The following is a 72,089-nucleotide window of genomic DNA, read 5'->3' as shown; positions in this document are numbered from 1 at the left end:
TTGAAGCTCAGCGGTACTGTGCCTCATGGGATTCGGTGAAGAAATCAGATGTAGCCCACACACAATCAAAAGAATCATGGCTAAATTTTGGTGGTGACTTACTATACTCTTTTTGTGATGCAGAATACAAATTTCATAAAAAATTCAAATTTTTGAAACTTGACTATCTTAAGGGGTATTTGAATGGCAAGCTGGCAGAAATCATATATTCCAAGATGAAGATGCCATCAAAGGGTCATTTGGAAAAGGAAATTCTTAGCATAAACTCTCATGAAATTTTGTGCAAAAAGTTGAAGGCATGTGGCTTTGCACGATTCAAGAATTCCCCTGTCATTGGTCTAGATGACATTAGCGTGCCAACAAGCATATATGAAATTGGTTTGAAACAAATGTGGGCAACCTTACCCATGGAACTTTTACAGCTGGCCTTCTCTAGCTACCGTGTGCCTAGTGATGACAATGAGTCGCCTTCGGAATTTTTAGCTGTTCCAGACATTCCTCAGTTGCCTCCTTTTCTCTTAAGGGATCCTTCAAGCCATAGCAGCAGCAGTAAAGTAGTGCAGGCTAATGATTCCATTGTCGGTCCTCTGCTTCCTCTTCCTGTTCTACTCACTCTTAATGAGTTTCGAAATGGCCGTCCCAATGCACAAGCAACGTGTGCATTTTCATCAGAGGTGGAACGACGCCGTCGATGCAATGAAGTCTTGAAAGTGGTGTCGGATGATGACAGAAATGAGAAGGGGGTTGACTCTCAAAAATCAAAACGTTTCCTTGTATACCATCCAGATCCAGTTGGAGTTGAAGGTAAGCCCTCTGCCAAGGAACAACTACAGGGAAACAGTGTTTATACAGACAAGAAATTCCATAAATTGATTTCCAAAGTGAAGGATGAGGGACAAGGTAGTTGTAGTGGTCCAACAGATGGTGCTGGGCTGGAGCTTTTCGATGATTTGTGTCCCATCAAGTTAGAGTTCAATGCTCCTGCCATAACCCTTAGTTCACAGGAATTAAGAGCATTGAAGACGATGAAAGAGCAATTCTCAAACTGGCAAAAAGGTTTTAAACCATATCAGGAACTACGCAATCGTCGCAAATTTTAAAATCGAGATGCTTGATTTCCGGTTGCTTGTAGCAGATAGACTCTTAAATATCAAAGCTCCGTTATAAGTATTAGGGACATGATAGATTTAAAATGCTTTTGAATTGAAAATTTTGAGTTGATGTTTTCAACGGTTTGTGATGATTATGACATGGATCAGGAACAACGGCTTGACTCGTGATAACAATAATTAAGTTGCCGTTGATGTCAATCATTTGCTCCTTCTATGCTGCTTTTCTTAAGAGCAGAAGATTTGTTTATATTTATCTTTAATTATTAGTTATTTTCTTTTTTGATTGCACTTATTGCATAACCACTCAAGTAACTATATTCAAACATATATCTCGGTATCAATTTTAATCTCACTGTTTTTGTCGCTTATTCAAATGAATTATAATTATCATAAATTATGATATGGGCATTAAATAGTGTATAAAATTATAATTATTTTGTATTGAGTTTGATTTTATGCTAAAATCATATCTAACAGACTTTGAATATCATATCAACTAAATGTGCCATGTGGCATTCTCCCCCCCCCCCCCCCTTTTTTTTGTTTCTTATGGGCTTTTTTTGCATATTTAAATTTTTAAAGTTTTTACCAAATAAAAAAAAGTTTTATCAATTTTTAAGAAAAAAATTTACAAAATTTTTTTTAAACTTTATAAAATTTTTTTAAAGATTTAAAATTTTTAGATGGAACCCACTTTATCAAATTTTTTTCTTTTTTTTCTTTTTCTAAATTCACCCATTAAATAAATTTTACTGTGGACAAATTTAACTCGAGTGCTATTTGCGCACCTCCAATTTTATTTTTAAACTCTTTTTTACTTTTTTAGAACTTTTTTATTGCTTTTTTATTTTTGTTTTTACATTTTAAAGATAAATATGTGTATGCTGGGTGATGAATGCCCTAGCTAATTCCTTCCATAAGCATATGCAAGTTTTATTAAACTAAACATACCATCCGATGATAGAGCGTATTAAACTATCTTGAAACACATGAATCATAAGCTTCTCATCATGAGTATGGACAACCATTTTTGACAATACATTGCGACATAAGTCACAAGGCATTTAGCCCCATCATATTTCTCAAACTCAATGACTTTAAACTTGTGTAGAACCACCACATTAGGCACTAAACACAATTCAAACACATCTATGGACCCATAGAAGTCCATCTCTTTAACAGCCCTAGTCCTTCTTCTAATAGATTCATCTTTTAAGTGGAAGAATCCTCCACTACCTTAGAAGTACTTATCTTCAATTTTTTATGTTCCTTGGGATCATTAAGATCAAGAATTTGAACATGATCAAATGCTTTTTGACCAAAGGTAGGATTGGTATAAGCTTGAAATATTCCTTAGGGAACTGTAGATGGCATTCTAAAGTATGCATATAGATATGCCTTAGAAAAAGGGAAGTTGTTATACTTGTGCCCCTTAAGATGTTTGGGCCTAGTATGAGCCATACCTAAGAGGGTATGAAAGGTCCAGAACATCTTGGGATAGGCAATTTGACAAAGCGAAAATTTCCTCTACAGCCTTTCCTTTATTCATCTTATTAAGTATTTTTATAATCATTTTTAACTCTCCCTTGATTTCTATTTGGGCCTTCTTAGCCATTTCAATCGGACTAGTCTATTCTTGCTGCATAAGATTTGCTTGAGAACAGTGTTGTAATGGTGACAGGTAGGCTGCTTAGGATTCTCTGACAATTGAGCTATCATTGAACTTTTATACCATAGAATGACGTATTACTAGATATCAAGAATGATTCTTCTATATGAGAGAATGAATAGATGAATGCATGTATTGGATGTGATTTACAACAATTCAATAATGCATGAATGAAGAAATAACTGCATGAATTGATGCATAAGTTAATGTTTGCCCCATAATGATACATTATATAAACAAATAACTGTCTAGGTTAGAATAACAATTTAATTATGCATAAATGGATGAATGTATGCACGAGATGCTAGATACATAAAAATTCAATAATGCATGGATGGATGAATAAATATATGATTGTGTTAATGTTTGCCACATAACAACCCATGAAAGACTAAATTAACCCAAACTCTTTTTCAACTTTATCACAAAATTCATATAAATGAAACAACCAAAGTTTCTTCATGTGTCTTAACTTGGGTTACATTCTAACAATGGGTGAACATCGCTCTAACCTATAGTTGGCTTTCTATGGTTTTTCTATATGTTGGATTAGGATATTTTAATAAACTAAGAGTTCTCAAATTGTTCTTTACATCATCTCCATTATAGATTAGTAAGGCACCCTAATCCTTATCTATAATAATCTTCAACGAAAAGAGTTCAATATAAGTGAAAGTATTTTGCTAGCTCATGCAAAGGTTATTTCACCTAATAAGAGTATAGGTACTCGCACCCTCCTAAAAAAGGACAAAGCTTGGGTAAAGAACTTATGCATGAAAATGCATATGTGGTGTGTGCAAAGGAACATACAACTCTTTTACACATTTTATTCAAAAATTTCAGATTTCATGCCTTGTCAAATAATTCACTAAGGGATAATACAAAAACAAACATTTTAGTAAACAAAAATAAATACATAAACTAGTGAAGTTGCCAAACTATCATAACGTGTATGTCCCAGAACTCAATCATTAGACATAACACATGGAGTTGCCACTAATCATTTTTAACTAGGTATGATTGGCCATCTAAGTGAATCTATCATTTCTAAGGTTCTCCTAAATTTGACTAAAGATCTCTTAAAATAATAGGTTTTAGTCTACTTAAAAGAATTGGGTTCAAGAGTTTAGTTACATGTAAAAAAGGATATAGCAACATTACAATGCTCACAAATTGGCACCAGTTAATCTTAGATTATCTTTTTTACCTTAATTAATATGATCCTAACATTTTCTTTTTATTTTATTATTTTTAATTTTTTTAATATTTAAATATTGAAACTATTTTTAGGTTTTCTCCAACACCTTGGTCGACCCTCTAAAAATATTTTTCACCTCAAAAGTATTTAATTAACACGTCTATTTCCTTGAAAAGGCTCTCTCGTTAGATTTATTAAATATTTTATGAAAAATAATTAATTATTAGTACATGATGATATGCATGGTCAAATTCATAATAATAACATACAATAATCAAATACAAAATCTAATATATGTAATCATAAATAATAATTAATCATGTAAGGAAATCATAATTTGGTTCAAATTTGATTTTAGCAAATTAGAAATAAATAAAAATTCATAAATTAAGACCAATTTCTAAATGTTTCAACACATTGATCGAATTTAGAAAAAAAGTTATCCCACCTAGAAATTTTCAAGAAAATTACATGTCAATAACTTTAATAGAATTTCATCCTTGATTGGATTTTTATTTATTCCTAAATTATTATATATTTTACAAATTAATTTTTACAAATTAAATAAACAAACAAATGTTAAGGCAAGTAAATAACAAGTACAATAGGAAAAAATTGACATAAATAATTGAAATAAATAATTAAAAAAACAAAGAAAATAATATATAAAATAAATAAATATAAAATAGAAATAAAAAGTAAAATAAGAATAAAAAAAACAATTCAAATAGGTCAGATTTACCGAAGTTATTGGAAAATTTAACTAAAAATTCAAAGTAGATTTTGATTTTTCTTTCTCCAAATCTAACTAATCTCACCTTTCTCCAAATTGAAACCTAAAATCTAACAAGAACTCAATTCCAAAAATTCTCTAAGATTAAATGCACACCATAAAAAATTTTTTACTTTTCCTCCTTTCCTTCTTTTTGTCCCCCTGGTATTTGATTTAGATCCTTGAAATAGACATTTACTCTTAGCTTCAATACAAGTCCAAATTTGAAAGCAAGTACCATAACTTTTTTTTTTATTCGATTTCAATCTCAAAAATTCAAATAAAACACACCTTTAAGGATTTCAATTCTTTTTCAATCCCAACTCCTTATTTTTTTAATTTCAAATTCTTTCTTTTTTAAACAACCAAAATAAAAAATTTAATAAAATAAAAAATAAAATAGAAATTTAATTCAAATTAAAACTCTAGATTAAATGAGGTGTCTACACCTATATAACTATTACATCTTTTATAAAAAAAAACTTAATTACATTAAAATAAAGTAAGATGAGAAAAGAATATTACAACTCCGATAAATGAAAGATAAGGAAAGGTATGCAAACCCAATTTTATAAGCACCAGAAAGTATTTTAATCATTTATCACTAACTTAAGACATCGGAACATACATTTATAACAACTTTATGAATAACAAAACTTCTTTAATTCAAGTTAATGCTTTTACATGCCACCAAAATTAATATCATATGTTAACTCAATTATGTGATGTTATACCTTATTTGGTCTTAAAATAACACTTTATTTAAGTCCAAGATAAGTTAGGAGTACATGGTTGAATATTTCACCTAGTTTGATATGATTAGCATTTTGTTTCAATTAGTTGTCCTAAAACTTTTAGGATTATTAATTTAATTTGTTTACACAAATCCTAAATAATTTAAAATTATCAATTAAATAAAATCCAAATCAAATTGCATGTATCGAGAAGTCATAGTCCTACTATGATTTGTAGTCTAGTCCTATTTAAACTATGATTACTAATTCTAAGTCAATTAGGAATCCAAAACAATTTAGGAATTTAAATTCAATTAGAAAATGTTAATTAAAATTTAATCTTTTATTTTTATTAAAAAAAAAGAAATAAAAATTTTAAAATTTTTCAAAAATGATTTTATTTTTTCATTTTTATTTTTTTTAAATATGACATGTGATAACACATCATAGCCACATAATCGTCATGCATCATTCATAGTAGCATTAACTGTCACATTAGTATTTATTTTAACAATATTAAGGGATAAGGCAACTTAATAAACAAAAATAAAGTTTAGGTATCAATTTAAAAAAAAAAATTTAGTTTAGATACCTTATTAAAAAAGTGAAATAGTTCATAGGCTATTTATGGTAATATACAATGATTTTAATGCTATTAAATTGTAGGATGAAAAAGATGAAGTAGACCAATGGTTAGAGTTGTTGACTATTACGATAATTTTCTAGATGGTTATGGTTTAATGGGAATGCCTTTGCAGAGTGTTGGCTTTACTTGGTCTAATAATAGAATAGGGGACAATCATTTTCTCGAACAACTAGATAAAGTGTTGCACACAGTGGAATGGAATGAATGCTTCCCTTTCGCCCAAGGTTCTGTGAAAGTAACTTTGGCTTCATATCATTGTCATAAGGTTTTAACCTTAAAAGAAAGTTAGAAAAAGAAATATAAGAGACTTTAAATTTGAATCAAAATGATTATTGGACCAAGAATGAAGAGCAAATTTAAATTTTATTATAAAATTGAAGTGGCTTGGAACATAGAATTTCATTGATCTCATATGTATGTTCCAAATGTAGAGCAAATTGCTTTTCACAAGAAAAACGCTTAAGGAGTAGAGTATGAAGAAGTTTCACAATCCACGACAAGAGATTGAAAATCTCATTTCAAATAGTAGTAAGGTTTATGATATGGTTAAATGTGAGTTTTTAGATAAGCTGCTTGCAAGATGGGTTTTAGGTCATTCTGTCACTGCTGCACTATTCTCATTTGCCCTTAAGATAGGTAGTTTTCTTTCCCTAAAGGGGTTTAGCTCAAAGAAACCTATTCTCTCCTTACTTTTTTATCTTTATTGGAAATGTCCCGTCTAGTTTGATTGACAAGGTTAAGGAATATGGAGATTTTTATGGCCTTAGAATTAATACAACATATTTTATTTTGAATCACCTTTTATTATAGATGATTGTTGCATTATGTTTACCATACCTAACTAGCAAAATTGTGATACTATTCTAGCTATTTTTCATAAATTTAAGAATGCTACAAGGCATTCAATCAAAAAATAAGCTTTGGGCTTTTGTTTTTGACAAAAGTCTATAAATGGATTCTTTGTTGAGGTAAGGAAACGTTACAAACAAGTAAAATGAGATATGCTGAAAAGCGACAGAGAGAAAGACTAGAACAGATCTTAAAGTATTAAGTGCAATGGTAGGTGGTGGTAAGTAGTGAAACAATGCTGAATTGAAAAGAGAATAAGACTAAAAGAAAAATTTTAGAAGAGAAAATTGCAAAGAAAGTTTGAGAGAAAGTTATAAGCAATCTGCCCAAAGTTCAAAAGTCCCTCATAAATTGTGAAAACTTTTATTTATAGGTTTTAAGAATAGAAGTTACATATTTTAAAAATTAAATAGGAATAATGGTGAGTAATGGAAAAATTGACTATTACAAAAGGTATAAATGTATTGTTTAATGAGAGTTTAATTAGCTTCTTGGTAATAGGTACAATAAATATAAAAGTTCACTATTTATTCTAAAGGAAAATAAAAAGCAATCATATTTCAGGAAAAGGTTAAGAGAAAACCTTTTAACTATCTCCATATCTAATCTAACAAGCCAAGCTCTCTAAAACATCCTAATAGTGAAATTAACCTAAGAACCCTGCTATATTCTGAGATTATGCTTGCTTTTTTTTTTCGTTCAGGTAACATTCAATGAAACATCCTTTGTAGAATAAGTCTTAGTAAAGTAACTTATGTTTTAAGAGTTTTTTAGTAAAAGTGTTGGTCTTGTTCCTTGAGGAAGTTGTTCCAAGAATAGCTATTCTGTGAAGGTGTTATTCCACGAAAGAGTTGTTCTTTGAATATTTATTTCGTAAATAACTATTCTATAAAAAGAATTGTTTCATGAATAAATGTTTCGTAAAATAACCTTTACTGAGAAAGTCTTATCACTTGTTCCATAAATAACCTTTATTGAAATAATCTTGTCAAACCTTTACTGCATAGTCTTATCACATATTTTGACATATCATCAATTTTAATAACTTTTGAGAAATTTAAAAGAATAAAATATTAGTAACCAAAATTAAATATATACATTTTACCTCTTGCATAAGAATTCTTAGTATAAGAAGTTTTCATGCTCTAGTACAATGAAATAGTAAAAGTAAAATACATATATGAAAATAAAAATATATATATTTATATTTTTTACTATATATTTACAAATTCTTCGACCCCTGCATGAAAATTGTTTAATGTAAATCAAAGAATGTTTCATGCATAGAATGATTAAATTTTAAAAATTGTTAAAGCTTTTAACTACATAGAACAAGTAATGAAAGTGTTTTCTAAGAAAAAAATAAGAGAACAAGTAGTATAAGTGTTTATTTTTTTTTTAAAAAAAAAAAAAAAGAATAAATAATAAAAATGTTTCCCTTAAAAATAGTAGAACAAGTAATTAAAATGTTTCCCTAAAAAATAGGTGAACAAGTAATGAGAATGTTTCTCTAAAAAATTGAAAAAATTAAAAGGAATAGGTAATGGTCATGTTTCCCTAAAAATTAAAAAAAAATTATTAAAAGGAATAAGTAAGAGAATGTTTCCCTAAAAAATAAAAAAAATTATTAAAAAGAATAAATAATAAGATGTTCTCTAAAAAATAGTGAAATAATTAAATGGAATAATAAAAAGGAATACATACATATATATATATATTAAATTCAATGAATCAATTAATGGGACTATTTCCTTTACACAAGAATATGCATAAATTCAATGCCTAACAATGATGTAATATTTCAATGAGTCATAGTCAGTTTGTATGCTATTTTTAAAATAATTGTTTATATGTAATGGGGTGCAACTTTAACATCAAGACATGAACAACTTAGACAACTTTAACGTGAAAAATTGTTTGTTGAAACATTTGATAGATGCTTAAAAAGTGAGACTATGGGTTTATACAACTTTGACAAGCAGACTCGTATCAAAAACTCATTGATTGGAAGATGGCTACTGCCAAAGCAACTCCCTCATCTTCTTAAAAAAAATTGTTAAAATTAGTAGATTGATGTTTTTCACCCTATTATGTGTTAGAATCAACTCAAAATTCTTTTAAAGATTAAATCATACCTTTTAGTAGTGTTTTTCTTAGTCAAATTAATGAATAAATTAATTGTAATATAGTAGAATCTTATATAAGATATTAAGAGTATTAAAATCTTTTAAGAATAAAATTTAATGAAATTGAAAAAATAAAAGTTGAAGATTTTGAGATTTTATTAAAAAATCTTTTTGAATAAGGAAAATAAATATTTGTTATTAAAGAAATTGATTCCTTTGATCCTATAAATGTAAAAATTATATTAAGAAAATTTTCAATTCAAAGTGAAAGTCTAGTTTCTCTTAAAAAAATTTTTGATATTTTGAACAAGTATGTTTTTAAAAAAAAAAAAAACTTTTTGTTCTATCTTCATTTGTTTATTCAAATTTTTTTTTTTTTACATTGTGGCTAATCTCTAGCTTTCCTATTCCAAGCAAATAGTTGAGCTATGGAAGTCATGCAAACGCACTGGTTTCATCAAATCAATTGAATAAAAAAAATGTTTGTGATATTCTTATATATGTATGCCATCAAAACTTCTATGTGTATAATAAAAAAATTGATGGATAGTTTTATAATAGTTTTGATGAATAATCATTTTATAATAAAGAATAGTTTTAATAGTAAACTTTAAAGTTCTTATACTATTGTTTGTTCAAAAACGTAGAAGAAGTAAAAAAATAGTATTTATTAATATATTGCTAGGATGAGATTTTATATTTCATTTTTTTTTTGTTTATATTGTTTTATGTGATATATGTAAATTGTCATAGAAAAGAAAAAGAATTGATTAGTCCAATGAGTATGCTTTATATGATGTATTAACTGTCTATATGAATAATTTTTTAACAAGTTGATCTTTGTTTGAGACTTCTAACAAATTTCTTTTCTTTCATTATTTGACTCTTTTTCTTAGGGTATTTGATTTTTTATTTTTTAGAATAAATAAATAAAATTATTGTGTGTGTATCTAAGAGAAACTTATATGAATTTTGTTGTCGATTTCTTGTAGGTATTCTTCAATCTCAATGCCAAGAGTCAATTATGGCCAGCATTTCCACATTGCTCAAGCTCTTGGGAGGAAAAAAATAATATTCCAAAAGATTCTATTACAAAAGCATATCTTGAAAAAAAAAAGTATGTCTTCACATTGAAAAGAGTTGAGTACTTCTTTTTATTTCTAAAGGTTGATCAAATAAAATCATTAGAAAAGAAGAGAGATCTTTTTTGGGAACAACTATGTGAGAGAAAGATTTCTTCTTATCAAAGTCCTCATGTTGGCTATTATTGGGAAAGTATTGGTTTTGAAGCAACTTATAGAATTTATATTTTAGGCTTCTCTATTCTGAAGTTCAAGTATGAGTGAGGAAAATTCCCACTTTTTGTTACTAGGTTTGGTTCAAATTCACATGTTCAAGGTTGGGAAGATTAGGTAAACAAGGTAATTGAAAAGCCTGCTTATGCGAAAGCTTTATTTTCAATAGGGGTACTTAATGCTATACGAGTCACCTTCAAACTTCATTTTCGTAGAGAAGGTAGAATGGATGTATGGTGTGTTATTTTTGCTAAATTGTGTATTTTTTCTCATACTATGATCATTGCATGGGGAGAGTTCACTTTTACTTTTGAAGATGTATGCATTTTTCATGAACTTTCTTGTCTTATAAGGCACAATATTTGTATTATTGAACTGTTTAAAGAGGAAGAAAAAATTCACAGCTTCTTTTATGCTTTATTCAAGTGTTAAAAGGAAAAATCAAAGGCATTTTGATTCTTTAGTTGGTTTAGACTCTTTTTTTATAAGTTTAAACCAAAAGAAGGTGAAAGTAACTCTCTCGAATTTTTTAATTCTAAGTATGAATTAGAAGCACTATTGATGACGTGGTTAGCTTGACATTTATTTTCAGGATGTTTGAATGATGGAATTCATCTAGTTCTCATTCCTATAACTATTTAAATTGCTAAAGGTATGTGTTTCTCATTAGCTCCTTTCTATTTGGGATTTTTTTATAGGCAATTGGATTTATATCTTTCCAAAATATAACATCAGTTGATCGATATAAGATTCTGACATATATCAATATTTCTTTCATTCAAATGTGCTTATGGGAAAGAGTTAGTGTTTGTACTCTAATACCTAATTTGCATCTTCCACCTTCAACTTCTTCATTTGGCTTTCTCTTCAAAAATAATTATAAAATTTGGGCATGGCATAATTAGATAACAAACATAAATGTTCGTAAAATGTTAGATATAGTCAATAAGTTTGTTTGTCACCTATACTTGCAAATGAAAATTGGCTATGGGGATCCTACTTCTTACCATATACTCTAAGCCAACCTTATTCTTAGACATTAAGTAAGCAAGAAATTGAGTTCTATTTCTAGATCGATTATATTATGCTGCCTCTTATGATAGAGAGTACTAGTACTGGTATTGACAAAGATTCATGTTTTGTTGAAGTACATTCAATGCGTAAAGTTGCACGTCAATTTGGGTATGATCAAATGGTTCAGCATGCTCCTCTTATGCCTTTGGATAAAGATTTCTCCTCTTGTGTTTTTGAGTTTTTTTTTATGAGATTTAGAAGAAACATAAAGAGGTTAGATGATATGTTGTACTAGTGTTTGATAGAGTTAACTATTGTAGTTTTGGATGGCTTGCTTATTGAGATGAGTGCATTTTTTATTGGAAAACCTTTTGTATACCATTGTTTGATTCTAAGAAACATTTCTCAATTCTAAATGTTACTCTGAGTGACATATCTTCGCGCTTGATACATGTTTCATTCAAGGAAAAAGAAAAAATATGTGAGAATCAAATAGATGAAGAAACCACTAGTATTGCTATTTCCTATGCTTCATGTCAATCAAAAGAGAAATATGTCTTCTCATAAAATAAGTTCCTATCATTTTTCTTATTTTTTCTTGTTCTTTTTTTTTTAAAGATATGTATTTCATCTTCATGTTCTACTTTTGAAGGGGAAACTTATTCAGAAGGAAAGACTTATTATTATTGATGGTGAAGAGTCTTGTGATGATGAATATGATGATAAGACTGATGGTCCATACTTTCCTGACGTTGATGATAATGTTAAAAAAGATGAAATTGAAGCTGATGTTGAAAATGCCTAAGTAGATAATTCTGAAACCTTAGTTGATATTGAGGCTCAAACTGTTCAAACTAAACTTGTTTAGACCGTTGTTGTTTTTGATATTGCTCTTCATGTTTCTTTCTTTCTAGTATCAAGACACAAATATGTTGTTAATGCTTCTAATGCTTTTAAAACACATTATGAGAGTGTTTTGGCTATAGTGGATTTCCATGGTTTTTTTGTTTTATCACATGTGAAATATTTAGACTATATTTATCATAAATAGGGTAAATTTTGAAATACTCGTATCTTTCAGAGTGAATATTAAACTCTTGCACTTTGGATGTTTTGGGAAAAGTTTTGTTGATTGCAAATACTCCATTATCTGATATTTCTTCAGAAAAATTGCAATTGATATTTATGGATGATAACTTGAAAGTTGAATTTAGACTTGGGTGTATTAACACATGTATGTCCAAAGCCAAAGCTTTTCTTTCTGTAAGAGCTAAGAAAACTAAAGTAGAAACAGAATTGAAAGAGATTACAGGAAATATTATTTTGCTTCAAAAAGAATTAGAGCTACAAAGATATCGTTAGACTGAGTTATGAAAAAAGTTGGAAGCTATTTTTCAATTTAACAAGACTAACTCTTCTCTGTAGAGCTAAATAGTCAATTAATTTTTTTTTTGTTGTTTTTTTTACTCCAGCATTTTTTTAAAACTTTTCTATCTTAATGTTGGCTGAACACTTTTTTTTTATATTAACATATTTTCTTTATTTCATCATTGCTAGTAATTGTTCTTCATTTCTACTTAAATACAACCAAGGAGAATTTTTTTCTCAATTTTACATTAGAAAGAGAGTATCTTTTAACTTAATGTTCAAGAGATTAATTCAATCATTTTAGAAAGCATTAAAGTTGCAGTCAAAGCATCAAGAGAAATTATTTTCATCATAGTACTTAAGAGATTAAGGCCAAGAAATAAACAATAAAGCTATGGCCAATAATTGTATTTTTAATTTATAAAAAAGAGATAATTCTCAACTTGGTATCAAAGGAGCTCATTTGTTAATAAGTATAAACAATAAAATTACGACCAAAGAATGAGCGATATAGCTACGGCCAAAAAATAATTATTTTTTTAATTTGAAGATAATTCTCAACTTGGTACTAAGTAGGTTCATTTGATAGCAAGTGTTAACAATAGAGTAGCGGCCAAAGAATGAGCGATAAAGCTGTACCCAATGAGCGATTCTTAATTTCATACTAAGGAGGTGAATTCTCAATCCATAAAGAAATAGATCAAACTCCCTTATGTATTAAGCAAATAATTTTTTTTTAACTTAGTACTTAGGAGATTAATCTGATTTAAAGTAGGAAATGTTAAATTGCAGCCAATATAAGTTGATTCAACACAGCAACCATATCAATTTTGTATTTCAATTTGATTTTGAAGATCAATTCATGTACAATTGAAGAAAGCTTTCAACATAGTTTAGGATAAAAAGATAGGTTGTCTACCTAATTTTAGGGAGTTTAACTTTAAACCCGAATCTAGGAGCATCTTTCTTTTTTTGCCTTTTCATCCAAAGAGATGTCTCTTCTACTTAAATAAGAAGAGTTTAACTCAATACTTTTTTTCAAAGAATCAACTTCTCTTTTTGGTGGGATCAGAGTTATTCCAACACGTATTTCTTGTTACTAGGATAGAAAATGTGCTAACAAATTTGAAAGTGTTTGAGACTTGATTAATTTTGATTGAATAATTGATATATTAAATTCTCTAAAAAGAAAAATGATCATCATAGTTAGCATGAATTACTGCATTCACTTGCCCTCAAAGATTTTGATAAGTTAGAAATGGATTATTTTGAATTCCATTGTTTCCATTAAGCACTTCTCTTACTTGCACCTTTTAATGAAATATTTTATGAAGATTTTTACATTTAATAAATGGATGACCAACCGTTCGGTGATAGTCACAATACTTTGGGTTGGACTATTTTTCTGCTATTGGTGGTTGTGAAACATAAGCTATGTTCACATTTCCATCTTTAATCCATTATTGAAGTAGTGCTTTCACTTTGTCCATTAGAACTGAAAATGATGGAGAGCCAGTATCATCATCTTGTATTCTATTTTTATTATCTCTTCTAATACACATATTAGGATGAGGAGGTCCCTTTCTTTCTCATGCTCCTTCTTGAATTGCATTCATTGTAGAAGCATTCCTTCCAGTGAAACAACTAACTTCTTGTTGCCTAAGAACCGTATTATTGGTTTTTTTTTCAGCTTCAACCAAAGTAGCAAAGGTTGGAAAGATAAATTTTCCAAATGCACTCTATATTCATCAAACATTCCTTAGATACATACTTTTACCAATTCTATCTCATCATGTGAATCTTGAATGTCCAACACTTTTTCCCTGAAGTGTTGGATGTATTCCATGAGAACTTTCTATGACTTTTAATGTTCTATTCCCAAGTCAATCAAAGTAACCTTTTTTTAGGTAGAGAAAAACTTTTCTCCAAACATTTTACACATCTGACTTTAAGATTCAATAAAGCCAAGTGTAAGATTGACATACCAGGTGTATGCCTTTTTAGCAAGAGACTTAAAAAATTTTTTCAATTTCAAATCATCGTCTAATCCAACTACTCCAAGAGTCTCCACAAAACTTCATGAAATGCTCACGAGCATCTCCTCCAATTTTGCCGTTGAATTGTTTAAATTTAGGACTAGTATAATCCTTAGGATATAGCTTAACAGCCACTCAAGTAGGATAAGATAGCTTAAAATTAAATTCAGAAAAGTTTGAACTTCTATTATTCCCCTTAAGCAACTTCTGAAGATCTTCTTCCGTGATAAAGCCTTGAGTTATAGTTGGAAGAAAAGTCATAGTAAAGGTATCAATAGTTGAGGTGTTGTTCACAACAAGATTTTTGTTAACACCAGGATTTGGCATATTTGCAATGTTTTGTCCATTGCCATTCAAGATAACTCCATTTGAAGTGTTTTCATTCTCATCAGTAGTAGTTTAGGCTTGAAAGGTTGTGGCATTGAAATATGTGAGTTGGGAGATGTCTCCTCCAACTTTTGCATCATCTCTTGGGAATTTTGAATCATCTTCATTAGTTTTTGGATATAGGCAAGGGTCTAAACATTTTGGTTTCCAGTAAAATCCTTCATTTTTTTTTAGCAAAGCAAGATCAAAAATTATTCTACTTAATGTAATCACTCATCCCCAGTGAAGTCACCAAAATGTAAATGGGTTCTTTGTTAAGGTGAGGAAGAGTTGCAAACAAGTAAAACAAGTTATGCCAAATGGCGACGGAGAGAAAGATTGGACCAGACCTTAAAGTTTTGAGTGCAGTAGCAAGTGGTGATTGCTGGTGAAACAAGGCTAAGACGGAAAGAGAATAAGACTGAGAAAAAGATTTTGAAAGAGATTATTGTAGAGAGAGTTGGAGAGAAAATTGTGAAAAATCTACCTAAAGTCCAAAAGTTCCTCATAAATTGTGAAAACTTTTATTTATAGGTTTCAAAATTAGGAGTTACATATTTTAAGTATTGAATAAGAATAATTGTGAGTAATAGGAGAATTGACTATTACAAAAGATATAAATGTATTGTTTAATGAAAGTTTAATTAGCTCCATGGTAATAGGTATAGTGAATATAAAAGTTCACTATCTATTCTAAAGGAAAGGAAGAAGCACTCATATTTTAGGAAAAGGTTAAGAGAAAACTATTTTCATATCTGATCCATCAAACCATTCTCTCTAGAACATCCTAATAATGAAATTAACTTAAGAACCTATTTATTTCGGAATTATTTTTACTTTTTATTTCGTTAAAATAACATTCAGTGAAATATTTTTTTATAGAATAAGTCTTAGTAAAGCAGCTTATGTTTTAAAAATTTTTTGGTAAAGGTGTTAGTCTTGTTCCTTAAAAAAATTGTTCCGATAACAATTATTTCGTATAAGTATTGTTCTACAAAAAAGTTATTCCTTAAATAGCTATTTCATAAACAACTATTCTATAAAGAATGTTATTCAATGAATAACTATTTCGTAAAATAACTTTTATTGAAACAATTTTATCATCCCTTCTGACTTATTCTTAATTTTAACAACTTTAAAAAATTTTTAAAAAATAAAGTATTAATAACCCAAATCAAGTATCTACAAAGTCCAAACTAAGTTACAATCTTGGAAGGGAAAGCATGCGATGGAGCCAAAATTCAAATGAGTAATGAGCTTCGAGGATTTCCATCTTTTTAATAAGGCTTTATTGGCAGAATAGGCATGAAGATTGCCAAATAATCGTGAAGCATTATGGGCTAGGGTTTTAAAAGGGATATACTTCCCCATTCCTCCCTTTTTGATGCTCCAAAAGGTTGATCATGTTCATGGGCATGAAAAAGCATATATGAAGGAATTGAAGTTTTAAGAATGGGAACTCAATGAAAAGGCTGGCTGAAATTGCTGAGTAAACCACGATACAGTTGTAGCAAAAAAAAAAAGAGGTAAAAAGAAAATACTATATCACGTTGACCCTACTGACAGTCCATGCCAGAATACAATTTCTTAGCATCTTGTAATCAATGATCATAGTCAATACAATCAAATACATCCGTGGAGTGCAACAATTAAGGATGAAATATGAGGGGAAATTATATTAAAATAAAAAAGGCCAAAACTTGACTAGAAAAAATAGATCCACAGTTTTGATACGTGAATGCCGTAGAACCTGACAGAGCACCTATAGTCCCATATACACATACACTCGTCTCCTCTTCTAATGACTAAGGTAGCATTTGACAATATAAATGCTCAAATCATGAAGTGAGCTTCCATGAGAGTTGTCGACTGAAAACTATCAGCCACTAATATTTGTAACCAGAGGAAGTAGACTGTGGTGCTGGCAAACGATTTGGGGTTCGACGGCTATTGGAGCCTGATCGAGAATTCACATCACCATTTTGTGCTGGGTCACCATAATGCCGGCTATGACCATTAGATCCAGACCTCCTATAGTCTACGGGGCCATTAGCAGCTGCATCAAATGCAGATCTCCAGTCATCAACGGCTGAAGCACTCATTCTTGGGCTGCTTTCTGCAAACAAGATAACCCAATGATATATAACGTCAAGACAATATTGATCAACATCAGAAATTTTGCAGTGTTTATGGACTTTGCCACAAGTAAAAAAAAAAATGTACATGGATAATTCTACCATCATCCAATATAGAAAGAGATGCACATATAATGACTGCCTCAGCCTCAATCTTCATAGTAGCACCAAAAAGAATGAAGGACAAAATTTCCATGTCATCTCAATCATAAGTTGAGTGTGAAGAAGACCATCGTGACATCTTATGGTCTTCAAGTTTTCTTTCCTTGTTATAATCACATACTCTGGTCTTTCCCTACTCAATAGATCAAAATCTAAGCCATACTAGAAGTATATTGATCATCACTTGTTATTCACCAACATCCAACTTAAGTTCCTTTCAGTCCATTAACAACTACATACAATCACATGTTCATGAAAGAAAATACAGATGTGTGTTCTGATAAAGAAAGCAAGATTGATGTGGTGCAGATTAAGGGACAAGACCAGCATGTAGTTTTAGTTAAAAGTAAGGAACGAGTATTTGAAACAGCTAGCAACTTTAGTTCACTCTTCTAACAAATGTCTCAACCCAATGGCAGATGCAGAAGATTCTCACCCTGCACACCCCCCGAAGTTTTTTGATTCCGATCTACCAAAAACACCTAAACTAATGGTGGAGCATAATTTTGAAAATTTTTTAACATCCATATAGTCTTTATGGTTTAACCCTCAACTAGAAAACTATTTTGGGCCCACTCAATTTGAAATATTACGTAAAAAATGATCACTCATATATTTAAAATGTAAAATATAAAAAAGACGAGAGTATTATTGACAGTTTTGTTAACTGTAATACGTTGGAAAAATAAACCTGAGAACTCATGGTTACAAATTTTATGTTTCTAAACTATTAATTTTCAGTTATTACATATAAATTAAATTCACTACAAACTAAAATGTTAAAGTAACAATTTAGAGAAAGCTATAATTATCAAACTATATGTCTTTTCAAAATTATCATAGTTCTAAGTATATTATTTTTTATTACAGGGTATGTTCACCAAAATTCGAATTTAAAATTTTATACAAATCTTTATATACCCTACCAGCAAAACCATTTGGTGACCTCATCAGGAGAAAAAAAAAACCTGTGATGAACTAACATTTTCATTAATACTCTCCGCATATAGTCATTATTTGGTTTAGCAGTCATCTAAATTTTTGTAAAAGTCCCTTGCTTTGCATGTAATTTAAAACCTATTTTAATATTAACAAAAATTTGTAATTAATTGATTGTCAAATTTGAAACCCCAACAATTGAGTTTGTTTGGTTGTGCTTATTTTGTTTGCTCAATATGGTATCTAACTTAACCTAATGAAAATAAAAATATAATTAGAATACGATTATGTTTAGTACACAAAATTATGATATAATAGAATAAAATAATATTATGAATAAGATTAGATTAAATAATATCATCTTATCTTATATTTGATGTGTGTAAAGATTAAGATAGGATAATTTATTTATTAATCAAAATTATCCTTCCTCAAAATTTATACAATATAAATTATTGATGTAATTTTAAGGGCAGAATATAACATGTAAGTTTAATCCCATAAATCAAAAATAATCCTCTTTACTTTAAGACGATTGAATCATCCCATACCAAGACAATAATCTTCCTTATAATCATATTCTTTTCAATTAAATAAAAACCAAACATAATATAAAATTACTATCATATTATCATATCCATCATCCTATGCATCAAACATGACCTATGTTTATTGAAAGAGTATAGATAATTCTTAAAATAGAGCATAATTTTGAATAAAAGTAATTATATACTATTTTCTCTTCATTTTATGTACTTCTGCATACAAATATATATACATTGTCCGCAAGCTCACATGTGCATGTATATTTTGTAATATGAATTTTACACAATATAAATTTAATAACTTTCTCACAATAATACCATGCGTAGCAAATTTTAATTTATAAAAGAAAAAATTAAACTCAATTTTGGATGTTGTCGCCTAGGTTTAAATTCTCCCTAACCAGAAAATTCTAGCTCCACCACTGACCTAAACCAATATTAAATATTTGCAATTACTAGGGCACTCTAGGTTAGCTTTTGCCCTATTAACTGAATTCCCTATTGAATGAATAGATCATGTGTCCTAATCCATGTTAAAGAAAGCAAGTAAAGAAGTATATATTTCCTATATTTGAAAGAGAAATTACTCCGAAAACAGTAAGTTCAGTGATGGGGACTAAAAAGACAACAGTGATGAAGTGTTGTCATGCTGTCGGACAGCAATTATGAATAGCAGGTGGCTTTTGTTGAAAGTAGAAACCAAAGTCAGAATGGATCTCTTAGCAGACACCAGAAGATAGTAAAGAGTTCTGATAGCTATATTGTCATAAACAACCATTAGAGTGGATGTTTGATAGATCATGCATTAAAAGATTAGATTTTCATCTCAATATTGCTGATTCTATATGAAACAATAGCCTCATATAACAAGCTTATATGCATGAAAGACATTTCAGGGATTGCAATAAGGGTACCAAATCAAATGAAACATATTATAAAAGGAAACTGAGGGAAAAATTAGGATTTACATTTGTCATAAAATTTGAAAGAGCACCGTGAATGATCCAAATATGTCAAACCTACCACTGGCAGTTATAAAAGCCTTAAGACTTTAACTCAACCAATGCTGCATACCTTCAAAAGGCATCTTCCATATTACCCTTTCTCATTGTTTAAAATTACAGTTTAAAGACTTTACCAACCTAAAGCATGAAAAGAAGTTGAACCCTTCATTTAACTTGATAACAATCAACCTGGAGGCAGTCTCCATCTAAATAGGTGACTTGAGGAGAAAACTGTAAAAGATTAGGTAGGATGGTAGGATTGACAGGTGAGGGCTCAATAGAAAGTAAGCACATCCTGATTATCCAAGGAGGTAGCAATATCAAAGTAAAAAGAATGGAAAACCAGTTTCAATTATAGCCTATAAATGTTAAGTGTGTATTCTCACAAGAATCCATCAAGAAAAGAAGTTTTCCAGTGCTCTCAAAAAGCAAAGCTCTCCATATGGGATAGCCTTGCATGCATGGCACTTAAAAACTTAATAAATATAAAATATAAATTCAGCCTTTATAAATGAGCATTTACACACCTGCCACATCGCCAACATCAGACCAACCAGAAGCAGCAGCCACTTGATTGTCATGTATGCTAAGTTGGCGCGTTAATTTTGAAAGAAGTGAGGACTGCTTTTGGTATCGCTCCCTTCTCCGCTTTACATTTTGATCCTCTTGAAGTAGCTCCTCAATTTTTCCCGTGCTTTGAGCACTACACAGTCCAAAACATGATATAATCATTAAAAATTTCTGTATAAAAAACATGCAAGAACACACTATATTATAGTTCATGGCAAATTATGCAAATCAACAGGCCATAGAACACAACCCTTTTCACAGCTGCCTGCAAGGCCAGGCCTGGAAGAGTTTCATGGAAACAAAGAAATACATATAGAATGGTACTCAACCTGACAGAGCTATATAACTGATTTAGCATGTCTTCCTTAGCTTTCTCAACTTGGCAAAGAACAACAGCCTGCTCAACCATCACAGAAACAGATTTATGCTCTTACATACACCCAACTGCAAGGATAGATAAGGCATGGGTTTGAAGAACTAAGCTTACTTTGGGGACATTGGCAGCTAAACTATTCATTACGGCTTCAACATAACCACGAACTTCTTGAGACATCCATCGAAGTTCTTCTTCAGGATCAACAGGTCTTCGGGCCATTGTATCCTGCAGAAGACCAGGGAGGAGATTTCAAGGAACAATTTTCAAAATGAAATTTGGAAAGGGGAAGAGAGGGTGTTGAGGATGAAGGAGAAAAGTTTAATTGAATTAAAAAACAACATTGCTATGAAACTTTTCATTTGCACACGTAAGGGGACACAAGCACAATCAAAATAGTTGAGAAATAAATAATCACATGAGGAATTGAAAGTAACATTTGATATACCGATGAAATGCAAAAAAGGTGTGATGTTCCTAAAGAATATTCTTTAAGAGAAAACTTCCAAGGAAAAGAAAGAGTGATTATTTGCATTGATAGAATAAAACACCCTTCCCAATTGAGAAGAAAAAAGAGGGTGGAAATACAATCAATTAACTTACAAGAGAACCATCTGAAAGACTCTGTCGCATTCCAGAACCACCATCAGCACCTTTCATTGGCCCTCTAGAAGGTTGAATAATTTTTGATAATTTGTTTATCCATTCAACCTTATCAGCCATACTCTCAGCCTTTAAGACAACAGCACTGTGAGCTGCAAGAGAAACAGGAGTTGAAAACAATCTTATGATTACTGATTCTATTGATAACAAAAAAGCAAAAAGACAAAAGGTAGACGGGCAAAAAACACCATGATTCATTACCAGGATGAAAGAGGAGGAATATATACCTTTCAAAACAGTTTTATAAGGAACTCTGCTAGTTATCTTGAACACGAGACTGGATTCCTTATCTGGGCCATTAGCCTTTTTATCCTTCAAACTTTTGGGGGCAGGTTCTTCCTCATCTGAGACCTCTTCAATGCTGCATTCCTGCACAATGAACAAATGAGATGGGAAATTACATGTCACCAGTATAACAAAAGTTGTAAATTCACAAGTTGGCAAGGCCCAAATGAAGTTTAAGTACTAATATATGGCTAATGAAAGTCGAGAAAAGCAAACAAAAAAAGCTGATTGCTAACATGTTGGCCCAAATGTCACTTACATGTCACTTGCATGCAGTATAACAAAAGTTGCAAATTCACAAGTTGGCAAGGCCCAAATGAAGTTTAAGTACTAATATATGGCTAATGAAAGTCAAGAAAAACAAACAACCACACTCTCACTGACAGAATTAGGAACATTTAACAGGAAGATCTCTTAGGCAGAAAAGATGACAATCGAAAACCATTCATGGAAGAATAGAATAGCCCAGCAAGATCATTGCAGATATTGATCCTAATACACTAGTATCTCCCTAAGTTAGAAACCATTTAGAATGGTTGTAAAGCACAGCTGCATCTCTAAAAGAATATTGTTGGAAAACCTCATATAACTCTTCCAACAAGCCAGGCATCCAGTTAATTTTCACGGAATAAAATTTTTCAAGGTTTCGATTCTAAAATATATATAAGTCAAAGATTCTGAATAGAATCTCAGCACCTCTCATTTACAACAAATCACCCCTACCCCTTATCTCTCCTCCCTTTTCCATTTTCTTTTTCTCAAGAGGGAGCTGTAAAGAATCTTGACAGTTGCAGCGATCAAAATAAAAAACTAAAAAATGCGTTTTGTTTTGACATTTCTCCTGGTAATATACAGCTTTTATCTTTAGTAATAAATGAGCCTAACAGGGTGAACTTGAGTAGCTCAATTTTATCTTGAATCGAGCTCAAACTCGAAAACTAAAACTCGATCGAACTCAAGCCGAGTTTCGAATAATGAGTTAAAACTCAAGCTCAAGCTCAAACTTCTCATTGTATTGACTTGGCTCGATTACATGCTAGTTCAAAATATTGATTTTAATGACAGGTTGACTGGGGTTTTGCTGTGACTCGGGTTATAATGATGGGTTGAAGAGGAGCTGCAGGCCACACCTTTGCCTTCTATTTTTTTCCAAAATTGTGGAATCCAGATTTAAAACTAAACTCACCCATCCATGTCCGGAGAAGTGCAGACCATGTCATATTTATATTTTTTTTATTTTTGCCATATCCCCACGGATCATTTATGTATTTTGCCGTGTCGAACATGTATCCGACACAGCACGCAAGGATACCAATGTGTCAGTGCTTCATAGCAAATAACTGATGGTTGTTTTTTTCGGATTCCCCTTACCACTTAAACAATGCACCTTATGATGGAGCCATACCCATTCCAAAGATGCATATCAACCTTTCAAATGAAACCATATCCAGTAATGTTTAAATGCTGAGACACCCAAATTTTTGTTTTGAGATCATAAACTAAAGAAGTCAATATTTTATCAATTTATAATTTCATTCTATCACTTATGTTACTTTTAGTTTCATTTTTTTTATCTACATTCTAATTCTGTTATTATTGAAACATAAAAAAAAAAAAAAAGCCACTTATTATACTTCAGAGTTATAATCTAAAATATGTAAAAACAACACACAAAAACACTTACTTAAGCACATAATTTGAAATGATGAAAACACTTAACAAATACTTCACAACAAAACTTGTGACCTGACAACTAAAAGGAGAAGAAAAAATGTTTCCTGTACCTCCAACACGATAACACCTCGAAAATGTTTTTCCTCTTGCTTTTTCGTGTAACCAAGCTGTGAAATAGGACAGGTCAGAATCCATTCTACCATTTACAAATTTTTATAGAAGCAAAGATATCTTTGATATCTACATCACACAATTCTTAGAAGTACAGATGGCATACACAAAAGGGTTGAATAATATGAGTCAATTTTTTCTTTTTTTTTTTTTTCTGAAAAAAGAACATGATTCATTTTCTAAATCATAAGGCAATGGTACAGCTATAAGCATCCAGCCAGTTTTAATACCATGCTCTAGTAAGCTTTAAGTCAAGAAAGCAATCAAGTAAAGGTATCACAATTCTATGGCCTAAACCACTCCAACACACATGGAATGGAAAAGCCATAAGCAACAAAAGTTAAACATATTCTAAGAGTATGACACCACATGAAAATCTGAAATTACAATAAAATTGTTATTATGGCTTATATGTCGAGGGATGGTACAGTGCAATCCTGATTTGCAAAATAAACCTGGGGTTTTGTTATCAAATTGGGAAAATGTGTCAAACCTTTCCAGTCTTCTCATTCAAAACAAACCATCGTCTACTCCATCCGTTAGTTTTTGCACTTTTCTTTAATAAAAACCCTGCAGATGAAAAAATGTCAAAGGCAGCATTACAAGAGAAATTATATAAGTCTGAAGAGACCTCCACATTTAAAAATTTACAAAAATGTGGAGAGGTGGGGAAAATTAAGAAGGCAACTAGCCACAAAAATTTAAGGAACATAATTTATACCAAAAAAATACAATGTCTAAGGAATTTTTGAAATCTTAATCAAGATGACAGATAACATAAAGAAATAGACTACTTCAAACATAAGTAACAAATGTAACTAAGAGCTATAATTGCTATAAGAGTTCTATGGAAATAATTATTGTATTCAATAGAAAATACTTCAGATACTAAAATTTCCATTAGCTTTCACATATAACCAAAGAGAAAGAAGATGATGGAGGAAATGACATAGGTTGTTGGGGAGGGGGAGTATCCTGCATAAATAGAAATTAAAACACCGTTCCACAGTGTATTTCAACCTTCTAAACAAAATCAAAATGTTACATCTGGCATGTAATATGAACGGAAGCAACTTCAAACTGCCTCAGCGACAGAATTTCCTAATGACAAACATATCAAAAGGAATAAAAGCAGTTCCAATCCTCCTGAAGCTAAACATGTTTATTTTTCCACTGGCAATAGGGTATTGCCTCCAAATTCTCCATAAATTACCATAGTATTCAAGAGCACAGCATGGAAAAATGCTTAAAAACAGTAGAACCAAGAACTTGAGTTTTCAGTAATAACAAAGTTAAATCTTGTTTTAAACTGTTTAATATTAACAGATTTGGATTTTTAGGTGATTAGGTTGTTACGTAGATATGAAGTTTAAATTTTAGTCTATTTAAATCCTTGTAATTCTTATGTTAATTAATAGGAAGTTATCTTCTCTTTCTCCTCTGGTTTGTTCTATTCTGTTTACATGGTATCAGAGCATAGGCATTTCACTTGAAAACCGTGATGGTCAAAACAGCCATGACTGGAGAAAAGGGCACAGCATCTGCAACTGCTGTTAGTGAAGGTGTTTCTGCCATAAATATTAATGGATTTGAAAATCCATCTGTCCAATTGACCGTTCACAAACTAAATGGTAAAAATTATCTAGAATGGGCACAATCAATGAAGCTTATGATTGATGGCAAGGGAAAGCTCGACCACTTGACAGGTGAGGCCAAGAAACCAGCTAGCAGTGACCCAACATTGAAGACATGGAGATCTGAGAATTCTTTAGTGATTGCATGGCTTGTGAATTCCATGGAGCCAGCAATCGGAAAAACCTATTTGTTTTTGCCAACTGCGAGAGAAGTATGGGAAGCAGTTCGAGAGACATACTCTGATTTGGAAAACTCATCTCAAATATTTGAGTTGACGACTAAACTATGGCATTCTAAACAAGGTGATTGAAAGGTGACAAAATATTACAATGAGATGAAAGCATTGTGGCAAGAGCTGGATTTGAGTTATGAAGAAGATTGGGAGTGTGCAAATGATAGTGTAAGTTACATGAAGAGGATGGAAAATGACAGAGTATACGTTTTTTTGGCAGGGCTGAACAAGAATCTAGATGAGGTTAGAGGCTGAATTCTAGGCAGGAAACCACTACCAACTCTTCGTGAAGTGTATGCTGAAGAAAGAAGAGAAGAAGGCCGATGAAAGGTGATGTTGGGAGAGAATAACCAACTTGCTGCTGAAGCTTCTGCTCTCACTACTAAGACCCAGTCTTATAATCAATCTGGACAGACATGGCAGAATAAAAAAAGTGAGAAAGTCTAGTGTGATCATTGCCACAAGCCACGACACACAAGAGATACATGTTGGGAATTACATGGGAAACCACAGAATTGGAAGCCAAGATCGTCCAACCGTGAATCAAAAGCATTTCAAATAGGTGTCGAGGAGCAAGCAGGAGCTTCAGAGACATCTCCTTTCAGTAAGGAACAATTAGACCAATTGTATAAACTATTGCAATCCACACAATTCTCAAACAATGTGTCTTCCTCTTGTTCTTTAGCTCGAAAAGGCAATCATTTCAAGCTGTTGCTTTTAATGCGTCCTCCATTACTAGCTGTCCATGGATCATCAATTCTGGTGCAACAGACCATATGACAGGTTGTTCTAAATTGTTTTCTTCTTATAGCCCATGTGCAGGAAATCAAAATATTAAAACTGCTAATGGTTCCCTTTCAGCAATTGCTGGAAAAGGATCAATAGCCATTTCAAAATCTCTTATTCTTCATAATGTCCTCTATGTTCCAAACCTCTCTTGTAATTTGCTATCTATCAGCAAATTAACTCGTGATTTAAAATATTGTGCTAAATTCTTCTCAACTCGCTGTGAATTTCAAGAATTGAACTCGGAGAGAATGATTGGCAATGCTAAGGAAAGTGGTGGACTCTATTATTTTGAATATGGAAGTACCATGTGTGGACAAGCTCAAACAACTAATCTTGGGCCAATCTCTGTCTCTAGTAACAATGACGTAATATTGTGGCATCTTAGGTTAGGCCATCATAACTTTCACTATTTGAAGTCCTTGTTTCCAGATTTATTTAAGAATAAAAATCCATCTTTTTTTCAATGTGATATTTGTCAAATTGCTAAGCATCATCGTGCATCATTTCCTATTCAGCCTTATAAGTCCTCTAAACCATTTGCTCTTGTTCGCAGTGATGTGTGGGGTCCTTGTAGAACACCAACAATTTCTGGGAAAAGATGGTTTCTAACATTAATTGATGATCATACAAGGATTTCTTGGGTTTATCTACTCAGAAAAATCAGATGTTGAACATGTTTTCAAAAATTTTTATAATATGGTTGAAACACAATTTCAAGAAAAAATTCAACTGTTTCAAAGTGATAACGGGAAAGAATGCTTTAATTAGATTCTTGGAAGATATTTTCTGGAAAAGGGGATTATTCATCAAAGCTCTTGTATTAACAGTCCACAACAGAATGGAGTAGCAAAAAGAAAAAATAAACATCTCTTGGAAGTAGCTAGGTCTTTAATGTTTACAACTAAAGTACCTAAATACTTATGGGAGGAAGCTATTCTTACTGCTACTTACCTGATTAACAGAATGCCATCAAGAGTATTGAACTTTCAAACATTATTAAATATGTTTAAAAAACATTTTCCAATGTCACGTTTAGTATTTGATTTATCTCTTAAAGTGTTTGGATATGTTGCTTTCGTGCATGTGCATGATCATAACCACAATAAATTGGACCCATGATCTATAAAATGTCTTTTTCTTGGATGCTCTTCAACACAAAAAGGGTATCGCTGGTTTCATCCTCAAACAAAAAAGCTTTTTATAATTATGGATGTCATTTTTTTTTAATCTCAAAGCTTTTTTGACACTCCTCTTCAAAGGGAGAATAACTATAGTTGTGAAGACTCATTGTTTAAACTTGAAGGTAAAAACACAGATTTTGTACTACAACCAGATATTTTAATGAGTTTAGTTTTTGGAGTTTCAAATTTGGAAGTGGAGCAGCCTACTTCACTACCTTTAAGCAAAATAGAAACTAGAACAGAGAATAACTCAAGAAATAAAGAAGAAGGTTCTGAGCTTATTGTCTACTCAAGGAAAAAACAGATTCAAAAGAAAGATGACATCACAACCTTACAAAGCCAAAAATTTGATACGAGGCCAAATCCAAATAACACAGTTTCTTCAAGTCCAGGTACCTCTTATGAATCGAATCCTTCAAAAATTGACATTCTTAATTCTGTAGATATTCCGATTGCTCTTAGGAAAGGCGTTAGAACATGTACTAAGCATCCAATTTCCAAGTATGTGTCATATAAAAATTTATCACCCTCCTTCTATGCTTTTACCTCACAGTTGTCTCGTGTGGATGTTCCTAAGAATATATAGGAGGCTCTAATTGTTCCTGAATGAAGGGAGGTTATCTTTAAGGAGATGAAGGCTCTGGAGAAGAATGACACATGGGAAAAGGTTAGCTTGCCAAAAAGGAAGATGACTGTGGGATGTAAATGGGTGTTCACTATAAAATTCAAATCAGACGGGACTTTGGAGCGTTACAAGGCAAGGTTGGTAGCTAAAGGTTTTACACAGACATATGGGAGAGACTACCAAGAAACGTTTGCTCCAATTGCAAAATTAAATATAGTGCGTGTGCTTTTGTCCGTGGCTATAAACTTGGAATGGTCATTACATCAATTAGATGTTAAGAATACGTTTCTTAATGGTAACTTAGAAGAAAAGATCTTTATGGATGCTCCACTAGGATTTGAAGACAGTTTTGGGTCTAAAGTATGCAAGTTAAAAAAGTCCTTATATGGTTTAAAACAGTCTCTAAGGGCATGGTTCAAGCGATTTACAAGGTCAGTCAAGAATCAAGGCTATAGTCAAGGACAAACAGATCATACTATGTTCATGAAGCATACTATTGGTGGGAAGATTGCAATTTTGATTGTCTATGTAGATGACATAATCCTTACAGGAAGTGATGATACTGAGTTAGCTAGATTGAAGAGATGCCTTATAGCAAAATTTGACATTAAAGATTTGGGACCACTATGGTATTTTCTGGGAATGGAAGTTGCTAGATCAAAACAGGGAATTGTTGTATCACAAAGGAGGTACATCTTAGACTTGCTAAAAGAGACTGGAATGAGTGGTTGCAGGCCAAGTGATACACCAATGGACCCAAACCAAAAGCTTGGAAGAATGACCCAAAGAGTGCCAATTGAAAAAGGAAGATACCAACACCTTGTAGGAAAACTAATCTATCTTTCCCATACAAAGCCAGACATTGCATTCGCAGTCAATGTTGTAAGCCAGTTTATGCACTTACCATATAAAGAACATCTTGAGGCAATATACAGGATTTTGAGATATCTTAAGAATACACCTGGGAAAGGATTATTGTTCAAGAAAAACCATTTGAGAAGTGTGGAAGTTTTCACAGATGCAGATTGGGCAGGTTCAATCACTGATAGAAGATCAACTTCTGGTTATTGTGCATTTCTTTGGGGTAATCTTGTCACTTGGAGGAGTAAGAAGCAGAATGCTGTTGCATGCAGTAGTGCAGAGGCAGAATTTCGGGCTATGGCTAATGAAGTATGTAAGATGATGTGGCTAAAGAGAGTTCTTGAAGAACTGAAGCTAAAATCAGAACCTCCTATGAAAATGTTTTGTGATAATAAAGCAGCAATCAGCATAGCTAATAATCCAGTTCAGCATGATCGTACAAAACATGTTGAGATTGACAGGCATTTCATTAAGGAGAAGTTAGAAAGTGGAGTAATCTGCATGCCATTTGTCACCGCAGAACAACAAACAGCAGACATTCTAACCAAGAGTTTGTCTAGACCTGGTTTTGAAGCACTAGTCAACAAGTTGGGCTTGATTAACATCTATGCACCAACTTGAGGGGGAGTGTAGAAATATCAGGATCTTGTTATAAAATCTAAACTGTTAAATATTAACAGATTTGGATTTTTAGGTGATTAGGTTATTAGGTAGATATGAAGTTTAAATTTTAAAATTTAAATATTAGTCTATTTAAATCCTTGTAATTCTTATGTTAATTAATAAGAAGTTATCTTCTCTTTCTCCTCTGGTTTGTTCTATTCTGTTTGCAAAAGTAACATAATGTATGTGAAGTTTATAAACAGACCTGCCGTTATTTCTCTATCAGCACCTGCAGTCTTCAAAGCAGATCCCTCCGGCAGTTCTTTATCAGTTTGACTGGATTTCTCCTTCATTGTCTTTAGACTTCCGCCGGTTTGCTGGCCACTTGGTTGAGGACTAGATGCCTAAGAAAAATATAGAAGAATACAAAAACAATACTAAGCAAAGAATATAAATCTAGGATAACATGAACAATTCAATGCATGAAAGTGAAGTAAACTAACAGCTATGTTGCTTGGTCCAGGGAATGGATGTCAGATAAGGTATGTTTAATTGTTTCTAAGTTTCTGCTTATAACTTAGAGGGTGTCGAAAACTCCATACACATATCCATCAGATATGTGCTAGACAAGGGTACTTAAGAAAAAATGAGAAGTCAAACTAACATAGCTGGACATGTACATCTGCTCTAATCTCCAAAAACAGTTGCATCCAAGAAAAGAACCTACCCTATTCAGTACCGCCTGCTCTGCCTCATGCCCTTTCTTTGAGGATCGATTCTTCAGCTCCTCCTCTCGACGCTGTCTTTCCATCCTAAAGTAAATATTAAAAAAACAATTGGCATCATAAAAATGCTGGAGGTAAATGATTGAAAGTATTTCAGTTAGAAAATCATTGTCCAAATCTGGTGCTCTAAAGATACATGGATTATTGCAAAGAAAACCATTTGTCTCTACCACTTTTTTTCATTTTTCAATCGAAATCGGATGGGTGTAATATTCTTATTGTCAGGTTTAGATATCACAGAATGGGTTTTGCATTCTATTCTTAATAGAATTAATCAGTTAGATAGTAGACATAAGTGGAGAGTAGAAAGGAAGGATAAATAAAGGGAAGTAATTACAAATTAAAACAGCACATTCTTTCTAGCCTTCAGCACAAGAAAAGGATGTGCAACACACTCAAACCACATGAGACAGATGTGTGCATGTATGTCCTTCCATCTTTGTGTGTGTGTGTGTGTGTGAGAGAGAGAGAGATGGCTGTCCTACATAGAGACTTTTAATTGAATAAAATATATAAAAAAGTCTAACAATGAAGCAGAAATATAGACATGTTAAAACATTTTGGGGATACCTCCTTTGCACCAAACGAATAAAGTGCTGAGGGGGTACAAAAGCTCGCTCCATATCAACAAGTGCAACCACCATTTTTTTGGCTTCATTTTTAAACCCATCCAGTGCAGCACTTGCAATGGCCACAACCTACAAAAAAAAAAAAGGATAGTTAAGCCTTACAAGGGGGAAAGGGGGCAAAATGATTCCAAACAAAATACAGTTGAAATTATATAAAGTATGGTATGACAAAAAGATATAACAGAAAGCACACAATTTTAGGATATAATACCTCTCTCTTGAATGGAGGGTACCTTGCCAAACCAGGTGTAGCATTTGCAGCAGCAGAAACTATGTCTATCAGGACACGGTGTACCTGTTTGGTACAGAACAGAGCCCACACAGTTATCAATGTAGAAAATGACACAGTAAAGCATAAGTCTGCCAATAAATGAGCTATACTGGCAATTCTGGAAGTTATAGTCACTAAAATAATTTATAAAACATATTCAGGTGGGCCATAGTCAAATAACTATAACTAATGAAGAGAATTGAATCCACAAAAAAACATAGAGCAATTCTAGAACTGAAGAGCATGCAGTAAGACTGCACACTAATGCACTAACATAAAACATTTTACCATTTAGAAAGAGTACAACACAGGTCAGACACCATCAAAAGATTCTAAGCTTACTCCTAAAACTAAGCATTTAATATACATCATCCATGACAAAGGAAAATTGGTAGAAGCCTTTTATATAATACATAAAGCATTGAAAACAGCCAAAATTTTCGAATTCAAGGCAAAATGCATGTATAAAAGGAAGAACACTAACATTAGACTTACCTCATCAACACAAAGACGTGCTGGTTCTTTGGCCAGCTCCAAGACCCCTTTTATTAAAGATCTCAAACCCTTTTCAGGGGATATCAAATATGGCTGGTAACCATCAGCTTCTAATACAATCTGGCAAAATATACTTAGAAAGTCATAAAACATTACAAAATCTTGAAAAGCAACAGAAGATACTGAATAACTAAAGAATTTCCAGGAAGACAATAAGAAAACATACCCGTTTGACATTATTGATGTCAAAATGTCTGTCTATTGGAAGCTGCTTGATCCTATTGGGAAAACTGCCTTCGAAACTGGCAACAATTTTCCAGCCAGTGCCCTGCAAGAAAGATCCTTTTTGTAGTTGGTATTTTTTAAACAAGAAACTTCATGGATTTGTTGTTGGATGTGCAGACAAAAAAAGACAAAACGAAGAAAAGCAAGCACAGGGCACACCAGCTCCAAAAATGCGCCTGTAAATGGACATGTGTTAACCAATTACACATTGGCACCCAGAAGCACAATTTCCTTGCCCCACAATATATGATGATGATAAGGTAGAGTATGGCACAATATATGATGACAAATACTAACATATATAAAAGTATGAATGTTGATAGAACTTTTGATTGACAGAAAACGACATATCTCTTCATTTTATTGATAAATTGTCATTTTAAATAATTTTTTAGTTTAATTCTCAATTACAATGATAAATTGATAGTAATAAGATTTAACTAATGTCCAGATAAGAATTCTAATTCCATTGAATCACTTCTATTGGAAAATTATTTACTAGGCTCGGAATTCTCTATTTATTATATTTCTAAATATCAATCATATTAAACATTTGTATTTCTACATAATTATTAATTTAAAAATAAATAAAAAATAAAAGTATTTACATGCAAGGTCCATGAAAACAAATATATATGAATTATAAATGTATTAACATCTAGCCAACCATTCTCTACACCCTTCAACTCACTACTCAATAAAGGAAAAAGTAGAACAGTTGTGGAAGCTATCCTAAGCATAGCTGGCTAACTTCAAGTACTCTTTTATCAATGGTGTTCAAACTTCTCAATTGACTTAAGGAGATTCTTGGTCATTGAACAATGGAGGGGGCTAATTCATCCCTATTATGTACAGGTCTACCATAATGAACAGGAATTATTGGGATCCTTCATATTTCTTCAGAAAAAGTGTCAAAGAAGCTCTCCACATTCCCAGCAGAGATATGACAGAACCCATACCATGGCATTTTTCTTTTTGTGGTTATCGTTTTTAACCACTTATTTTCAATAAGTTAATCACTCACCTCACCAGTTGTAATGTGTTGGAGAAACTTATCCTCAAATTCACGACAAAGTTCCAACGCGATAGCCCTTGTACCCTCAGCACTCTGGACCATCTGCTCACCAAGCCTTACCAACTCATCCTGAACAATTTGGGACTTCCCCTGCAACCTGTATTGAGAATGAGCGGTAAGAAAATAGAGTAACTAGAGATGAAAAACACCTCCATACTTGGAAGAGAAAAAACTGATGATATGCATCTTCACTAAGCTACCCTCTTTGAGGAATCATCATCATGGCGCATTGATTCAGTTATCTTACTTGATAGGAGTATGCATCATGCCCTATATCCATGGACGTCCACATGGAATCTTGTTCTCATATTTGTTTTGCATTTTATGGAAGATACTCCAAAATATTGAAGATTTTTACAAATAGATTAAGTAAGCTAAATATCCATTATATCACAACAACATTGACAATATTGTGATATGTATATGCATCATATATTGATGACATATCCCAAGAAAAACATGTAAAAGGAAAATATGTCCTAAATATTCTAATATATGACCAGCAAATGATGCTAACCATTGTAAAATATTTAAGTACAAGTCTAACTTTGTAATACAGGGTATGTTTTCTTGTGTAATATCAAATAGTATGACTTACATACCTAAAAGCTCTAGCATTGTAACTTCATATTTTTTTAATAATATTCTGGAGATTATGATGAAAGACTTAAAGTTTTAAGACAATCCATTTTTGAAGTTGAATTCTATTTTTCTGCATTCCTCCATATATCCATCAATTACAAACTTAGGGTCTAAATAAGTTTTTTGACCCCACTATTTGGAACTTTAGTTAGAAGTAACCCTCAAAATATACATGTCAAATGTAGAGGTAATTTGCAGGACCAAATCAACTAGAGAAAGGAAGATTTAATTAATAAATTTCCATAAAGAATAATTAACTAAGCTCTCGACGCATGCTTATTAGAGAGTGAAAACTAATAAGACAGAAAAACAGGCATTTACAGCATTTCTGTGGCAAAAGGGCCATACAGATGCTTGAAATCAAAAAATAATAAAGCAATCAAAGAATGTTTACCCAGAAAGGAGGTTAGGAAGCCTGACTTTCATGCGCTTGCGAATCTGCTGCGCAAGAGCATCAACCAAAGCTATTCTGCCTAGCTTGCTCTGAGGAGCTCCAGTCAGTATGGATTTGAGGCTTTCACTCTCTGCCTTCCATGCTGTTTCCAAAGAGTTTTCTGATCCAGACTGCGCAGAAGCTATTGAAACCGATTGACCAATTAAAGCAACCCATGGGATATCAACAGTTTTTGGAGGTCCCTGATTTAACAGGAGAGCTTGAACAGCAGCAAGAGCTTTTTGGTCAGAGGCAACTTGATCTATTTTACTTATCACGCCAATGGTTCTGGTACCTATCATTAACAAGATAAGTTTACCATTGGATCGCTAAAGAAAATTGCAGGAAAGAAAAAAGGTAGAGGGAACACAAATGAAGGAGAAGAGCAGAGGAAAATTTGTTTACTCAATAAACTAATTCAGCCTTTATCCAAGATAAATAAATAAATAAATAATAAAAACTATAAGGATAATACTCCTTTACCTTCTGCATCATACTCTTTGGCAAGGCGTAGTGCTCGTAAAGAAGCAATGTCAGGTGTTTGGGCCGCAGGAATAATAACTAATAAAATTGCATCATTGCGCTCAGCATAATCACTAACCTATGCAAAGCCATCACAAAAATAATTATTAAATACCGTTTCATTTACCATACCACAACAACTTCCACCAAATACCTATAAACTGAGAATAAAAGAACACCTATCACAAGAACAAAGACCAGTATCGACCAAAACTAAAATACAATAAAGACCGAGCTATATAAACCTTTAAATGAAATAGAGCTCTTCAATCATTAACCAATACTTACCATTGATTCATCCATAATCCGCTGATCCAGTCCAGGTAAGTCAATTAATTTCAGGGGAGGTGCTGAGAAAAAAAATCAAGTCAGATTAAAAGTAAGGCACAGTGGCAAAGAATAAAAGTAGTCCAGTATATGCACAGGTAGCATGGAATCAAATGGACTAACTAAATGGAAATTCAAAGAAGCAACATGAAAATTAGTCTTCAAGTAGTCACCATTCAACGGCCCTCTAGTGGAAAAGAATTGAAGCTTCATAGAGTTAAACTCCATTACAGCACACAATTCTGCATCTCTATGATAAACTCAGTTTTTTGCCAAAACTTTTTAAAGTTTTTTGACTTAAGAGAGCTAAACTCAAAATTTGGTGTGAGATTTTAGCCAATTGAAAGTCAGGATAATTTACAGGATGGTTTTTCACTTATAAATAAATTACCTCAATTTGTTAAGAATGTTTACATTTCCAAAGTATGTCCAATGCATGAAGAACATTATTATACATAGACATTATAAATAATTTGATCTAATCAGTTTATCATGTATCTGTCCTCTCATGATCCAGAAATTCCTATAAAAATTTCAATTCATTTAAAAGAGAATTTCATTACACCAGCATAAAACTTTTGAGCTATCTTTAAAATCGAAATAATCAATCCATAAACAAGACCAACTTTTGAAACTTATCTTACTGCAAACAAACGGGTAAAGTTTAAAAACCGTATCTAACATAAAACACCAACCTGTACTTGTCTGCAGCTTAAGATATATTTCATCTCGGTTCTTGCCGGAGGAACCCTTACTTAATCTATCTTGTAAAGAATGCCGCAGTGCACCTAAAGAACAACAACAAAAGTCAAGCAATACCTCGAGTAAAGGTTCGAAACAAGTTAACTATGTGCATTCCGTCCTAGCAAACTCTGAAACTGTTAAATGGTGCAATCAACTGGGTTTAAGGTTTACTGCAGCTCTAGATTCATGTTCTAGCCTCTTTACCTATTGCAAAATGATACTAGATTGGGATGCTTATCAGAAACATCTTCCTAACACATCTCATTCATCAACAAACCCTTCCAAGATGATTTTTCTTCAGAATTCAACCTCTTCAGCAGCAATTCTAAAGTCCCAGGGAAGGTTAGTGATATCATGAGAATCATCAGAGGATGTTTCTGATATGACCCACAATCATATCATCAAAACTCAAAAAGAAAATACTTACAAGTTTATACATGTATGTAATTGTAAAATTATGAGCCTTAAACATATATACTAACTTGCAGAAACTTGTTGAGATCTGTTGTCGATTTGCAGAATAATTGATTTGCTGCTTAAAGAACCATCCTTCTGTAAATCAATGCTAATAGGAGCCCTGGTAGCACCATTTTCACCAGTTGGCTGGGTAAGAAAGAAAAGAAAGACTTAGGAACAAAATAAGAGCTTTTGTTCAGTTCAACCAGTAATAAAACAGACATCTTAAGAAAAGAAAAACAGAAAATTGAGCAAGCCAACTTACCAGAATAGGATGTCCGATTAAACTGTTTAAAACTGCAGATTTCCCAGACCCCTAACCAATTTTTCAAGTACAAGAAAGTATTGGAAGAAAAAAATCAGCGCCAACATATCAATATGAAAATAAATTGAAAGAAAAGTGATACCACAATTTTACATTTAAATTCCTAATATGATGCGTATTAATAGCAAACATGTTTAGAATGAGAATAGTGTAATTCAAATTCCAAGAGTACTCAGTGGCTCAGTTAGCAAAATCATTACTCCCAAAATGAATTTCAAAAAAACCAAGTATGCCATGCAAGCTCCTTTAATAAAGCAATGATGGTTTTTTCTTGCTCAAAACTTTTATGAACTTACGAGAAAAGGATGAGCCGGTGAAGGTTTTTTCTATATTCCTCAGATTTCCCAGCAAACCTAGTAATTAGTAATCAGTAAACTATCCAATCCCATACAAATAAAAACCCACAAAAACCCCAGATTGAAGGATCTGCTCTGTCAGTATGCCATGAACAAAAAAACTAAAACATACAAGTAAAAACTCAATCCAATCTACAAATATAGAATAGGGTCAACCAATTTACTGTAAGCAGACTAATGAAGTGAAAACAGATGAATCAAAAAGAAAATCCAAATTTAGAAAAAAAAAATACTTAAAATTGAACTTACCACGTTGCCGAGAACAACAACGTTGAGGAAAGTAGAAGATCTCCTGGAAGCTGAGTTTTCATCAACATCTTCGTCGGCTAGCAACGCCGCCGCTTGCCTCATCGACTCTGAAAGCTGTGACAACTCCTCGATCGCCTCCATTTCTTGAATCCAAGATCTGTTCTTTTAAGAAGTCAAAATCAATCAGAGTAGAAAGTAGGCCAATCGATGACGACGGATCAAAGCAAAATCAAGACGCCTTTAGTCTAGATCTCTGCAACTGCAGCTGCAAGAATCGGAGATTTGAAAAAGAGAGGAAAGGTACAATGTTGAAAGAAGCAACTTTTTCTCTCTCCTTTTCTTTCGCGTTTTCAAATGAATTTCCATTTCAACTCCGTTTCTGAATGTTTTTTTAACTTTTGGGTAAAATACCAAAATAAAAAAACGTGGAAAACACATTTTACCTCATTGCTTTTGAAAAATATGGGCAATGGTAGGGGGCAGTCAGTCACTGTTTCATTGGCGCTTTGACACTACTTCCGTTATCCCTATTATTTTTTTTTTTTTGTAAAAAATAAATTTAAATAAACTATTTAATTTTTTATATCAAGATAAGATATATCGTATTTTATAATTTAAAATAAGTGATTACAGATCATGCATTCGAAATAACTTCAACAAGTGATCATCGACAAGACTCAAATCCAAAATTTTTTCGTCGAAAAGAACGAACTTAATCGATTGAATCAACCACTTATTGATATTATCCAGACTTTTAAGTTTGCAACCAGCAACTCGTTTTATTAAGTTTCTTCACTTTTTACAAGGCTCTCTTTTTTAATATCATTTATAATATAATTTATAAAATACCTTAGGTAATTGTCTTTATTTTGACAAAGAATGAAATTAATTTTAGTGGGATTAAAAATAATAATGAAATTGAAATTGGTTATGAGAGTAAAATTAGCAGTGAAGATAACTGTTTGGATATAAATATAAAGGTGACGGTGATGGTGAGAAAAAATAATTATTAAAAATATTATATTAAAATCTATACAATAAAAATTTTAAATTACTAAATATTTATAAATTTGATAAATTATTAAAGAATTATTAAATTATTTTTATTTTAAATAATAGTTTTTTAGTTAATATTAATAATTAATAATTTTATCTTTAAAAAAATCATTTTGAAAATTTTTAAATAAAAAATAAAATTAAAACAAAATTAAAAATGAACAAAGTTGAAAAAATAAAACAAATGAAGGACAGGGTTGGCAATTTCAAATGTGACACTGTGATAAGACACAAAAATAAAACATAAAAAATCATATATATATTTTAAAAAAACTTATTTCGTATTTATTCATGTCGACACGAATTTTAACATGATATAATTTATATCTTATACGTGTTGATGTATCTAAATATATGTAAAATATGAAAAATACGTTTAGATAAAACGTGTCACATGAACACACGTTTAATAAGTGACATGACACAAAAAACACATTTAATTTAATTTTGTTATACGAGTACATATTTAACATGTTTAATACATTTTTTATATTTAATTTAATTTAATATAAATGTATAAAGATTATTTTAATTTTTAATCTTTTAATTATAATCTTATATAAATATATAAAAGCCAAAATTTTTGGCAAAAATGCAAAAAAATCCTATGTGAACGACTTAAAATGTTGATATGTGGATAATCTTAAAAATCGTCACATGACATCTAATAAATAAATTTTATTTTATTTAATATATTTTTAATTTAAAAATAATTCAAAAAACTAAATTGATTATATTTATGCTTTTATTATTAACTTTAAATCACTTTCAATTCAATTCATATTAAAAGTATTAAAATTTTAAAATTTTCTTGATTTGATAAATTAAATCAATCAATATATAATTAATAAATTAATAAATACTATAATTACAATTATAAAATAGTTGATTCTCTAATCAATTATTTGATACATTTATATTTGATTAAATATAGTATCAAATAATTAATGTATTTCATGTGTAAATATATAAAACAAATATAATTCAAAGAACTAAATTGATTATATTTATGTTTTTATTATTGCTTTTAAATCACTCTCAATTCAATTCATATTAAAAGTATTAAAAGTTTAAAATTTTTTTAATTTGACAAATTAAGTCGATCAATAAATAATTAATAAATTAACAAATACTACAATTATAATTATAAAATAGCTAATTTTTTAATTAATTATTTGATACATTTTATATTTGATTAAATATAGTATTTATTTGAGTAATTGATATATTTCATGATATATTTCGTGTGTAAATATATAAAGCAAATATATCAAATTAATTCTTCATAATTAAATTAATGAAATAAAATATTTTATTAATTTATATACAACACACTTTTTATATAAGTCGCTCTAGATTAAGCATAATGCATCTTTAATCACTTTTCACTAATTTTATATCTTTTGATCACTACTCAACTCTACTTCAATTTTCTCTCTAATTTTCATTTTGCATCATTTCTTGTATGTACTATTCAAAGGTTATTTTCTTTTATAGTTATATTTTATATTTTTTTTAACTATGATATTAGTTTTTTTTTATTTTTTTTTGTTGATGATTGATTTAAAAATGATTGGAACTGTCACAAGGACTTATTCCAATGCCTTGTGTGGCCTTAGGTTGGACTCCCTCATTATATGCATAAGTCAGCCTGAAAATACTCTCAAATAGTGAGCACTCAAGAAAAAACATTGAAAGGCACTTTAAAGCTAGAAAATGCTAGAAAGCAAGAGATGCTTTGAAATGCTGTAACTTGTATTCACTCAAGTGTTTCTGTACATCAAATGAAGGGGGGGGAGGCCATCTATTTATAGTTGAAGCCCCCAAGAATCAATGGCTAGGATTGACTTAATTCAATGGCTATTATAGAGTCCAAGATTACAAAGAGATTACATGAGATATACATCAAGAGTTCAAATTGTGCAAGGAACTATACTATCCTTGTGAGTCTCCACATCCTTCTAGAAAGTTCTATCTATTGGGTCTGCTTAGGCCTGGTGCTTTGTTGAGTCTGTTGCGGCCTAGTGTGCCCACACTTAGGCTTGGTTTGCTTACACCAAGGCCTAGTCCATCTAGGGCCATTTTAGAAATGTTAACATCTAATAAATGTATTTTATTTTATTTAATACATTTTTAATTTTAAAATAATTTTAAAAACTAAATTGATTATATTAATGTTTTTATTATAATCCGTAAATCACTTTCAATTCAATTCATATTAAAAGTATTAAAATTTTAAAAATTTCTTAATTTGACAAATTAAATCAATCAATATATAATTAATAAATTAATAAATACTATAATTACAATTATAACATAGTTAATTCTTTACTCAAATATTTGATATATTTATATTTGATTAAATATAATATCTAGTAATTGATGTATTTCATGTGTAAATATATAAAGTAAATATAATTCAAAAAACTAAGTTGGTTATATTTATGTTTTTATTATTGATTTTAAATTAATCTCAATTTAATTTATATTAAAAGTATTAAAATTTTAAAAATTTATTAATTTGACAAATTAAATCAATCAATATATAATTAATAAATTAATAAATACTATAATTACAATTATAAAATAGTTGATTCTCTATTTAATTATTTGATAGATTTATATTTGATTAAATATAGTATTCAATTGAGTAATTGATGTATTTCATGATGTATTTCATGTGTAAATATATAAAGCAAATATATCAAATTAATTTTCCATAATTAAATTAATGGAATTAAATATTTTATTAATTTATATTTGATTGATACATTGATATTTCATTAACTATGATTTCATTTTATTTCATTTGATAAAATATTAATACACGCTAATTTCATTTGTTTTCATTTGTAATGTTTTATAATTTTATTATTTGATATTAATGCACATTGATTTAATTAAAATTTAATTTGTTTTATTGCCATTATTACATATAATAAATTTAATTTGTTTTATTATTCTAAATTAAGACATCTCTAAATGTTAATGGCAAAATAAAATATTTCAAAATAAATTAACTTGCTATTGTTAAACCATTATTCACTCACAATTTTTATTATTTCAATATTTGCTTTTATAATTTAAAATTATCTTATTGACTATATTTATGTTTTTATTATTAACTTTAAATCACTTTTAATTCAATTCATATTAAAAGTATTAAAATTTAAAAAAAATTAATTTGACAAATTAAATCAATCAATATATAATTAATAAATTAATAAATACTACAATTACAATTATAAAATAATTTATTCTCTAATCAATTATTTGATATATTTATATTTGATTAAATATAATATCCATTTGAGTAATTTATATATTTTATGTCTAAATATAGAAAGCAAATATATCAAATTAATTCTCCATAATTAAATTAATGAAATAAAATATTTAATTAATTTATATTTGATTAACAGATTTATATTTCATTAAATATGATTTCATTTGACTTCATTTGGTAAAATATTAATGTACATTTGATTTCATTTGATAAAACATTAATGCACTTAGATTTCATTTGATTTCATTTATAACGTTTTATAATTTATAAATCTAGATATTAATACACGTTGATTTAATTAAAATTTATTTTATTTATTGTCATTATTAAATACAATAAATTTAATTTGTTTTATTGTTCTAAATTAAGGGATCTCTAAATGCTAATGGTAGAATAAAATATTTCAATATCAATCAACTTACCATTGTTAGACCATTATTTGCTCACACTTTTTATTATTTCAATATTAACTTTCATAATTAAAAATTATCTTATTAATTAACCTACAATACACTTTTTGAATAAGTAGCTCTAGGTTAAGCATAATGCATCTTTAATCACTTTTCACTAATTTTATATTTTTTAACACTACTCAACTCTACTTCAATTTTTTCTCTAATTTTCATTTTGCATCATTTCTTGGTTTGTACTACTCAAATGTTTTTTTTTTTTTTTATTGAAAGTTCATAGTTATATCATTATTAATGAGTAAAAAAATACATAAGAAAAGTTTCAAAAGAATCAAATAGTCTTTTAAAAATATAGATACAAACATGTATTATTAGTTAGCAATTTTACTTTTATATATAAATAAACATGTAAAAGGTAGTTTTATTTTAAAAACTCTTTTTGTATGTGCTAATTTGTTCTTAAAAAGTTAAAATTTATGATAAATAAAGCATTGATAACAAAATACCCCATAATAAAGATAGACAAATAGAAAATACCATAAAATAATAGTTGCTAAATATGATGGTGTCTCCCTCGAACTCTTTATGGCTTCTTTAGAGATCATTTTTTTAGAGAGAATGCTAAAAAGAGTCAATAAAGAGACAAGAGATAAAACAGATGTGGATCTGGACATTGCTAAAGTTTTTTATAAAAGGAAAAATGAAAAAAAAAAGTACTCTAAACATGACAACATACCATTAATGATGGAGCAGAGATGGAAAGTGCACACTAAAGAGAGAACAATGGACTACTGGCGTTAGAGCTTTTAACCTAACAACAAAATCATATTGTTAACATTCTATAGAAAGCAAAATCACATTTGTATATGTTTGGTTTATATTCAAACTTGAAATAGGAATTAATTTCACATTTGTATATGTTGAAGTCAGCTTTTGAAAGTGCGATCCCTCAGCTGACAAGAACTTTTATTGCATAAAATTACTTAGTACAAAAGGGATTGATTTAAAATATTACAATATGTGGTAATTGTATGTATGGGCAAGTTTAAAATGAATATATATTTTGTTCACCACAACCAAAATGAACTTTACTAATAAAAGAAACAGAATTTAAACATCCAAAATTATAAAAAAATGTTTTATTCTATCTGCAAAAAAGTTCTTTGGTTGTTAAGAAATGGAGTGAGATTTATGAGACAAAAGGGGTAAAATTTAATGAGATTTTATTAAATATACCCTAAACTAAAAGTGTCATTCCATTGGAACTGGTCATGTAAGAATGAATGCTAAGATAATGGGATTGTGGGATAAAATATATAATTTGTTGGGTTTGATCATTGATGAATACCCTTTAACCATTTTTTAGTACCAGTAGTTAGAGTTGATCATTCCAAATATACTTGATGAAAATACAATGTTGAAAAATAAATATTCAAACAGAAGAAGCAATTTGATGAAATACTACAATCACACCCAAATTGACTAAAATTTGATATACTAGTATACACAAGTAAGTAATCTTATGATATTAATCCATCCATCCAATCCCCAAAACTTACAAAATTAGTATACAATCATCAAATATATGCTTAGATCCTTAATTGTCTAAGGACTCAAATTGTGCTATGCAAAGTATAATTATAAACCTATATTAGGTAAATTTATAAACCTATACTATGTGAATTTTCTTCTTTCTTTACACTACCATGCATTTTCCTTGTTCCCTTTAATAGCAAAAAATATTGAAAGAGAACCCCTGAAACCATTGCCTATATATTTCTTGAATCTAAACCATCTTGTTTAAATCACATCAAGTTCAAGTACATAGTCACTAGAGCACATTGAAGCAGAGTATTTCAAAACCAATAATGGAGGTAAAGGTTATATTCTTTTAGAAAACATGTTGAAATACAAGTCAACTATTAAATCTAAGAAAAACACATTGAAAGAACTAAATAAGTAAACTAAAGTGAGATGAAGGCTGAACAACCTTAAGGCTTTGGCCTTTGGAAAGTGCACTGTACAGATCAAGTACAATTAATATATTTGGGTATATATTCTAAGAAAGATTTAAGAACACTGAATATGTAAGAAATCTCACTTGAGTGATCATCCACAATTGTTACAAATCATGTTAACAAATAACTATAAAAGCTCAAAGGTGAAAATCATTGGTAAATATTAAGGCGCATAATATCTATTAGCATCAAATATTTATCAATTCTTTCATGAGAAAGAGAAAGATAGAAATTGAGAACATATTTTCTTAATTGACAAAGACAATAGCTAAGAGCTAGGGCTTCGTAGATTTAGTGCCAATAAATTACCCACCAACTACACACCAATACCAAATATTCTTATTTGCTACTAAGCAAAAGCCTTGAGCATAATCTTATATGCAATGTATTTATTTAGCTCAAAATATACCTCCATACTTGTCCCTTAGCTGTTGTTTTCATTAGTGAGTAAAACTTCTTACTAGAACCACATGTAGTAACTCAAGCTTTTAGTTTAGTAGTTCTTGACATGGTATCAAAACCTCTTACACCAAGATCTAGATTCTAATCCTAGCTCCATCATTGCCAAAAAAAATTCTAGCTGCCTTTATTCTAATTGAAATTAAATTTCAGCACAAGTTATGTTATTGGCATATGTTTTGTTCACTCTTTCATTCTAATGGACTTGTGCATGAGGGGTAGTTAATAAACCAGGTAACATAACATTGTCGTAAGTATCAGTGGTCCTATATTGCCTACCCATTAAAACTCAGAATATGTGACCACACTTCTTGTCTTTTCCTAGGTAAGACATCTATTGTGTCAAATTCCTATGTCATGGGCATATATTTTGTTCACTCTTTCATTTTAGTGGACTTGCGTAGGAGGGGTAGTTAATAAACTAGGCAACACAACATTGCTGTAAGTATCAATGGTTTTATATTGCTTATCTATCAAAACTCAAAATATGTGACCATACTTCTTATTTTTTCCTAGGTAGGACATCTATTATGTCAAATTCTTATTAAAGATTAAGGTGTGAAACTCTAACAAAAACAATATCCATTACTAATCCTAGATGGAAACCAAAGGCCAAGATTGTATTTATAAAACTCTATGTTACTTGACATGCTTCTTTTGGTCATCATGCATGATGCATCTATAGATTCTAATCATTTCTTCAAATACATAACCAAAACCATAATGAGCTCAACCTTTCAAAACAAGAGGCAACCATTATTGGCCAAGAGAAAACATTTGTGAGCAAATTCTCAACTAGCTTAGTATTATTTAATTTTTTGTCATTCATCTTGATAGTTGTTAAGTTTTTACTCTTTACTTCCACCTCTCTCCCTTCCCTTGTCAGTTTTCTAAGATAATCGAGCATCAATTTTAGACATGAATATATAAACAGAAAGAAATGTTTCGACAAAAACAAATATCCTTACCGATTTCTAGTTCTATACAAATAAAAATGTACATTTTTGTTTACAGGCATACATATACACATATACATATAAATGCATGTGTAATATAAAACATATAATTTTTCAGATGTAAAAGCAAAAGCCAAGGGAACAATGATCCTAAATACGAATAAGATTAATAGTATAAAAAGATATAAGATAATTTCTACAAAAATCACACAACCCAAATATATACCAATTTAAGTAATTATTATTTGAAAAAAATGTAAAAAAAGAAACTCTTGGTAGCCAATTTCTCAGGTCAACCATATATTAGAAAGTGGACATGAATAGAAAACTTGAATTAAAAACTTTACCTAATAAGGAAGAGGCAAGAGTAATGATTTAAGATGAGGCAAGGAAGGATCAATAGGGAATAAGAGAAAAGGAATAATGATGGCAATAGCAAGTGAGATAAAGGAATGATCGACGGTGGTGATGATGAGTAAGGAAAAGAAAGGTCGGCAATGAGTCGGTGACGAGGAAATTATGATATGGAGTTTTGAAAAGATAAAAAAAAATGTACGCAGCTGAGAAAAAAAAGTTAAAAATGGGTAAGGGACTAAGGGTTAGGGTAATAAGAATATTAGGTAAAGGGTAAATATGTAATATTGTTATTATTATTATTATCAAACAAACGAACAATAAATGAATAATAAACGAATGAGTTTTAAACGAACCTCAAATGAGCTTATTCGTGAATGCAAATGAACGAATAGACAGCTGTTTGTGTTTAGATCATTTAATAAATGAACATACAAGTGGTGTTCAAGATCGTTTGTTAAGTTTAATAAACAAGTATAAACAAACAAAAATTAAATATGTTCACGAATGGTTCATCGAAAGCTCTATTTACTTACACTCTTAGTTTTGAATTGTTCATAAACTTCATCATTTTTATTATCATTTAAAAATTTTATATTTATATAAGATTTGTTAATATATGAATATATTTTTGGGCACCGTACGAGTTTAAAACTAGTACTTAATTAGCTATTTAATACCATATAAAAATTATTTTTAATATTTAATTATGATACTCATTTAATAATTATTATAAAATTATTTTTATATAAATAATATAAATACAATATTAATATTAGTCCTACACATTATTATTTTATTCTTTAAACTTTTGTAGTTTATCATTTTGAATTTGATACTAAAAACTAATATAGTTATGCAATATATATTACAATTTAAATATATATATATTAAATACATATTAAATGGGTATCAAATTTTTTTTATTCTTTTTAATATGAAAGTATTTTTTATATTATTAATATGTCAGGTTTATTAAGTTGTAAATGATGGATAGTTTATAATTATTTATTATTTTAGGCATATTTTTGTATATATTCATATTAGTCATATCTATTTATATATATCCGTGTTAGTAATAAAGAAATTTTCTCATATTCAAGAGTATTCAAAGAAATCACTTATTTCATTAAAGAGACTCCGTCATCGGATTTATTTTAATATATTTTAAAGTAAATTATAATTTTCTTATACCAACACTTTTGATATGATTCTAAAAATTTAAAGGAAAATCACCACTTGTAATTCCCTTTCAATTTTATTATCGACAAAAATTTTAATCTACTTTATAATGTTTATTTTATTATTAAAATAAAAATTTTATTAGTTAAACTCTCAAAATATTTCTATCACTTTTAGAATATTTTGAGAAAAATACCTTGCCTACGATATTTTGATAAAGTCACCACTTGTGACTTTTATTGTTTTATTTATTTTCACAATTTAAGTATTTTATATTTTATTAATTTTTATTAAAAAGATTTTCAAAAATCTTATCAACACTTTTGACAAAATTTCAAAAAAAAAAAAACTTTTTTAAGAATCACCACTTATGATTTTATTACTATTGTTGTTATTATTTTTTGTATTTTTTTATTTATTCGAAGTGAATATTATTATTTTTATTATTATTATTCTAAAAAATTCTAAAATATTTTCAATACTTTTCAAGTATTTTAGAAATTTTCTTTGTACGAAAAAAAAAAACTCCACTTACGATTTCATTTCTAATAATGGTTTTTTTTATGGTTTTTTTATTATGCTTGAAAAATTCTAAAATATTTCTAACACTTTTAGAATATTTTAGAAAATTTCTTTGTGTAAATATTTTTAATAAAATTACTACCTGTAATTTTATTTTTTTAATTTAATTTATTTTTCATTATTCATTTATTATTAGTATTTTGTTTTTTATCATTATTATATTTATTTTTACATATCCTAAATTATAAATTAAAATACTAAAAGTTAGATAAAAATAGAATAAATGGAATAAATAATAAAATTTTTAAAAAATAAAAAACCTAATTTTTCGCCGATCAATGGCGAGTTAGCGTCGGTCAATGTCAGAGTCAACACAAAAGTCAACGACAATAGTCCAATCCAGTTTGGAGCAATTCAAGATTGGTTCGTCTGGTAGTCAAAGTCAACAGCAAGCCGAGTCAGGTGCATAGACCTCGAGTTGGATCTAGGTCCACGCATAGATCCTTTGGGTCCTAAATGACATCATTTTGCAACTTTTTTTTTTCATTTTTTTCGCTAAACAACGTCATTTTACCTTTTTTTTTTTTGGTAGCACTATAAAAACCTAATTTTTTTATTTCATTTTCTTTTTTCTCTCTCTTTATCTCTATTTCTTTTAGATTTTCTCTCTCTAACCTTAATTGACTGCCTCTGTTCTTAGAATCCAGAAACGTGCCATCGTGCCCGTCGTTGTCCCTTTGCCACCAATTGTCATTGTCAGTCATTAAAAAACTTTAAAAACTCACAAAAAATTCTTCCTAGCCTCCTAAGTCTTGATCTGACCTTTTTTTGTGAGAGAATACTTTGAATGGTCTAGATCGAGGCTGAAAGTTTAGGCCAAAGAATTTTATTTTTTGAACTTTGTGGTATTTGTTTGGCATTGTAGGCTCATGTTCCATGGACTGTAATTTTTTGGTTTGTGTTTGTGTTTTTTTGTTTTAGGTTTTAGGGTTTTTTTTGACTGAAAGGTTTTTTTTTTAGATCTAGTTTGGATAAGTTTTTTGTTATGCATTTTGTAGCTCTATTTATAGAGCCAAATGAAGGTCAAAATCCCAGATTTTTTAAAGATTTTGTTAAACTATGGTTATCTAAAATTAGGTCGACTGTTAGGGCGACTCCCAACGACTGACAGGTTATTAGGGTGGCTATTGACGTCAGTCAAAAAAGATATCAAAAAAGAAAAATGAAAAGAAAAAAATAATGATAATAATAAAAAACAAAATGGGTGTTTACACTATTCTTTTGCATTGTATGGTTGAATATGCACCTTGATGCATAGATTGCATGAAAATCAAGTTTACAAGCCTTAAACCCTAAAATCATGAAAATAACATTAAAAATACCAAAATTCATCAAAATTTTAAAATTTAGCACTAATTTTAGCATGTAAAAATACTATATTTTAAGGTGCTATCATACCCTCACACTAGAATCTTTGCTTGTCCTAAAGTAAAATTCTCAAATTAATAGAACTAAAAATCATCATACATACTCACAAAGTCAAAAATTATATAAATTCCTTTCATACACTATCACATAATGCAAAGCTAAATATTAACATAAAGTTGCAAGAAGTTCATTAAAAAATAAGCTTTGAATATCATATGATCTTTACACATATAAATTTACTCAATCTTTAATTTATGCATACAACTCAAGTAAAAAGAATGGAAAACATCTTATTACATTTCAACTTAAAGATATAATAGACTTCATATGATCACTTTCTTTTTTCCTCTTCATTAATGTTAGACTTACATACTTGACTTAAGATCAAAAGATATTTTTAGCTTATAATGTAAAGCTTAGGTCAAGGTAAGAAAAAGGAAATTTAGGCTTAAAAACCTTTAGCTTACTTTCTTTGAAATTTCATGGACTTTGATTTGAACAATTGATAGCTTTTTTAAACTTTGAATACTTAAGGCATTAATTTATTCTTTTATTCACAGCTTTTTTTCCTTTTTAGCCATTTTTGGCTTTATTGGGCATTGCCTTGTATTTGCCATTTTCTTTTTCTTTTCATTCTTTATGCCCTTCTTTTTCCCAAATACATAAAGAAGTCCATAATACATAAATAAGTATGATTGGGTTAGATAAAAACAAAGAAGGGATAATAATCAAAAGAAAAAGCTCTTGGCTTATTATATGGCTAAAATAAACAAAGAAAAGGGAATAATATAATAGACTTAAAATATAGGTACTAGGGATGCATCATTAAAAGGTAGGCTTGAAAAACTCAAATGATCTAAAGAATGCCTAAATCATCTTTTGAGTTAAATACAATTTAGGATTTTGCCTCAAGGGTTAAGTAAGTGAATTCTAAAATACTTATTCAAATCTTCAAATTTCATGCAAATTCACATCTCACAAAATTTTTATAAAAATCTTAGCATTTCATCGAAAGAGAATAAAAACATAGAAACTTGCTTAAGAATTCCTTTCAAGTTTTACCATACTCATAATTAACTTCATATCATACTCAAGTCAATATTTGAAAATTTATGCAAAATTAACTAAGTGTGCATCATAATGAAATCTAGTAGGTTAATTTGGTTTGAAAGCAAAAATGGGTTAAAATTTTGAAAAAGTTAAAAAAGCATTATTCTCTCCCTTTTTACACTTTAGTTGAACAAGATATTAAAACATAAAGTATGGGAAAAAGAAATACTCTTGAAAATTTTGTTTAAGGCTAAATATTCACTTGCATGAGATATTTCCTTGCTTCACTTTATTTTTATCAAAACAAACTCAAAACAAAAACATCAAAACATACATATCCTAATGAAAACAAAAGAAAAACTATTAAGGTAGAACTTGGGTTGTCTCCCAAGCAAAGTTAGTTTTGGTCAAGCTTGACCATACCTTTTTAATGGGGTTACGTAACTACCCTACACTTAATATTAATATTTATCCTTTTAATGATTTTTCTCCTTACCATATCTTCATCAATAAACTTTAACTAGTAGTGTCGCTCAATTATTGTAGCTAAATCTCTAACCTCTAATAACATTTTCATTTTCGATGGACTATGGTAAGTGGACATTGACTTTAGTACCACAGAGAGATACAATCATGAAAACTACAAGGTTGGTTTTGAATATAAAAAGTTTCTCTATGGTTGGTTTCATCAGAGTGGGTGATGTGTTTTCATCCTTGTTTTAGGCTTAATGAAGGGTATTTTTAAAGGTTTGAACAATTCATCAACCAAACAACCCATATCAATTGGTTTTTCCACCTTATTCAATTCCAAATCATGATCTTCATAGTTTTGGGGAATTGGTAAAGGTGAATTGTAAAGCTTAGATTCACTTTCAAAGGGACTATTGCTAGATCCTTAAGAATGTCAAATCCTAAAGCCAATCAAACTTCCTTTACTTTCATTTTATCAAAATGATCCTCCACTTCTACCATCTCTTCATCCATCACACTAAAAAATGTTGGCAGATTGATTACAATCGGCACTTTATCATCTTGTTTTTCAACATATTCTTCAATCTCATACTTTTCCTCTATGTCTTCACAATTGTCTTCCACCTTAGGTTCTATACTTGCCAAAAATGCTTTTGCAACTAAGAAAGCTCTTTCTTTTCTCTTATAAAATGCATATATTCATTATCATCCCCTTTTGGATCTTTCTCCTAAATTTTTTTTCTCATTAGCTACTTTTACAAAACTAAGTAGGTTCATTGTAGAAGTTTATCAATTAAAGCTTCTTCATTATCATCATAAAAAAAAAAAAAAAGTTTCTTCTTCCCAATATGAGTACATACTATTACATGTCTTCTTGCCTTGTTTTTTTAGGTTAAACTTGGTATTACTAAGCAAGGTACTTACAGGGAGATTGGTTATTGTTAAAACTAGTTGACCTATATGGTTTTCAAGATTTTTTACAAATGTAGCTTCATTTTAGATTATTGCATTATTGGACTGCATCAATTAAGTTAACATATCTAGGTTTGACTTATTTTCTTGAGTTGGATTGTATGTTTGAGGAGAATATTGTTGAAATGAAGGTTTATAGTGTAGGTTGGGGTATATATGGATGATTGCTCTTGACTACTTCCCTATGCATAACTAGGATAATCCTTATAATCTTGAGAGTAGGTATTTGAATAAAAATTGAATTGGTTTTTTTGACACCTACCACTATAGTATTTTCCTCCATACCCATGACAATTATAAAATTGGCTTTGGATTGAATGAACATATCTAAGATTACACTTTTTTTCCAAAGCCTTTACTTTTCAATCAAAAAGACTAATTGTGAGGTTATTGTTGAAATGGGGTTTTTTTCATATCTTTGAATAGTGTATCATGATGGTTGGATTTGGGAATACTCAAAAGATAGCTTTTCATAGTCCTCAAAAGTTTTAGCCTCATTGTAATAGAAGTTTGACATAACAAAAAAAGAAAAGAAAACACATTAAAGCAAGTAAAAACAATTTTAGATTACAAAAGGCAAAAAAAATCCTTATTGATATTGAAAACAACATTAAAATCTAAGTAACGATGCCAAAAACTTGATTGTTGCTTTTTGTATAGCCTACAAGTGCATAAATCAAGTAATAGAATAGATGAATTCTAGTGTTATCTCATAAAGAATTATATATTGTAATTGTTTGATAATTCTCAAGACCAAAGTTGAAATCTTAAACTCTTTTATCTAAACAAGTGAAACTTCAGGGTTGATTGTAAAAATAAAAAAATAAAAGATTAAAAGACAATGTAGGTTTAGATCTTAACTTCACAAACTATCACTTGGCAAGCTAAAAATGATAGCCAAAACTAGATCTAAGAAAATAAATGATTGAAAATTTGAAAACAATAGGAACTTAAAGGTTGGCTGGATACTAATGTGTATAAAAGAAAGAGTTGTAATAAAAAATTACATAAAAGAAAACTTAAACTATTGAGTATTAAAAACTTAGAGAGTAAGAAAGAGTTATTATCGAAAATAAAAAAATGGAAAACAAGATTTGAAATCAAAAGTAAAAAAGTAATATTACTTTGAAGAAAAAGAGATCTTAAAAATAAACACTTCTTGATTTAAAAAAAAAAAGAATCAAAGAAACAATATTTTGTTATTGGCAAATCTGTCACCTAAGCCAATAACTAAAACTAAAGAAAAACTAAAGAAAAGAACTAAAAAAAAAAAAAGTGAGAAGTTACGAGTTAAGGAGGATGCTTGAATAAGGTGAATGGCCTTCTTATTTTTAGATGGGGTTTCGATCAAGTGAGGGATAAGATTACAAAGTTTGATTTTAAATCAAATGCTAATAAATGAGGAATATTTTAATCTTCTTGGAGTTTGGCCAAAAGTGATCTCCTTAAGCTTGAGTTGCCTTGGCTGAATAGAGTCTTGGAGAAAAAATATTGGCTGTGTGATCCATCTTAAAGTCTTGAAGACCATCTTGATTCAATCTCCATCATATGTCTAGCTAAGGTAAGATTATAAAATGAAGTAGTTGAGCTTGATCCAACCATTTGCATTTTAAATGGCTAAAGTCTTTCTTCATGTATAACTCTTTTGAATGATTGAACAAAAAGTCATAGTTGATCGCAAATAGCTTTTGCTGAATATCTCTAGTGTCCTTGTGAGCTTGAACTTCTTTAATTATGTTTTAGCTCATTTGGCTAAATATGATAGAGTCTATAGTAGCTTGAAATTCTTCTAGGCTAAGCAAAAAGAGTCATTTTTGGATAAAACCTTATTTGGCCAAATGAATAGAGTCCCAATGCTGGCAAAACTCAATCAAATGTGTCTTATCCCTTCTTGCAATTGAAATGGCGAAATGTGATGGTGATGGAATAGTTTTTGTACGATTCAAATTCTTCAAATTCCTTTGCTTTACTGTATGGTTGCATGGATGGATGGAATTGGACCAATAGGGTTCGACTATTCTTTTGTATTGCATGGGCGAATATGCACCTTCATGTATAGATTGCATGAAAATGAAGTCCATAAGCCTTAAAGCTTAAAATCATGAAAATAACATTAAAAATACCAAAATCCATCAAAAAATAAAAATTTAGTACCAATTTTAGCAAATAAAAATACTATATTTTAATATGCTATCATTAGCTAATAACATGTACTAACTTCAAAATTATCAACACATGAAGGAAATTTTGATATCCTTAAGATTCTAAATAGGGATCCCTTTGGTTATTACTTTATTACTTGTTTTATTTGCTCACGCTTCCTAAGAAATAGAAAATAATCAAAAGCAAATGATAGAAACCAAAATTGATTGATTAAAAATGCACAAATAACTAAAACATAACATGATTCTAACATAATTGTTCTATACAAAAGTAAAATCACTGCTTTGTATTCTCAAATTTGTTTTTATATTGAAACCTAAAAAAGTAACCAAATAGTACGTAATCAATTTAAAATTGAATTCTTTGGTTTCTTTTTGCTATTAACAAAATATATCTTTTTTCATGAAAATTTTCAAAACTTAAGAATTTATTAATCCTTATGAACAATTTCTAGAGTATAAAAATATGAAGAAAAAAGTAAAAAGGTGACGCTCAACATTAAAGAAGGTTGCAACTTTGAGAGCTAGCGTTACAAAAAAGAGTGGAAGAAGATAAGGATCTAGATCGAAAGCAAAAGTAAGAGCTAGACAAAGAAGCTGATCTAAACCGAGAGCTTAGTGATTACTAGGCTTATTTAGAAGAGAGAGGGATAGTGGCATTATATGCGATAGCACTAGCGGTGGTGACAAAGGTAGAGTCAGTGCAATGCTAAATTGGGGACAAGGAAGAAACCTTAATTCTTGGTTGAATGAAAGAATTTTTTTCTTTCCCAATAGAAAATTTTGATAATTTTTCTTTGCCTTCTTTTTAAATAAAATAATTTGTTATATTCAATTTTTTGTATTCACAGTAAAAAAGATGTAACAAGGGTCACCTTTGAATATTCACTCTTACTAAAATTATGAATAATTACTACACATACATACATATATATATATATATATAATCGCCTTTGAATATTAACTTTCAATAAAATCATAAATCATAATAATAATTTGTTATTTACTACTTCTTTAGAATTTTTTGTACTAAATATTTTTTTAAATATATACTTTTTTATTTTGATTACTATTGAAAAAATATATTTTTATGAGATTACAATGAATTTCACAAAATTTACAAAAAAATATATTTAAATTATTTAATTTTTAAAAATATATAAAATTAACAAAATTTATTTACTAAGATTTGAAGTGACCCTCACTAAATCTATTTATATTTGACACTTATGAAACAAATTTATGAAGGTTAACTTTAGATTCTCACAAAAAAATATTAAATTAATAAAAATAATTTATGATTCTCTCAACAAAATGACTTTTAGTGAGGATAAAAATACATTGCTGACTAAAATTACTTTCAATGAAAGTTATGAATGACCTTCAATAGAAAAAAAAATTATTGAGGGCCAACACTTGACCCATGTTAAAATTCTCGCTAAAACACATTTTTTTGTAGTGTTTGCAAATCTCTTAAAATTTTATAATTGAATGGATTTTATTTATTTGAAAATTGATTTAAAATTACATGATTTTAATAAAGTTTTAATTGTTCAAAGTAAATTAAACTTACGAACTTATTAAATAATATGCATGAGAAAGTAAATAAATGAATAAAAGAAAATTAAATAAAAAAATATAAAGAAACAAAGAAAATAAATAAAATACCAAGAATTTAAGATGCAATTTAAGTTTGATCTACGCTAACAATTGAACCTAGTCAACTCAAGTCTAGGCCCGGTTGGATGAAAAGAAAATTGAACCTGATCCATGTCTAAAACACGGGTCGGCTCTCACCATTCAAGTCATCTGGGTCAAGTCACAAGTGCCGACCCATTTCTCTTCCCTTTTATTTATTTATTTATTTATTCATTGTTTGATTTTTCCAATTCGACCCAAAATGCTGCATTTTGGGCAGCTGAAAAATTTTGTATTTCTCTTCTCCTTTTTTTGAATAAATGTTTAATTTGTGAATTTTAAGATTTTGAAAGAGAAAATGATTTTAGAAAAATTTATGGATTGGGAAAATTGATGATTCCTACTATTTGTTAACCTTATAGAAATGTAAAATATTATGTTTGGTTGAAGTAAGGTAAGATTATTTAATGAAATTTTTTTTCATATTATCCTTAATTACACATAAATAATGGTTGATAATTATGAAAATATAAAAATATCATGTAACATATAATTATATTTAAATTACTTATTTATTTAACATGTTAAATTATTTATTTATTTAGGATGTAAATGATTTATGATCAAATATTTTTGTGAAATGAATAAAAAATTAGAAATTACTAAAATTATTTATATATAGAATTTTGAAAAATAATTTTTTAATAATATATTTTCAACAAAAATCATGTTTTTAATTTTTAAAATGTTGTGCTTGCTAGAATTTTGAAAACATAATTTTAACAAAAATTATGTTTTTAATCTTAAAAATATTGTTTATGTTGAAACTATTAAATTCTAATAAATAATTTTTTAATAAAGTCAACGTATTGTGTTTATTTAAAAGGTTAAATATTAAAATGACTCCCACATTATATATTTTCTATTAATTTGGTACTTAAAAATGTAAAATTGACGCATTGATGTCTAAGCTTTCATTTCATTATCATGTTAATACCTACGATTAACGTTATTAATCAATTTTTTTGACATACTATTAATATCTAATAAGATATTGACATGTGTAAAAAAAAGTCCAATCAATCAATCATAGGTCAATATAAAAAAGAAAATTTTAAAAAAATATTAAAAATTCTAAAAAATTCTAAATTTTTTTTTAAAAAAATTCCAAAACTTTTTTTAAAAAAATTCCAAAACTTTTTTAAAATTCTAAATAATTTTGAAAATTTTCAAAAAAATTTAAAAACTTCAAAAAATTTTCAAAACAATTCTAAACAAATTTAAAAAATTATGAAAAAATTCTAACAGATTTTTGAAATTTTTTGAAATTTATAAAAAATTTTAAAATTTCAAAATTTTCTCAAAAAAAACCTAAAAATTTTAATAAAAATAAAAATTCAAAAAATATATATTTTTTGAAAGTTTGAAAAATTTTTTATAATTTTTTTAATAATACATAACATTGATGATGTAGTGCTGATTGTGACACGTATCAATTTTTTTTTTTTATATTCATACTACATCAGTAAAGTTGATAAGAACGTCAATCCGAGAAAATAACGTGAAAATGAATTGAAAGTTTAGGTATCAATATAAAATTTTATTTCTTTAAATGCCAAACAATAGAAAGTGTATAGTTAAATAACCATTTTAATATTTCTTTAATATTTTTTTAGTCTAAAACTGGCAAAAAATATGAGGTTTCAAAGTTTGCACATATGAAATTTGAAATGGACATTTTACCTGTGGGAAGTGCTTAGTACTGATTTTCAAAACTGTTGCATGAGATGCACAAATAAAGAAAATTGCAGAATAAATAGGGTCATAACTTATAAACCACTGCTTGAATATAGTTATTTCCTTGTAAAATCTATCTTTTGTTACTATCATAAGACAAGCTCATAAATTTGTTGACATGTGCCACCCCCTGTTTTGATTCATAATGGCATCCAAACTCATTTCTATGGTTTTAAGATGAAAACTCAACCATAAATAGTGATGACAACGGGTCGGGTCGGGATCAATTTTTGCTCGTCTCAAACCCGACTTGACTTTAAATATACAAAATCCGAACTCGATCGACTTTAAATATACAAAATCCAAACTCAACCGACCTGATAAATTTTTTATTATTTTTATACCCAAATTCGATCTGAAATTAATAAAATATTATTTTTTAAATATAAAATATTATTTTTAATATAAATATAAAATTAAATATATATAAAAATATATAAATAATTATAAAATTAAATAAAAAAATTTAAAAAATAATTTATATATATATATCAAGTCGAGTTTGCCTAAAATTCGATCCAGACCCGACTCGACCCGAATTTTTTATACCACTTGACCTGACCCAACCCGATACCCGATTTTCAAAAAATTAAACCGATTCTAAAAGATCGGATCGGATCAAAACTCATCAATTTCGAGTTTTTTTGCCTTCTCTAATAATGAAGGCTTGTCTTTTTTTTTTTTCCTTATAAAGGAAAAATCTGTAACCTTCTTTTGTCTTTATCCTTCATGCCTCCTTTCTCACTTGTAAGGAAAAACAAACGTAAAATAAGTAAAAGTTGAAAAAATAACCCAAAAACGGACATTGAAAAGAGCACCCAAAATCAAGGGAAAAGGTATATAGAAAAAAGCAAATTTTTATGGAGTCTTACGCATGTTACACCCCGTTTCCGTTTCAAAACGGATATAATCCCCTTTTTATATTCTTCTTCACCGTTATGTTGCTCAAACTCACTTGTTTGGTTACAAAAGCTACCTGGAAATACAACTTTCATTATTCTCTTCTGTATTAAATTATGGGTAGTCTCTGGTTTATTGCATTTGCTATTATGATTCTTCACCACTCAAATGGAGTTACAGGTTCTGAACGAGTTCCTGCACTCTTTGTGTTTGGAGACTCATTGGTTGATGTTGGCAACAACAATTTCCTTAGCTCAATTGCCAAATCTAACTATTTTCCTTACGGTATTGATTTCAATATGCAGCCTACCGGAAGATTTTCTAATGGAAAAACCTTTGTTGACATTATTGGTAAGTTTTTTACATTATTGGAATAGTTTGGCTATAAAGTAGAAAAGAAGAGGGGAAAAAAGTTTTAATTTAATCGATGAACTACAAAATTATTCATCTTTCTCCCTTTTCTATCAGGCATAGCATAAAACGTTTCATCTTTATCATTCATACCAAAAAAAGCCTTTGTGCTGACCCACTATGATATAAATTATTTTGTCCAAGCAGGAGAGATGCTGGGTGTTCCATATCCTCCGCCCTTTGCTGATCCCAACTCCGTGGGAGTCAAATTACTTGGAGGAGTGAATTATGCTTCAGCAGCCGCAGGCATCCTTGATGAGAGCGGCCAACATTATGTATGTATTTTGCTTAACTTTCTATAGGATGAAAATCACAATGGTGATGGATTCATGCAGGGTGAACGGTACAGCCTAAGTCAGCAAGTATTGAATTTTGAAAGCACATTGGATCAACTACGAACAATGATAGGGAGAAATTTGACGAATTTCCTGGCCAAATCCATAGCAATTTTGGTGTTTGGGAGCAATGATTACATCAACAATTATCTCATGCCTTCCATCTACTCTTCTAACTACACTTACACTCCTTCAGAATTTGGCAACCTTCTTCTCAACCGCTATGCCCGACAACTTTTGGTAAAAACTATTCTCACATTTTGGAGAGTCCTAAACTAATTTGTTAGTGCAAATTAAATTATATAAGTTTATGGCATAATTGTTGCAGGCACTATACAGTTTAGGACTAAGGAAATTCTTTATAGCTGGAATTGGACCCATTGGTTGCATCCCTAACCAAAGAGCAAGCGGACAAGCGGCGCCGGGAAGATGCGTAGATAATGTTAATGAAATGCTGGGAACTTTCAACCAAGGGGCAAAATCAATGGTAGACCAACTAAATATGCGTCCTGGTGCTGTCGTTGCATATGGCAATACTTATGGTGCTGTGGGTGACATCCTAAACAATCCTACCGCTTTTGGTAACAAAACAGAAAATCTAGTTTATGGATTAAATATAATATGTATTGAAATTTGAAAGTAAACAAATGTTGCAGGGTTCAACGTTGTTGATAAAGGATGTTGTGGAATAGGGAGGAACCAAGGGCAAATAACATGTCTGCCATTTGCATATCCATGCCCAAACAGAAATCAATACGTGTTTTGGGATGCTTTCCATCCTACACAAGCCGTTAATGCCATTCTAGCACGTCGGGCTTTCTATGGGCCTCTTTTGGATTCTTATCCAATCAACATCCAACAAATGACTCTTATCAACTGATTTAATTTGCTCTTTCCTTTTCCTTGTACAAATTAGCCTGGTCTTCTATATTACGGCCTTCGTTTGTGTTGTAATAAATATAAATTGCTGAATTGAACACCTATATGATTGTGGGCAAGATTTTATTCATTATAGTTTGAATTACAGGGAAAGCAAAGAGGACAGGCGGTTCTTATGGTTTGAATTCAAACCAAATGATTAGCTGCCTGAGGCATTTATCAACTGATTTTAAAATCAAAACTGCATGTGGCAATTTCTTTAGCAGGTCAGGCTCCATATATTACTGGCGGACATGACACTCAACAGCTTTGGAAGCCTTTGCCTCGTCATGTCTTGTGTTTTTTTTTTTCTTTTCCTTTCAGAACATTTAGTTGCCTTCCTCCTTAATTGCTTTTTAACAATGCCTTTCTTCAAATAAAAATGCTTTGGAGGAGCCGAGTCTTTAGTCTCAGATTTAATAATTTTAAATATAATACAATGTAATATGACATTAAAATAATATAAAAAATAAATATGGATTAAGTAAAAATATTTTTTATATTTAAATATGTTGATACAAATTTTAATATGATAATCTTCATATTTTAAAATTTTGTTTAAAACATATAACACATGTAAAATGTATATAACATATTTAATTAAACTGTATTAAATGAGTAACCGTATAACGCGTTTTTATGCCCATTTTTATTTGGTTTAAGCATGTAAAAACTATTTTAAACCTTTAATTATGATAATTAATACTTATTCAATATAATCATGATCATGACATGCGGCAAGGGATTCAATCATCACATTTTAATGCTTTTACTGTGTTAAAATTTTTTGTGTTTAATGTTGATGGAAAAGGATATGGATTTATGATCCTTTTATTATGGTTGTGTTGAATTGTAGATGTAAAGTATTTTAAATATATTTAATTTTAAACATATGTTATGGACTGTGGACATTGTTATTTGGGAATGGATGAATTTACACAAAAATATTTTACATATTTTTTTTAACCATTAATTTTAATAAATTTAAGAAATGAGATTAAATTTTTTTTTTCGCTTTTCTCTCTCATTTTTTATATCTATTAAAATCAATAGTTAAAAAAAAAAAAAGGTGTAAAACCCTTTAATTTTATACTATTGTAAGTTATTCCCTCCTTATGTTATTTTGTTATATTTGCTTTATAAATTATAACTATTCATTTAAATTTGAATAATGGAGTTATAATTTTATTTTTATTTTTATTATAAAATTATATTATTAATGAAAACTAATTTTCAGTTTAAATAGGCTACCTTTTAAAAAAATGATTTTTTTAATAGGGTAATAGTATTGTTAATCCTATTAATTGTGTTAATCATTTGTAATCGTTTCATGTGATATAAAATTTAAACCATTTAATTTTAAACATTTAGTTATGTTGTGTCACGTATAACACAAATAATAAATATATAATATTTGTATTTAGGATTTTGACATGTTTGTTATTCAAATAGTATTCGTGTTTATTTATGTAATGTCTGTATTTAAACATAAAATATGATATAAATACATTAATTATTAAGTCTAACACTAACAAATTCTTTATACCCATGTGTTACTACAGCCCCCAATGGAAAAAAAATTATACTATATATTATTATAAAAATATTATAATAATTAAAGATAAATAATTTTTAGGATGTTATGAGAAGATTATTTTTTTTATGAATTCTCTATATTTGACATAAATAAGTCTACTTAGACTGTCCCAAAAGGAAAATGTATTGGACAAAACTCCAAAATCCCTTACCGTTCAATAAAAAAACACTTCAAACCAAGAAGAAAAGTTAGAGATATATAATGAATATTCACATTTCTATAATATACATATACATATATATATTTTAGAAAATATTATTTAGATTCTTATTTAGTTTCTAAAATTTAAAATTGAAATTTTAATAAATATTATTTTTATTTTTTTCTTGACTAAGTTTTTATGCTTGTGCTTTGCATGGTTAATTTTATAACAGAAAATCATAATAAATGTGCACATGAAATTGGCAATATGATTTCTAAATGCAATTGCTGCTTAACTATCACAATTCACTAATATTAAGTTGGACTTATTTATCTCAATTCTTAAATGATTCAAAAATTTCTTAAGCCAAACAACTTCTTGCAATATCATTGAAAATACTACAAATTTAGCTTTCATTATGGATAGTGCTATTCAAGTCTTTTTTTTACTGATCAAAGATAGAGCCTAATATTAAGTAATAAAACATAGTCAGAGGTAGATTTTCTTTCATATAAATCTCCTTTCAAATTGGCATTCATATAGCCAATTAAATGCAAATCACTTCCTTTACAGCATAACAAATAATCCACAGTGCTTTTATGATACTTTAATATTCTTTTCATGACTTTTCAGTGGAATTAACTTTGATTGGATTGATATCTGCTTATCATGCTCACAGCATAGTTGATATTTGGCTTTGTGCACATTATAACTTACGTAAGGCTTCCAAAAGCACTAAAATAAATAACTCTTGTCCTTTGTTCCTTTTATCTTGTGGAGTCCCAAGACACATTCTTTGGTTGAAAAAAAACTCAGTTATTTTTTCATTTATGTGTAATTGATTTGAAACTTCAACTTTAAATTAAACATATTTACATAAATTTTCTTTTATCGATGAATTCATTTGGGTTTTTTTTTTTCTTGTAGAATAGTAACAAAAAAAAAAAACAAAATAGATTAGAGTAAAACAATAGATTTAAAGAAAAAACACAAGAAAATAAATCTAAGGTTAGCTTAAAGAATTTAAGAGCCCATTGCTTGTCGAGCCATCCTTTTACTTTTGTTAAAGGGGGTTGTATCAATTGATAAAATAGAATTGCAATCCTTAGCTTATTTATTTTCCAATGTTAGCAATTGCAAGCTGAAGGCTCCAATAAACTTTGATAGACCTTTGAGAAACTTTTTTCAAACCTTTTTGAACATATGGAAGCAAATGCACTAATTGTTACTTTCTTAATGCCTACGAGTGCAATGATCGTGATCAAGTAATAAAGTGATGAATAGAGATCGTTTTCGTGAGATCATTCCTACGAGAATCCTAGATAGATGTATCTTAAAGATCTTTCAATACCTACTAGATGGCTATTGGTAGATATTTCAAAAGAAAGATCTGCAAACCGCAGAGTTAATTCTTTAAAATTTTTTGCATTAAGAAACAATCTATATTTTAAAAATCCTAAAGCAAGTAGTCTAAATCAAACCCTGATCTAGTTTTACGATCCTCAATTCTTTCATTTTCTAATCAAGAAGATGTAATTAGGGGGAAAAATGCCAATTACCAAAATTGTACCTTTTTAACTTTATATTAAGAGAAAGCTTAATTTAAGATTTTGGAAGATGAAAAAAGAGTAAAATTTAAATTCAAACTAGCATGATCTTAAAACATAAAATCAAAAAGCAAGCAGAAGCATAACTAATCATAACCTAAACGTATGAACATGAGATAACATAAAACAACTTGAATTTAATAACTTAACTAAATAGCATAATAGTGGGTGGCACAACCATTAAGTAAGCATGAAATCATACTTAACAAGAAAGCAATTAAATTTGAGGACCTAATCTACTAATGTATTGAACTTAACCTTATTATAAACTAACATAAACGAAATGACATAGTTAGAATCAAATGAGCAAGATACTAGCCGAATGCAATTATGAACCTAAACATGGATTCTAAAGGAATGACAAACATAACCAAAGTATTATGATTCAAATGCACATGATTAAAAGCTTAAAATAGTTAAATAATCCTCGAACAAAAAATGCATGATAAGATTAATGGAATGATATGAACATAACAAGAACACTAGTAATAACCAAATGTAAAGAACATGAAAATAGGGAATATGAAACCAAACAAAGCTTTAATTTAGATCAATAAAAGTAGACTTAAAGATAAAAAATAGCAAGGCCAAAATGAACTTGAGGAATGGTAACAAACTAGTTTGGAAGTTAAACAAAATTGGTAGAAACTGAATTGAACTATCTTGGAAGAATAAAAGAGTGAAAAATAATTTAAGAACTTGGAAAAGAAACTTGAATTGAAGTAAACTAAATTTAAATTGTAAAAAAAATAATTCTTAAAAGAACTTGCTAGTTTAGCTAAAATTATAAAGAAACTTAAAACAGAATTTTGGTTGAAAGTTACTTAAAAAAGACCAAAAGTCTAAAGAAACACTAAAGGAGAATGCTAAGGTTTACAAAAGTGTAGAGGTGTGGGATGCTCTTTAAGTGTGCTAGGCACCTTTATTTATAGTGAGAGTGGGGTGGGAGTGGGGTGAAAAAGGGGGATGAACCTAGCATTTCCATGTTAGTCGAAACTTTTTTCAAATTTCAAAAGTTTCCTAGTTTTGGTAAATCGTAAATGCTAACTAGGAGAGAGATAGCTTAAGTAGATGTTTGAGTGGCCAAAAACTTGTCTTTGATTGGTCCATGTGTGTTGATTTTGCTTTGTTGTCAATGCCATCTTTTGAATTTAAATTGGCTTTTCACTAGAAGAAAAATTTTCCTTCTTCCTTTCACGTATGAACTAATTTTGCTAGAGAATATAGAGCTTTTAAAATCGACCTTTAAAGTAAGCTTGAGGTCTTGGCCGAATGCTTTTGTTACCTATACATGATTTCCTCATTTCATGCATGGCTTTTGAATTCCTCCTAGCTTGCCACCATTTCATGCACACACATACACATATTTTAATGACATTATGTGCCATGTAGATGGATTGCCATGTTTTTCAAGAGTGTAATCTTAAGCATTGAGCAACATTGTAAGTACCATAGTCTTATGTCCTCAAGAAATTACTAAATTAACCTCAACTTTGGTCGAACCTACAAGTATACACTCTTGCATAGATTTCGGGCTTTGCCACCTTTTGTCAAGCTTACTAACTTGCATGTTTTTTTCAAGGGCTCATAATTCCACAAATTTGGCTAAATTATACATTTTTTAGCCAACTTTTATTGTCTTCCATATTTTCCTGCAAAATAAGAGTTTAAGCACATTAAAAGCTTATAATTAGGGTAAAATTAATGTAAAAGTAGGAATTTAAGTTTTAAAATGGCTTATAAAACAATGTAAAATTTAGTGCCATCATGCAATTAGCACGAGTATTCTTTTTAAATCATAAGAATCCTATTTTCATGGTAAGGTAGTAAACAAAAAAAAAAAAGAAGATTATTAGTCTTATTTGGGAAGCATGTATCAAAACAAATCTTCGCTCATCTCAGCTATGTAAAGAAAAATCCAAGTCTTTTTTTTTTAGTACATAAATTAAACCATAAAATCAATCTAACATTTGGATTACATTTATGACTAAGCAAATAAGTCAACTAAGAAAAGAAAAAACAAATTGGAAGAAGAAAACAAAGGTTAGGAAAGAAGTTAAAAGTTAAAATTATCTTATTTTGAGAAATAAAAATAAAAGTACTTTTGTATAAAACATTCTAAATTTGAAATAAATATTTTTAATTACCTTATTTTAAGAAAAAAAAACTCCATAGTATAATAAAAATATGAGAAAAAAGCCCAAAAATGATATCTTATAATTACATTGACTTTAACGATAAAACTAATATATCAGTACTCATAAATTATTTATGATTGATTCAAATAAAATTTGAATTTAATTTAATTATTATTGAATCGAGTTCGAGTTTGAAAAATTTAACTTATTGAGGGAGTCGAATTTGAGTGCCATAATACTCAATTCAAATAGTTTAGGAGACTGATTGAATTTTTATATTTTAATATATATTTTTAATATTTAATAAAAATTATTATTTTATTTATATATATATCAATATGAATTTAAATTTAAACATAAATAATCAAATTTAAAGTCAAATATTAAATCGAGCTTACGTTTTATTTGATAAATAAATTTAATTTTTATCTCAAATAAAATTTAAATTTACAAATTAAAATTCAATCAAGAATTAAATTTCAAACAATAAATTTCATATCAAAGTTTAAATGTGAAATTCTCTATGTACTCGGCCGGACGTAATTCGGCCGATAATCTAGGATCCAACCTAGACAAGGCTATTCCTCTTTCGTCTGTCCGTAAAATTTGGAAACTTGGAAAAACCTCATTTGAAACAACAAAACAGGGTTTTAGACTTGCTGTGCTCTGCCTCTGGGATAGTGGACTTTGAGGGAAAGGAAAATGGCTTCTTCAATGGCGATTAAAACCCTGGCAACCTCACCCTTGAGTTGTTCTCTTTTAAGAAAATCTTTGTCTTCTCTCTTTCGGCTCGTATCCTACTCAACAAAGTCGGACGACGATGCCATACCCACAGCAGTAATCAGCAGACCGCTCTCCGACATTCTCAAAGAACTCAATAAAAAAGTCGTGTGGAAGATGGCTTCAATATCAAATATATCCCCTGGTCTTCTCATTTTTCTCTCTTTATTTACTAAAATTTTGTCTTGTTTTAGGATGTGTAACATCCAGTGGTTTTATGCCGGTCAATCCCCCACTGCTAATAAAGCAGCTTCTGATTTATCTGTTGTTTAAAAAGAAACATAATTGAAAAGCCTAAAAAGATGAACGGCTTTACTTGCAAGTTAGCTCAAATTTTTGAAGGGATTTATTCTTCTGCTGATGTAAGTGAAATGGACAGCATTGGCAGTTTCGAAAGTGCTTGGAGTTTGGGCTTTGAAATCGAATGATAAGGAACTTTACAGCAAAATTCCATTACCAATGAATTTCCATGTTGAAGCAATTATTTGTTCACTTATTGACAGAGCAAACTGTTGATTTCAAATGAAAACTCCTCAAATTTCATTATTCCACATATACTCTTTGTTATTTCAGTTACAAGTTGTAATTAGAGGCAAACCTCTAACACAATAATAAAACTGTAATCAATAAGCATAATTTAATGCATATATTTCGTGCATATCTGTGCTGTGGCGTATGGCTTTCTATGTGCTTTAATTTTGGACGCATAGAATGCAAGTGGACATGATTTTTCTTTCTGTATCACACCTCTTGTTTAATATCATGAAATCTTCTAACTTTAGTCTGAGAAAATTTGCATCAAAACCTTTTCCTTCCTTTTCCTTATCACTGTCAGTCTTCATGAGTTGGCTTTGTCTTCAGTTTTCTCTTGCCATTACCAATTTGGTCTCCCTGTGGCATTTCAGTAACAATGGTTGTCTTTTACGCAGTTTCTTATAATTGATTCTTGCTCTTGGCAGGCATATTGTGAACCGGATTATGAACCTACATGCCCCAGGTATGTTAAAGATGGAAATATTCTGGCTGAAGGTATTGTGTTTTTCACTTTTGTTGGCTTTCCAATATTTTAAAACTAAAAGCCTTTGTTGTCCACCTATTGTGCAGAATGGTCTGGTGAGGTTCACAATATGACATATTCTGCTGATGGAAAGTTTGTATCGGTTGTCTATCGTGTAACACTCTATGGGACGGATGCTGAGGTATCTGTTCCATTTTATGATTCACACTATGCCATATATGCAATGAACTTATTTTTTATGGTTGGCATGCATGCTTCATTAATCTTGCTATTAAGTTGCTTTACAAATGCTTTACACCTTGTCTACTTCTGATTAAGTACAGTTTTTGTTGAATTCAGCTAACATGGTTTAATTGGTTTTGTGGTTAGTCTTATGGATAAGCTGGCAATAGTTGCTTGTCCTAATATTTAGTTTCTTAATGACCATAGTGATGGAGCTTCATCAATAATATTGTTGATTAATTTATCCTTCAACTGGATGCTTACTATTCTTTTTATCAATATTTCATTTTTCCCTCTTTCTTTGATACATTTTTGGCCTTGTTTCTCTTTTGCTTTCTCCTTTTAGGGCTTGGTCATTTTAGTTAAACTAAAGTTTGAAGTTTGGACTGAAGTCAAAATAATTGAAGAAATAGATGACAGGGTTTTAAAGGGTATTGGTGTGCTTGTGGTGGGTCTGTTATTTTTGGAAACTACAAGAGTCATGCTTAGAATCACTTTTCTTTTCCAGATATCTAGCCATTGTCTCAATGATGGAGGATATGGATAAATGGAACAAAAGACTCAAGGTTTCCCAACACAAAGTAACTAAAAGGCACTGTTTGATTGTTGTTTACTACTTGCTTTTTTGCTAATTAAAATGTTTCTATAAAGCAAACGAAAAAGGAAAAATGAAAATTCATAATTGATTAGAAATTGACAAATAATTAAAAGATGTAACAGTAATAGTAATATCAGCAGTCTATATTGTAGTAGAATTATCCATTTTATTGTTTAGAAAAGCATCTCATTTGTAATTCTATAAAGACATTGTTTGTTTTTGCATTCAAAGACTTATTTTTTTTCTTCTGGAAGCATAAAGCAAGTGGAAAAGTAACAATCAAATGTAAAAAAAATTTGATACTGTTGCTAGTATAATTACTTCAAAGTTCCCCTTTTTAATCCGTACTAACTTTTCCATTGTAAGCTAATGAATTGTTTAGTTGAAAAGGGACTACCAAGTCAATTACTGAAAGATCCTATGTCAGAATTTAAATGATATTCTTGTCCAAATAATGGACTTATAAATGAGCATGTTTGCTTTTCCTTATAGTCAAATGATGATTCAGTAGATAAAGGAAAGAGGTATGAGGATTTTTTCTCTTCAATGAGTGGAAAAAAGATGAATTTGTGATTCCAATAGCGAGCTGAGCTCTCTTACCAAAAAGGTTTAGGTTAATGGTGGACTAATAACTTCATGCATGCCTGGTTTCAAGTTGGTTAGTGTGGTCTACAGGTTTCGTCTGTCGATTGGAGAAACAGTTGGCTCTTGTTGACATGTTAAGAAGATTTTCTCTTTTTTGACAGGCCTTAATTCTTTTTTGAACAAGAAGATTTAAGGCATGTTTAATATGGAATAAACTTCTGGAAGTTAAACCTCTTAGACTGACAATTCATTGTGCTATAATTTTTAAATGACATACGACATTTCATGGGGTCATATTTAGTCATTTTATTCTACCCTTATTCATTTGCACTTTACAAGAATGGTTTGAATTCAACAAACCCATAAACAAAAGTTTCTTTCTTTGGATGGTTTTATCTGTAAGATGCTCTTTGCAAACAGTCCATTTATATTCTTAGCTTGAACATTATTATGTAGATGGGAAAATTTTGCAGCGGACTGGGTTTAAGACTTCAGAATCCTTAAAATTTGGGAGCAGTAAATAAACTTTTGACTTGATGAATTTGATGCTTCATTAGAATTCATTATTTCCAATATGCTAACAGATTTCAGTAACAAGTTTTTAAGAAAAGAATATAAATCTCAAGGTAAATTTATCTATAGATTATTCTAGTTTATACGAATATTATACATCTGCATGGTGACTGTTAACATATTTCCATTGAATTCCTCTATTTATGGATATGCTATTATGTAGAATAGAACAAACTCAGTAGATTTATGAAACATGCACAGGAGTTCTTTGAAGTCAAGTATTGAAAAGTTGTTAAGATGTAGTTTATGCCGCATTTGATTGTCGATTGATGGATTTTTCTTCTCTATTCTTTCAGCTATGGCTAATTATTTCTGACTAGAGTAGCTGATGACTTGAGTTTGTTTTCTTGTATCATTGCGCAAGATGTATCGAGAGTCAACAGGGACTGCTTCAGTTGATGATCATGGTTATGGAGATCCTGTACAAAAGGCTGAGGCTATGGCATTTCGGCGAGCTTGTGCACGGTTTGGGCTTGGACTTCATCTTTATCATGAGGACTTGTTGTAGAGAGATAAAGGTGTGTGGTTGTTTTTTTTTTTTTTTTTTCCATAAAAAAAGAAAAAAAAGAACTAAAGGGCTTTAAACTTAAAAGTCTTTTGGGGGCAGGCATGGTTCAAATAGCATAATGTTGCTATAATTTTGTTTGGGAAGGATTGAGTCTCTGAGAGTAGAAGTGAAACAGATTTTGGCAATGAACAAACACTTGCCATAATTATCTGCCATAGTCTGGCTTTAGCTTGGCATGCAATTTAAGTACCAGGCTGATTTGAAGGCAACAACTCTTGTGCTTTTGTGTCTGACTTATTCTTCTACAAAAGACTTCTCTTTTTATGATTTCAAAATGTTATAGATGTCAAATTAGGACTCAAATAGCTTTTGATTTTAGTATTTTAAGCCGTCACCTCTGTTGTTGTACATGGTTCAATTTTTCGGTTTTAAAAGGTTTTTCAGATGTTTAATTATTTTTAAAATGATTGAATCTTTAAAATTTTAAATTAGTTGTTTTTTTAACAAGTTTCATGGAGGATTTTTGGAAAAATCTATCATAGACTTCAATTTAATCCAAGTACTTTATTTTCCAATTGGGTTATCGTCTTAGCGTATGAAAAGAATAATAACTTTGATACTTATTGATTGATATATTAATATGGGTAAATTCTAAATATGAAATTTATCTCAATTAATTTATATAATTATTTTAAAAAATAATATTTAATAAATTTAAATTTTGAATTATTTTTAGGCTCACTGTAAACAAAAAAAATAATTTTTGCTTGCATTTATAACTGATGGTAAAAGATCAACAAAAGGCCATTATTACCATTGCCGACAGTTGTTTGATTGCTGTCTAGGTAAATGCTTATAAAAACTTTTCAATGATTAAATCACTGGTGTGGTGTTGGAATTGCATATTTACTTACCAACATGATTTTTCCCGACATTTTAACCCGCTTTTACATATATACTGCCAATTCATTGTAAAAGCTATACTGCCAATTCATGTTCAGCTACATTTGACAGCCACAAATCATATAGAGGATCTTTATAATGTGAAAGCCCCATAATCTTGTTCACAGCAAGTAATGAGTCGGACTCGACAAGTATATATGTTTTCATATACTGGATTTGTCAAGGCAACATAATTTAGCTACTTCACAAAACCACATGGGGAGGTTGCCACGCAATGTAATTTAGTTATCGAGAGAATGAGCACAGAGAAAAAGAAGAAGCAATGTGATTTGTAACAAGGACCACAAGAGTTTCAATAGAGAAATTGAATAAAACCTTCTATTGTTACTATATTCTATAGAGTAATTGGATCAGAACGAAAACTATTTCCATTTTCCCCCATTTTCTACCGTTACTATGAGAAAAGTATAGCAAAATCAATAATCTTCCTTACAGCATCATTACCAATCCGATGACAAATGGCAATGTAAATAAAAAAATCACAACATCCTACTTTTTTTTTTAAGAGAACTAAGGAATTGATTCTCAAAACTATCAAATTATCAAAAAGTTATCAAAATATCAATTATTAACAAGTTTAATGCAATAACATCATCCTCAACACTTTCATATTTCCTCAGTTTCTTTCTTTATTCATTTATTTTGCACATAATGATATGAATGAACTCAATGCATTTGAAACCTACAATATAATACAATTTCTAGATTTATTTCAATTGATAAGTAGTACTCCACTTTTCTATCGTTTAACCAAAAAAGAGCTCCTTTGCTTGACTTCCTATAACCAACTTACGTATTCTTTAACCTCAAGAGCACCAGCAAAGACTATACAACCTTTTGAACTAGGCTCTTACAATTCTATGCTAGCCCAAAGTTCCATTACAAGGATTTCTTATGGTGAGCAAATAATACTCCTGGACTATATTAGTAAAAAATTATTGGTAATATCAACTAGGTTTAAGAAATGTTATGATTGCTTCACAACTTTGAATTTTCAATTCCTTTTCTCTACTCTACCAGTAGAATAAAGCAAATAATTATTATTTACCAATTAATAATACTACTTATTGTTGTTACTTATCTGCTACCCATTGGTATAGAAATTGACTTGATGTCTATGCTTGGCACATGCGGAAATCTCCATTACATGGTAGTTGCAAATTTGACTCAGTGTTTACCCTTTTAAATGAAGCTATGGTGATCTTAAGTTCGCTCACTTTGGACACTTTTTCTTCCAACTCTGATACTTTAGTTGCCTTTTCTTCCAAAGTAGCAACCTTATCTATCATAGCATCCTTGATTGTAGCTTGAGTGCCTCTTCATCTCTACTATTATCAACCTCATCCATGGCTTGGAAATGGCAAGAAGACAAACCCCGAATTTCAATGGGTGTAGGGCCTAATCCCAAGCCTCGTACACGACCAGGATATTCTTTCCCCATAACTTCAACAAAAAATTCATCCACTCAAGTTGTTGCTTATGATTGCTCCAAGTTGGTAGAATGTTGAGATACCAATTCCTTTAACTTCTATAAAATATTCAACCAAAAATCAAGGTAGCAATGGATATATCAATTTCAAGTTCAAATTTCATAATAATAAGATAGTAAATGCAATTTTGTAGTCAAATAAGCACTTACAGTAGTTTGTGCAACAATATTATCCACAAAGCTTCCATTTTTATGTTGATGAGTCATCACAAGTAGCTTTATTCTATTTGGCTCCACCCCACGATTTTGTTTCTATTACCACAAAATATCGTTATCAAAAGTAGCAATTTCCCTTCCTAATAATTATAAATAAAAATA

General features: G+C 29.8%; 3 protein-coding genes and 2 pseudogenes across 4 annotated transcripts in view; 4 read left to right on the top strand and 1 right to left on the bottom strand.

Moving 5' to 3' along the window:
* LOC111315204 (uncharacterized) overlaps window positions 1–1,100 on the top strand; it is a 2,673-nt gene extending 1,573 nt beyond the window's left edge. Inside the window, exon 1 of the mRNA XM_022916769.2 lies at window positions 1–1,100. This exon is cut by the window's left edge and continues 1,573 nt beyond it. Within this exon, the coding sequence (XP_022772504.2) occupies window positions 1–1,100 (1,100 nt within the window).
* A 15,612-nt stretch (window positions 1,101–16,712) lies between these two features.
* On the bottom strand, window positions 16,713–37,566 carry LOC111315810 (dynamin-2A-like). Its single transcript, XM_022917835.2, has 22 exons — window positions 37,227–37,566; window positions 36,562–36,612; window positions 36,323–36,443; window positions 35,792–35,884; window positions 35,058–35,119; window positions 34,731–34,848; window positions 34,209–34,542; window positions 33,122–33,269; window positions 32,039–32,140; window positions 31,813–31,932; window positions 31,258–31,341; window positions 30,988–31,115; window positions 30,360–30,444; window positions 29,898–30,036; window positions 24,200–24,276; window positions 23,646–23,702; window positions 21,804–21,945; window positions 21,517–21,668; window positions 21,028–21,141; window positions 20,870–20,937; window positions 20,498–20,673; window positions 16,713–17,301 (listed from the first exon to the last, which is right to left on the bottom strand). The coding sequence occupies exons 1-22, from the start codon at window positions 37,365–37,367 to the stop codon at window positions 17,072–17,074; spliced, it is 2,742 nt and encodes a 913-aa protein (XP_022773570.2). The 5' UTR covers window positions 37,368–37,566; the 3' UTR covers window positions 16,713–17,071.
* LOC149513191 (uncharacterized) lies at window positions 25,208–26,353 on the top strand (annotated as a pseudogene).
* Window positions 37,567–57,964: 20,398 nt separating the features above from the next.
* LOC111315063 (GDSL-like Lipase/Acylhydrolase superfamily protein) lies at window positions 57,965–59,888 on the top strand. Its single transcript, XM_022916682.2, has 5 exons — window positions 57,965–58,238; window positions 58,446–58,573; window positions 58,634–58,873; window positions 58,962–59,214; window positions 59,290–59,888. The coding sequence occupies exons 1-5, from the start codon at window positions 58,004–58,006 to the stop codon at window positions 59,511–59,513; spliced, it is 1,080 nt and encodes a 359-aa protein (XP_022772417.1). The 5' UTR covers window positions 57,965–58,003; the 3' UTR covers window positions 59,514–59,888.
* A 5,664-nt stretch (window positions 59,889–65,552) lies between these two features.
* On the top strand, window positions 65,553–69,591 carry LOC111315064 (DNA repair RAD52-like protein 1, mitochondrial; annotated as a pseudogene). The gene is made up of 4 exons (XR_016330583.1): window positions 65,553–65,960; window positions 66,775–66,812; window positions 66,920–67,014; window positions 69,176–69,591. The product of XR_016330583.1 is annotated as a DNA repair RAD52-like protein 1, mitochondrial (transcript).
* The last annotated feature ends 2,498 nt before the right edge of the window (window positions 69,592–72,089 follow it).

Source organism: Durio zibethinus, chromosome 20, assembly GCF_047325235.1.
Source record: "Durio zibethinus cultivar Kanyao isolate XHJ-2024 chromosome 20, ASM4732523v1, whole genome shotgun sequence".
Taxonomy (NCBI): Eukaryota; Viridiplantae; Streptophyta; class Magnoliopsida; order Malvales; family Malvaceae; genus Durio; species Durio zibethinus.
Note: the sequence above shows the minus strand (reverse complement) of the source record. Positions and strands in the feature narration are given on the sequence as shown.

Coding starts and splice junctions, on each gene's coding strand:
- LOC111315810 (XM_022917835.2), bottom strand. CDS start 37,367: ATGGAGGCGATCGAGGAGTTGTCACAGCTTTCAGAGTCGATGAGGCAA. Junction 33,270..34,208: donor CTTCCTAACCTCCTTTCTGG/GTAAACATTCTT, acceptor TTCTCAATACAG/GTTGCAGGGGAAGTCCCAAA. Junction 30,037..30,359: donor AGCAGGCGGTACTGAATAGG/GTAGGTTCTTTT, acceptor TATTTTTCTTAG/GCATCTAGTCCTCAACCAAG.
- LOC111315063 (XM_022916682.2), top strand. CDS start 58,004: ATGGGTAGTCTCTGGTTTATTGCATTTGCTATTATGATTCTTCACCAC. Junction 58,239..58,445: donor AACCTTTGTTGACATTATTG/GTAAGTTTTTTA, acceptor TTGTCCAAGCAG/GAGAGATGCTGGGTGTTCCA. Junction 58,574..58,633: donor ATGAGAGCGGCCAACATTAT/GTATGTATTTTG, acceptor GGATTCATGCAG/GGTGAACGGTACAGCCTAAG.